Raw genomic sequence first — 72,089 nt, forward strand, 5'->3', positions numbered from 1 at the left:
AAGAGATGGTAATTTCGGAGTATTTATACACACCAAAGAACACCATCTCCCAAGAGCACTAGAGGAAGTGAGGGGTCATTTTTACGTTTTTCATCAAATCCCTGTTAATATGGGAGAACACTGTGTCTATGCTTGATGCACAACTCTCCTAAACACGAGAGTGAAGTTATACAACTTTAGAACACTTTCCCACCAGGAGACTCGAACCCTAGCCAGCACAGAAGCCTTCCAGCAACTGGCATAACAGGTACGCCTTTAACTCACTGCACCACCGCTCAGACCCTTAAAAAAAGATGGTAATTTCGGAGTATTTATACACACTAAAGACCACCATTTCCCAAGAGCACTAGAGCAAGTGAGGGGTCATTTGTACGTTTTTCATCAAGTCCCTGTTAATATGGGAGAACACTGTGTCTATGCTTGATGCACAACACTCCTAAACACGAGAGTGAAGTTATACAACTTTAGAACACTTTCCCACCAGGAGACTCGAACCCTAGCCAGCACAGAAGCCTTCCAGCAACTGGCATAACAGGTACGCCTTTAACCCACTGCACCACCGCTCAGACCCTTAAAAGAGATGGTAATTTCGGAGTATTTATACACACCAAAGAACACCATCTCCCAAGAGCACTAGAGCAAGTGAGGGGTCATTTTTACGTTTTTCTTCAAATCCCTGTTAATATGGGAGAACACTGTGTCTATGCTTGATGGACAACACTCCTAAACACGAGAGTGAAGTTATACAACTTTAGAACACTTTCCCACCAGGAGACTCGAACCCTAGCCAGCACAGAAGCCTTCCAGGAAGTGGCATAACATGTACGCCTTTAACCCACTGCACCACGGCACAGACCCTTAAAAGAGATGGTAATTTCGGAGTATTTATACACACCAAAGAACACCATCTCCCAAGAGCACTAGAGCAAGTGAGGGGTCATATTTACGTTTTTCATCAAATCCCTGGCAATATGGGAGAACACTGTGTCTATGCTTGATGCACAACTCTCCTAAACACGAGAGTGAAGTTATACAACTTTAGAACACTTTCCTACCAGGAGACTCGAACCCTAGCCAGCACAGAAGCCTTCCAGCAACTGGCATAACAGGTACGCCTTTAACTCACTGCACCACCGCTCAGACCCTTAAAAGAGATGGTAATTTCGGAGTATTTATACACACTAAAGACCACCATTTCCCAAGAGCACTAGAGCAAGTGAGGGGTCATTTGTACGTTTTTCATCAAGTCCCTGTTAATATGGGAGAACACTGTGTCTATGCTTGATGCACAACACTCCTAAACACGAGAGTGAAGTTATACAACTTTAGAACACTTTCCCACCAGGAGACTCGAACCCTAGCCAGCACAGAAGCCTTCCAGCAACTGGCATAACAGGTACGCCTTTAACCCACTGCACCACCGCTCAGACCCTTAAAAGAGATGGTAATATCGGAGTATTTATACACACCAAAGACCACCATCTCCCAAGAGCACTAGAGCAAGTGAGGGGTCATTTTAACGTTTTTCATCAAGTCCCTGTTAATATGGGAGAACACTGTGTCTATGTTTGATGCACAACTCTCCTAAACACGAGAGTGAAGTTATACAACTTTAGAACACTTTCCCACCAGGAGACTCGAACCCTAGCCAGCACAGAAGCCTTCCAGCAACTGGCATAACAGGTACGCCTTTAACCCACTGCACCACCGCTCAGACCCATAAAAGAGATGGTAATTTCGGAGTATTTATCATCGTCGTCATCTCTGTTAATAATAATAATAATAATAATAATAAAATATTACCAAAGACCACCATCTCCCAAGAGCACTAGAGCAAGTGAGGGGTCATTTTTACGTTTTTCAACAAATCCCTGTTAATATGGGAGAACACTGTGTCTATGCTTGATGCACAACTCTCCTAAACACGAGAGTGAAGTTATACAACTTTAGAACACTTTCCCACCAGGAGACTCGAACCCTAGCCAGCACAGAAGCCTTCCACGAAGTGGCATAACATGTACGCCTTTAACCCACTGAACCACGGCTCAGACCCTTAAAAGAGATGGCAATTTCGGAGTATTTATACACACCAAAGAACACCATCTCCCAAGAGCACTAGAGCAAGTGAGGGGTCATATTTACGTTTTTCATCAAATCCCTGGTAATATGGGAGCACACTGTGTCTATGCTTGATGCACAACTCTCCTAAACACGAGAGTGAAGTTATACAACTTTAGAACACTTTCCTACCAGGAGACTCGAACCCTAGCCAGCACAGAAGCCTTCCAGAAACTGGCATAACAGGTACGCCTTTAACTCACTGCACCACCGCTCAGACCCTTAAAAGAGATGGTAATTTTGGAGTATTTATACACACTAAAGACCACCATTTCCCAAGAGCACTAGAGCAAGTGAGGGGTCATTTGTACGTTTTTCATCAAGTCCCTGTTAATATGGGAGAACACTGTGTCTATGCTTGATGCACAACACTCCTAAACACGAGAGTGAAGTTATACAACTTTAGAACACTTTCCCACCAGGAGACTCGAACCCTAGCGAGCACAGAAGCCTTCTAGCAACTGGCATAACAGGTACGCCTTTAACCCACTGTACCACCGCTCAGACTCTTAAAAGAGATGGTAATTTCGGAGTATTTATAAACACCAAAGACCACCATCTCCCAAGAGCACTAGAGCAAGTGAGGGTCATTTTTACGTTTTTCATCAAGTCCCTGTTAATATGGGAGAACACTGTGTCTATGCTTGATGCACAACTCTCCTAAACACGAGAGTGAAGTTATACAACTTTAGAACACTTTCCCACCAGGAGACTCGAACCCTAGCCAGCACAGAAGCCTTCCAGGAAGTGGCATAACATGTACGCCTTTAACCCACTGCACCACGGCACAGACCCTTAAAAGAGATGGTAATTTCGGAGTATTTATACACACCAAAGAACACCATCTCCCAAGAGTACTAGAGCAAGTGAGGGGTCATTTTTACGTTTTTCATCAAATCCCTGTTAATATGGGAGAACACTGTGTCTATGCTTGATGCACAACTCTCCTAAACACGAGAGTGAAGTTATACAACTTTAGAACACTTTCCCACCAGGAGACTCGAACCCTAGCCAGCACAGAAGCCTTCCAGGAAGTGGCATAACATGTACGCCTTTAACCCACTGCACCACGGCACAGACCCTTAAAAGAGATGGTAATTTCGGAGTATTTATACACACCAAAGAACACCATCTCCCAAGAGCACTAGAGCAAGTGAGGGGTCATTTTTACGTTTTTCATCAAATCCCTGTTAATATGGGAGAACACTGTGTCTATGCTTGATGCACAACTCTCCTAAACACGAGAGTGAAGTTATACAACTTTAGAACACTTTCCCACCAGGAGACTCGAACCCTAGCCAGCACAGAAGCCTTCCAGCAACTGGCATAACAGGTACGCCTTTAACCCTCTGCACCACCGCTCAGACCCTTAAAAGAGATGGTAATTTCGGAGTATTTATACACACCAAAGAACACCATCTCCCAAGAGCACTAGAGCAAGTGAGGGGTCATTTTTACGTTTTTCTTCAAATCCCTGGTAATATGGGAGAACACTGTGTCTATGCTTGATGGACAACACTCCTAAACACGAGAGTGAAGTTATACAACTTTAGAACACTTTCCCACCAGGAGACTCGAACCCTAGCCAGCACAGAAGCCTTCCAGGAAGTGGCATAACATGTACGCCTTTAACCCACTGCACCACGGCACAGACCCTTAAAAGAGATGGTAATTTCGGAGTATTTATACACACCAAAGAACACCATCCCCCAAGAGCACTAGAGCAAGTGAGGGGTCATATTTACGTTTTTCATCAAATCCCTGGTAATATGGGAGAACACTGTGTCTATGCTTGATGCACAACTCTCCTAAACACGAGAGTGAAGTTATACAACTTTAGAACACTTTCCTACCAGGAGACTCGAACCCTAGCCAGCACAGAAGCCTTCCAGCAACTGGCATAACAGGTACGCCTTTAACTCACTGCACCACCGCTCAGACCCTTAAAAGAGATGGTAATTTCGGAGTATTTATACACACTAAAGACCACCATTTCCCAAGAGCACTAGAGCAAGTGAGGGGTCATTTGTACGTTTTTCATCAAGTCCCTGTTAATATGGGAGAACACTGTGTCTATGCTTGATGCACAACACTCCTAAACACGAGAGTGAAGTTATACAACTTTAGAACACTTACCCACCAGGAGACTCGAACCCTAGCCAGCACAGAAGCCTTCCAGCAACTGGCATAACAGGTACGCCTTTAACCCACTGCACCACCGCTCAGACCCTTAAAAGAGATGGTAATATCGGAGTATTTATACACACCAAAGACCACCATCTCCCAAGAGCACTAGAGCAAGTGAGGGGTCATTTTTACGTTTTTCATCAAGTCCCTGTTAATATGGGAGAACACTGTGTCTATGTTTGATGCACAACTCTCCTAAACACGAGAGTGAAGTTATACAACTTTAGAACACTTTCCCACCAGGAGACTCGAACCCTAGCCAGCACAGAAGCCTTCCAGCAACTGGCATAACAGGTACGCCTTTAACCCACTGCACCACCGCTCAGACCCTTAAAAGAGATGGTAATTTCGGAGTATTTATCATCGTCGTCATCTCTGTTAATAATAATAATAATAATAATATTAATAATAATATATTACCAAAGACCACCATCTCCCAAGAGCACTAGAGCAAGTGAGGGGTCATTTTTACGTTTTTCAACAAATCCCTGTTAATATGGGAGAACACTGTGTCTATGCTTGATGCACAACTCTCCTAAACACGAGAGTGAAGTTATACAACTTTAGAACACTTTCCCACCAGGAGACTCGAACCCTAGCCAGCACAGAAGCCTTCCACGAAGTGGCATAACATGTACGCCTTTAACCCACTGCACCACGGCTCAGACCCTTAAAAGAGATGATAATTTTGGAGTATTTATACACACAAAAGAACACCATCTCCCAAGAGCACTAGAGCAAGTGAGGGGTCATATTTACGTTTTTCATCAAATCCCTGGTAATATGGGAGAACACTGTGTCTATGCTTGATGCACAACTCTCCTAAACACGAGAGTGAAGTTATACAACTTTAGAACACTTTCCTACCAGGAGATTCGAACCCTAGCCAGCACAGAAGCCTTCCAGCAACTGGCATAACAGGTACGCCTTTAACCCACTGTACCACCGCTCAGACTCTTAAAAGAGATGGTAATTTCGGAGTATTTATAAACACCAAAGACCACCATCTCCCAAGAGCACTAGAGCAAGTGAGGGTCATTTTTACGTTTTTCATCAAGTCCCTGTTAATATGGGAGAACACTGTGTCTATGCTTGATGCACAACTCTCCTAAACACGAGAGTGAAGTTATACAACTTTAGAACACTTTCCCACCAGGAGACTCGAACCCTAGCCAGCACAGAAGCCTTCCAGGAAGTGGCATAACATGTACGCCTTTAACCCACTGCACCACGGCACAGACCCTTAAAAGAGATGGTAATTTCGGAGTATTTATACACACCAAAGAACACCATCTCCCAAGAGTACTAGAGCAAGTGAGGGGTCATTTTTACGTTTTTCATCAAATCCCTGTTAATATGGGAGAACACTGTGTCTATGCTTGATGCACAACTCTCCTAAACACGAGAGTGAAGTTATACAACTTTAGAACACTTTCCCACCAGGAGACTCGAACCCTAGCCAGCACAGAAGCCTTCCAGGAAGTGGCATAACATGTACGCCTTTAACCCACTGCACCACGGCACAGACCCTTAAAAGAGATGGTAATTTCGGAGTATTTATACACACCAAAGAACACCATCTCCCAAGAGCACTAGAGCAAGTGAGGGGTCATTTTTACGTTTTTCATCAAATCCCTGTTAATATGGGAGAACACTGTGTCTATGCTTGATGCACAACTCTCCTAAACACGAGAGTGAAGTTATACAACTTTAGAACACTTTCCCACCAGGAGACTCGAACCCTAGCCAGCACAGAAGCCTTCCAGCAACTGGCATAACAGGTACGCCTTTAACCCTCTGCACCACCGCTCAGACCCTTAAAAGAGATGGTAATTTCGGAGTATTTATACACACCAAAGAACACCATCTCCCAAGAGCACTAGAGCAAGTGAGGGGTCATTTTTACGTTTTTCTTCAAATCCCTGGTAATATGGGAGAACACTGTGTCTATGCTTGATGGACAACACTCCTAAACACGAGAGTGAAGTTATACAACTTTAGAACACTTTCCCACCAGGAGACTCGAACCCTAGCCAGCACAGAAGCCTTCCAGGAAGTGGCATAACATGTACGCCTTTAACCCACTGCACCACGGCACAGACCCTTAAAAGAGATGGTAATTTCGGAGTATTTATACACACCAAAGAACACCATCTCCCAAGAGCACTAGAGCAAGTGAGGGGTCATATTTACGTTTTTCATCAAATCCCTGGTAATATGGGAGAACACTGTGTCTATGCTTGATGCACAACTCTCCTAAACACGAGAGTGAAGTTATACAACTTTAGAACACTTTCCTACCAGGAGACTCGAACCCTAGCCAGCACAGAAGCCTTCCAGCAACTGGCATAACAGGTACGCCTTTAACTCACTGCACCACCGCTCAGACCCTTAAAAGAGATGGTAATTTCGGAGTATTTATACACACTAAAGACCACCATTTCCCAAGAGCACTAGAGCAAGTGAGGGGTCATTTGTACGTTTTTCATCAAGTCCCTGTTAATATGGGAGAACACTGTGTCTATGCTTGATGCACAACACTCCTAAACACGAGAGTGAAGTTATACAACTTTAGAACACTTACCCACCAGGAGACTCGAACCCTAGCCAGCACAGAAGCCTTCCAGCAACTGGCATAACAGGTACGCCTTTAACCCACTGCACCACCGCTCAGAACCTTAAAAGAGATGGTAATTTCGGAGTATTTATCATCGTCGTCATCTCTGTTAATAATAATAATAATAATAATATTAATAATAATATATTACCAAAGACCACCATCTCCCAAGAGCACTAGAGCAAGTGAGGGGTCATTTTTACGTTTTTCAACAAATCCCTGTTAATATGGGAGAACACTGTGTCTATGCTTGATGCACAACTCTCCTAAACACGAGAGTGAAGTTATACAACTTTAGAACACTTTCCCACCAGGAGACTCGAACCCTAGCCAGCACAGAAGCCTTCCACGAAGTGGCATAACATGTACGCCTTTAACCCACTGCACCACGGCTCAGACCCTTAAAAGAGATGATAATTTTGGAGTATTTATACACACAAAAGAACACCATCTCCCAAGAGCACTAGAGCAAGTGAGGGGTCATATTTACGTTTTTCATCAAATCCCTGGTAATATGGGAGAACACTGTGTCTATGCTTGATGCACAACTCTCCTAAACACGAGAGTGAAGTTATACAACTTTAGAACACTTTCCTACCAGGAGATTCGAACCCTAGCCAGCACAGAAGCCTTCCAGCAACTGGCATAACAGGTACGCCTTTAACTCACTGCACCACCGCTCAGACCCTTAAAAGAGATGGTAATTTCGGAGTATTTATACACACTAAAGACCACCATTTCCCAAGAGCACTAGAGCAAGTGAGGGGTCATTTGTACGTTTTTCATCAAGTCCCTGTTAATATGGGAGAACACTGTGTCTATGCTTGATGCACAACACTCCTAAACACGAGAGTGAAGTTATACAACTTTAGAACACTTTCCCACCAGGAGACTCAAACCCTAGCCAGCACAGAAGCCTTCCAGCAACTGGCATAACAGCTACGCCTTTAACCCACTGCACCACCACTCAGACCCTTAAAAGAGATGGTAATATCGGAGTATTTATACACACCAAAGACCACCATCTCCCAAGAGCACTAGAGCAAGTGAGGGGTCATTTTTACGTTTTTCATCAAGTCCCTGTTAATATGGGAGAACACTGTGTCTATGTTTGATGCACAACTCTCCTAAACACGAGAGTGAAGTTATACAACTTTAGAACACTTTCCCACCAGGAGACTCGAACCCTAGCCAGCACAGAAGCCTTCCAGCAACTGGCATAACAGGTACGCCTTTAACCCACTGCACCACCGCTCAGACCCTTAAAAGAGATGGTAATTTCGGAGTATTTATCATCGTCGTCATCTCTGTTAATAATAATAATAATAATAATAAAATATTACCAAAGACCACCATCTCCCAAGAGCACTAGAGCAAGTGAGGGGTCATTTTTACGTTTTTCAACAAATCCCTGTTAATATGGGAGAACACTGTGTCTATGCTTGATGCACAACTCTCCTAAACACGAGAGTGAAGTTATACAACTTTAGAACACTTTCCCACCAGGAGACTCGAACCCTAGCCAGCACAGAAGCCTTCCACGAAGTGGCATAACATGTACGCCTTTAACCCACTGCACCACGGCTCAGACCCTTAAAAGAGATGGTAATTTCGGAGTATTTATACACACCAAAGAACACCATCTCCCAAGAGCACTAGTGCAAGTGAGGGGTCATTTTTACGTTTTTCATCAAGTCCCTGTTAATATGGGAGAACACTGTGTCTATGTTTGATGCACAACTCTCCTAAACACGAGAGTGAAGTTATACAACTTTAGAACACTTTCCAACCAGGAGAATCGAACCCTAGCCAGCACAGAAGCCTTCCAGCAACTGGCATACAAGGTACGCCTTTAACCCACTGCACCACCGCTCAGACCCAAAAAAGAGATGGTAATTTCGGAGTATTTATACACACCAAAGACCACCATCTCCCAAGAGCACTAGAGCAAGTGAGGGGTCATTTTTACGTTTTTCATCAAGTCCCTGTTAATATGGAAGAACACTGTGTCTATGCTTGATCCACAACTCTCCTAAACACTAGAGTGAAGTTATACAAGTTTAGAACACTTTCCCACCAGGAGACTCGAACCCTAGCCAGCACAGAAGCCTTCCAGCAAGTGGCATAACATGTACGCCTTTAACCCACTGCACCACCGCTCAGACCCTTAAAAGAGATGGTAATTTTGGAGTATTTATACACACCAAAGACCACCATCTCCCAAGAGCACTAGAGCAAGTGAGGGGTCATTTTTACGTTTTTCATCAAATCCCTGTTAATATGGGAGAACGCTGTGTCTATGCTTGATGCACAACTCTCCTAAACACGAGAGTAAAGTTACACAACTTTAGAACACTTTCCCACCAGGAGACTCGAACCCTAGCCAGCACAGAAGCCTTCCAGCAACTGGCATAACAGGTACGCCTTTAACCCACTGCACCACCGCTCTGACCCTTAAAAGAGATGGTAATATCGGAGTATTTATACACACCAAAGACCACCATCTCCCAAGAGCACTAGAGCAAGTGAGGGGTCATTTTTACGTTTTTCATCAAGTCCCTGTTAATATGGGAGAAGACTGTGTCTATGTTTGATGCACAACTCTCCTAAATACGAGAGTGAAGTTGTACAACTTTAGAACACTTTCCCACCAGGAGACTCGAACCCTAGCCAGCACAGAAGCCTTCCAGCAACTGGCATAACAGGTACGCCTTTAACCCACTGCACCACCGCTCAGACCCTTAAAAGAGATGTTAATTTCGGAGTATTTATCATCGTCGTCATCTCTGTTAATAATAATAATAATAATAATAAAATATTACCAAAGACCACCATCTCCCAAGAGCACTAGAGCAAGTGAGGGGCCATTTTTACGTTTTTCAACAAATCCCTGTTAATATGGGAGAACACTGTGTCTATGCTTGATGCACAACTCTCCTAAACACGAGAGTGAACTTATACAAATTTAGAACACTTTCCCACCAGGAGACTCGAACCCTAGCCAGCACAGAAGCCTTCCAGCAACTGGCATAACAGGTACGCCTTTAACCCACTGCACCACCTCTCAGACCCTTAAAAGAGATGGTAATTTCGTAGTATTTATACACACCAAAGACCACCATCTCCCAAGAGCACTAGAGCAAGTGAGGGGTCATTTGTACGTTTTTCATCAAGTCCCTGTTAATATGGGAGAACACTGTGTCTATGCTTGATGCACAACTCTCCTAAACACGAGAATGAAGTTATACAACTTTAGAACACTTTTCCACCAGGAGACTCGAACCCTAGCCAGCACAGAAGCCTTCCAGCAACTGGCATAACTGGTTCGCCTTAACTCCACTGTACCACCGCTCAGACTCTTAAAAGAGATGGTAATTTCGGAGAATTTATACACACCAAAGACCACCATCTCCCAAGAGCACTAGAGGAAGTGAGGGGTCATTTTTACGTTTTTCATCATGTCCCTGTTAATATGGGAGAACACTGTGTCTATGCTTGATGCACAACTCTCCTAAACACGAGAGTGAAGTTATACAACTTTAGAACACTTTCCCACCAGGAGACTCGAACCCTAGCCAGCACAGAAGCCTTCCACGAAGTGGCATAACATGTACGCCTTTAACCCACTGCACCACGGCTCAGACCCTTAAAAGAGATGGTAATTTCGGAGTATTTATACACACCAAAGAACACCATCTCCCAAGAGCACTAGTGCAAGTGAGGGGTCATTTTTACGTTTTTCATCAAGTCCCTGTTAATATGGGAGAACACTGTGTCTATGTTTGATGCACAACTCTCCTAAACACGAGAGTGAAGTTATACAACTTTAGAACACTTTCCCACCAGGAGACTCGAACCCTAGCCAGCACAGAAGCCTTCCAGCAACTGGCATAACAGGTACGCCTTTAACCCACTGCACCACCGCTCAGACCCTTAAAAGAGATGGTAATTTCGGAGTATTTATATACACCAAAGACCACCATTTCCCAAGAGCACTAGAGCAAGTGAGGGGTCATTTTTACGTTTTTCATCAAGTCTCTGTTAATATGGGAGAACACTGTGTCTATGCTTGATGCACAACTCTCCTAAACACGAGAGTGAAGTTATACAACTTTAGAACAATTTCCAACCAGGAGAATCGAACCCTAGCCAGCACAGAAGCCTTCCAGCAACTGGCATACAAGGTACGCCTTTAACCCATTGCACCACCGCTCAGACCCTAAAAAGAGATGGTAATTTCGGAGTATTTATACACACCAAAGACCACCATCTCCCAAGAGCACTAGAGCAAGTGAGGGGTCATTTTTACGTTTTTCATCAAATCCCTGTTAATATGGGAGAACACTGTGTCTATGCTTGATGCACAACTCTCCTAAACACGAGAGTGAAGTTACACAACTTTTGAACACTTTCCCACCAGGAGACTCGAACCCTAGCCAGCACAGAAGACTTCCAGCAACTGGCATAACAGGTACGCCTTTAACCCACTGCACCACCGCTCTGACCCTTAAAAGAGATGGTAATATCGGAGTATTTATACACACCAAAGACCACCATCTCCCAAGAGCACTTGAGGAAGTGAGGGGTCATTTTTACGTTTTTCATCATGTCCCTGTTAATATGGGAGAACACTGTGTCTATGCTTGATGCACAACTCTCCTAAACACGAGAGTGAAGTTATACAACTTTAGAACACTTTCCCACCAGGAGACTCGAACCCTAGCCAGCACAGAAGCCTTCCACGAAGTGGCATAACATGTACGCCTTTAACCCACTGCACCACGGCTCAGACCCTTAAAAGAGATGGTAATTTCGGAGTATTTATACACACCAAAGAACACCATCTCCCAAGAGCACTAGTGCAAGTGAGGGGTCATTTTTACGTTTTTCATCAAGTCCCTGTTAATATGGGAGAACACTGTGTCTATGTTTGATGCACAACTCTCCTAAACACGAGAGTGAAGTTATACAACTTTAGAACACTTTCCCACCAGGAGACTCGAACCCTAGCCAGCACAGAAGCCTTCCAGCAACTGGCATAACAGGTACGCCTTTAACCCACTGCACCACCGCTCAGACCCTTAAAAGAGATGGTAATTTCGGAGTATTTATATACACCAAAGACCACCATTTCCCAAGAGCACTAGAGCAAGTGAGGGGTCATTTTTACGTTTTTCATCAAGTCCCTGTTAATATGGGAGAACACTGTGTCTATGCTTGATGCACAACTCTCCTAAACACTAGAGTGAAGTTATACAACTTTAGAACACTTTCTCACCAGGAGACTCGAACCCTAGCCAGCACAGAAGCCTTCCAGCAAGTGGCATAACATGGACGCCTTTAACCCACTGCACCACCGCTCAGACCCTTAAAAGAGATGGTAATTTTGGAGTATTTATACACACCAAAGACCACCATCTCCCAAGAGCACTAGAGCAAGTGAGGGGTCATTTTTACGTTTTTCATCAAATCCCTGTTAATATGGGAGAACACTGTGTCTATGCTTGATGCACAACTCTCCTAAACACGAGAGTGAAGTTACACAACTTTAGAACACTTTCCCACCAGGAGACTCGAACCCTAGCCAGCACAGAAGCCTTCCAGCAACTGGCATAACAGGTACGCCTTTAACCCACTGTACCACCGCTCAGACTCTTAAAATAGATGATAAATTCGGAGTATTTATACACACCAAAGACAGTCATCTCCCAAGAGCACTAGAGCATTAAGTGAGGGTCATTTTTACGTTTTTCATCAAGTCCCTGTTAATATGGGAGAACACTGTGTCTATGTTTGATGCACAACTCTCCTAAACACGAGAGTGAAGTTATACAACTTTAGAACACTTTCCCACCAGGAGACTCGAACCCTAGCCAGCACAGAAGCCTTCCTGCAACTGGCATAACATGTACGCCTTTAATCCACTGCACCACCGCTCAGACCCTTAAAAGAGATGGTAATTTCGGAGTATTTACCATCGTCGTCATCTCTGTTAATAATAATAATAATAATAATAAAATATTACCAAAGACCACCATCTCCCAAGAGCACTAGAGCAAGTGAGGGGTCATTTTTACGTTTTTCATCAAATCCCTGTTAATATGGGAGAACACTGTGTCTATGCTTGATGCACAACTCTCCTAAACACGAGAGTGAAGTTATACAACTTTAGAACGCTTTCCCACCAGGAGACTCGAACCCTAGCCAGCACAGAAGCCTTCCTGCAACTGGCATAACAGGTACGCCTTTAACCCACTGCACCACCGCTCAGACCCTTAAAAGAGATGGTAATTTCGGAGTATTTATACACACCAAAGACCACCATCTCCCAAGAGCACTAGAGCAAGTGAGGGGTCATTTGTACGTTTTTCATCAAGTCCCTGTTAATATATGGGAGAACACTGTGTCTATGCTTGATGCACAACTCTCCTAAACACGAGAGTGAAGTTATACAACTTTAGAACACTTTTCCACCAGGAGACTCGAACCCTAGCCAGCACAGAAGCCTTCCAGCAACTGACATAACTGGTACGCCTTTACTCCACTGTACCACCGCTCAGACTCTTAAAAGAGATGGTAATTTCGGAGTATTTATACACACCAAAGACCACCATCTCCCAAAAGCACTAGAGCAAGTGAGGGGTCATTTTTACGTTTTTCATCAAGTCCCTGTTAATATGGAAGAACACTGTGTCTATGCTTGATCCACAACTCTCCTAAACACGAGAGTGAAGTTATACAACTTTAGAACACTTTCCCACCAGGAGACTCGAACCCTAGCCAGCACAGAAGCCTTCCAGCAAGTGGCATAACATGGACGCCTTTAACCCACTGCACCACCGCTCAGACCCTTAAAAGAGATGGTAATTTCGGAGTATTTATACACACCAAAGACCACCATCTCCCAAGAGCACTAGAGGAAGTGAGGGGTCATTTCTACGTTTTTCATCATGTCCCTGTTAATATGGGAGAACACTGTGTCTATGCTTGATGCACAACACTCCTAAACACGAGAGTGAAGTTATACAACTTTAGAACACTTTCCCACCAGGAGACTCGAACCCTAGCCAGCACAGAAGCCTTCCAGCAACTGGCATAACAGGTACGCCTTTAACCCACTGCACCATCGCTCAGACCCTTAAAAGAGATGGTAATTTTGGAGTATTTATACACACCAAAGACCACCATCTCCCAAGAGCACTAGAGGAAGTGAGGGGTCATTTTTACGTTTTTCATCAAATCCCTGTTAATATGGGAGAACACTGTGTCTATGCTTGATGCACAACTCTCCTAAACACGAGAGTGAAGTTACACAACTTTAGAACACTTTCCCACCAGGAGACTCGAACCCTTGCCAGCACAGAAGCCTTCCAGCAACTGGCATAACAGGTACGCCTTTAACCCACTGCACCACCGCTCAGACCCTTAAAAGAGATGTTAATTTCGGAGTATTTATCATCGTCGTCATCTCTGTTAATAATAATAATAATAATAATAAAATATTACCAAAGACCACCATCTCCCAAGAGCACTAGAGCAAGTGAAGGGTCATTTTTACGTTTTTCAACAAATCCCTGTTAATATGGGAGAACACTGTGTCTATGCTTGATGCACAACTCTCCTAAACACGAGAGTGAACTTATACAAATTTAGAACGCTTTCCCACCAGGAGACTCGAACCCTAGCCAGCACAGAAGCCTTCCAGCAACTGGCATAACAGGTACCCCTTTAACCCACTGCACCACCTCTCAGACCCTTAAAAGAGATGGTAATTTCGTAGTATTTATACACACCAAAGACCACCATCTCCCAAGAGCACTAGAGCAAGTGAGGAGTCATTTGTACGTTTTTCATCAAGTCCCTGTTAATATGGGAGAACACTGTGTCTATGCTTGATGCACAACTCTCCTAAACACGAGAGTGAAGTTATACAACTTTAGAACACTTTTCCACCAGGAGACTCGAACCCTAGCCAGCACAGAAGCCTTCCAGCAACTGGCATAACTGGTTCGCCTTTACTCCACTGTACCACCGCTCAGACTCTTAAAAGAGATGGTAATTTCGGAGTATTTATACACACCAAAGACCACCATCTCCCAAGAGCACTAGAGGAAGTGAGGGGTCATTTTTACGTTTTTCATCATGTCCCTGTTAATATGGGAGAACACTGTGTCTATGCTTGATGCACAACTCTCCTAAACACGAGAGTGAAGTTATACAACTTTAGAACACTTTCCCACCAGGAGACTCGAACCCTAGCCAGCACAGAAGCCTTCCACGAAGTGGCATAACAGGTACGCCTTTAACCCACTGCACCACGGCTCAGACCCTTAAAAGAGATGGTAATTTTGGAGTATTTATACACACCAAAGAACACCATCTCCCAAGAGCACTAGTGCAAGTGAGGGGTCATTTTTACGTTTTTCATCAAGTCCCTGTTAATATGGGAGAACACTGTGTCTATGTTTGATGCACAACTCTCCTAAACACGAGAGTGAAGTTATACAACTTTAGAACACTTTCCCACCAGGAGACTCGAACCCTAGCCAGCACAGAAGCCTTCCAGCAACTGGCACAACAGGTACGCCTTTAACCCACTGCACCACCGCTCAGACCCTTAAAAGAGATGGTAATTTCGGAGTATTTATACACACCAAAGACCACCATCTCCCAAGAGCACTAGAGGAAGTGAGGGGTCATTTCTACGTTTTTCATCATGTCCCTGTTAATATGGGAGAACTCTGTGTCTATGCTTGATGCACAACACTCCTAAACCCGAGAGTGAAGCTATACAACTTTAGAACACTTTCCCACCAGGAGACTCGAACCCTAGCCAGCACAGAAGCCTTCCAGCAACTGGCATAACAGGTACGCCTTTAACCCACTGCACCACCGCTCAGACCCTAAAAAGAGATGGTAATTTCGGAGTATTTATACACACCAAAGACCACCATCTCCCAAGAGCACTAGAGCAAGTGAGGGGTCATTTTTACGTTTTTCATCAAGTCCCTGTTAATATGGGAGAACACTGTGTCTATGCTTGATCCACAACTCTCCTAAACACTAGAGTGAAGTTATACAACTTTAGAACACTTTCCCACCAGGAGACTCGAACCCTAGCCAGCACAGAAGACTTCCAGCAAGTGGCATAACATGTACGCCTTTAACCCACTGCACCACCGCTCAGACCCTTAAAAGAGATGGTAATTTTAGAGTATTTATACTCACCAAAGGACACCATCTCCCAAGAGCACTAGAGCAAGTGAGGGGTCATTTTTACGTTTTTCATCAAATCCCTGTTAATATGGGAGAACACTGTGTCTATGCTTGATGCACAACTCTCCTAAACACGAGAGTGAAGTTACACAACTTTAGAACACTTTCCCACCAGGAGACTCGAACCCTAGCCAGCACAGAAGCCTTCCAGCAACTGGCATAACAGGTACGCCTTTAACCCAATGCACCACCGCTCAGACCCTTAAAAGAGATGGTAATTTCGGAGTATTTATACACACCAAAGACCACCATCTCCCAAGAGCACTAGAGGAAGTGAGGGGTCATTTCTACGTTTTTCATCATGTCCCTGTTAATATGGGAGAACACTGTGTCTATGCTTGATGCACAACTCTCCTAAACACGAGAGTGAAGTTATACAACTTTAGAACACTTTCCCACCAGGAGACTCGAACCCTAGCCAGCACAGAAGCCTTCCTGCAACTGGCATAACATGTACGCCTTTAATCCACTGCACCACCGCTCAGACCCTTAAAAGAGATGGTAATTTCGGAGTATTTACCATCGTCGTCATCTCTGTTAATAATAATAATAATAATAATAAAATATTACCAAAGACCACCATCTCCCAAGAGCACTAGAGCAAGTGAGGGGTCATTTTTACGTTTTTCATCAAATCCCTGTTAATATGGGAGAACACTGTGTCTATGCTTGATGCACAACTCTCCTAAACACGAGAGTGAAGTTATACAACTTTAGAACGCTTTCCCACCAGGAGACTCGAACCCTAGCCAGCACAGAAGCCTTCCTGCAACTGGCATAACAGGTACGCCTTTAACCCACTGCACCACCGCTCAGACCCTTAAAAGAGATGGTAATTTCGGAGTATTTATACACACCAAAGACCACCATCTCCCAAGAGCACTAGAGCAAGTGAGGGGTCATTTGAACGTTTTTCATCAAGTCCCTGTTAATATATGGGAGAACACTGTGTCTATGCTTGATGCACAACTCTCCTAAACACGAGAGTGAAGTTACACAACTTTAGAACACTTTCCCACCAGGAGACTCGAACCCTAGCCAGCACAGAAGCCTTCCAGCAACTGGCATAACAGGTACGCCTTTAACCCACTGTACCACCGCTCAGACTCTTAAAATAGATGATAAATTCGGAGTATTTATACACACCAAAGACAGTTATCTCCCAAGAGCACTAGAGCATTAAGTGAGGGTCATTTTTACGTTTTTCATCAAGTCCCTGTTAATATGGGAGAACACTGTGTCTATGTTTGATGCACAACTCTCCTAAACACGAGAGTGAAGTTATACAACTTTAGAACACTTTCCCACCAGGAGACTCGAACCCTAGCCAGCACAGAAGCCTTCCTGCAACTGGCATAACATGTACGCCTTTAATCCACTGCACCACCGCTCAGACCCTTAAAAGAGATGGTAATTTCGGAGTATTTACCATCGTCGTCATCTCTGTTAATAATAATAATAATAATAATAAAATATTACCAAAGACCACCATCTCCCAAGAGCACTAGAGCAAGTGAGGGGTCATTTTTACGTTTTTCATCAAATCCCTGTTAATATGGGAGAACACTGTGTCTATGCTTGATGCACAACTCTCCTAAACACGAGAGTGAAGTTATACAACTTTAGAACGCTTTCCCACCAGGAGACTCGAACCCTAGCCAGCACAGAAGCCTTCCTGCAACTGGCATAACAGGTACGCCTTTAACCCACTGCACCACCGCTCAGACCCTTAAAAGAGATGGTAATTTCGGAGTATTTATACACACCAAAGACCACCATCTCCCAAGAGCACTAGAGCAAGTGAGGGGTCATTTGTACGTTTTTCATCAAGTCCCTGTTAATATATGGGAGAACACTGTGTCTATGCTTGATGCACAACTCTCCTAAACACGAGAGTGAAGTTATACAACTTTAGAACACTTTTCCACCAAGAGACTCGAACCCTAGCCAGCACAGAAGCCTTCCAGCAACTGACATAACTGGTACGCCTTTACTCCACTGTACCACCGCTCAGACTCTTAAAAGAGATGGTAATTTCGGAGTATTTATACACACCAAAGACCACCATCTCCCAAGAGCACTAGAGGAAGTGAGGGGTCATTTTTACGTTTTTCATCATGTCCCTGTTAATATGGGAGAATACTGTGTCTATGCTTGATGCACAACTCTCCTAAAGACGAGAGTGAAGTTATACAACTTTAGAACACTTTCCCACCAGGAGACTCGAACCCTAGCCAGCACAGAAGCCTTCAGGCAACTGGCATAACAGGTACGCCTTTAACCCACTGCACCACCGCTCAGACTCTTAAAAGAGATGATAATTTCGGAGTATTTATACACACCAAAGACCACCATCTCCCAAGAGCACTAGAGCATTAAGTGAGGGTCATTTTTACGTTTTTCATCAAATCCCTGTTAATATGGGAGAACACTGTGTCTATTCTTGATGCACAACTCTCCTAAACACGAGAGTGAAGTTATACAACTTTAGAACACTTTTCCACCAGGAGACTCGAACCCTAGCCAGCACAGAAGCCTTCCAGCAACTGGCATAACTGGTTCTCCTTTGCTCCACTATACCACCGCTCAGACTCTTAAAAGAGATGGTAATTTCGGAGTATTTATACACACCAAAGACCACCATCTCCCAAGAGCACTAGAGCAAGTGAGGGGTCATTTGTACGTTTTTCATCAAGTCCCTGTTAATATGGGAGAACACTGTGTCTATGCTTGATGCACAACTCTCCTAAACACGAGAGTGAAGTTATACAACTTTAGAACACTTTTCCACCAGGAGACTCGAACCCTAGCCAGCACAGAAGCCTTCCAGCAACTGGCATAACAGGTACGCCTTTAACCCACTGCACCACCGCTCAGACCCTTAAAAGAGATGGTAATTTCGGAGTATTTATATACACCAAAGACCACCATTTCCCAAGAGCACTAGAGCAAGTGAGGGGTCATTTTTACGTTTTTCATCAAGTCCCTGTTAATATGGGAGAACACTGTGTCTATGCTTGATGCACAACTCTCCTAAACACGAGAGTGAAGTTATACAACTTTAGAACACTTTCCAACCAGGAGAATCGAACCCTAGCCAGCACAGAAGCCTTCCAGCAACTGGCATACAAGGTACGCCTTTAACCCATTGCACCACCGCTCAGACCCTAAAAAGAGATGGTAATTTCGGAGTATTTATACACACCAAAGACCACCATCTCCCAAAAGCACTAGAGCAAGTGAGGGGTCATTTTTACGTTTTTCATCAAGTCCCTGTTAATATGGAAGAACACTGTGTCTATGCATGATCCACAACTCTCCTAAACACTAGAGTGAAGTTATACAACTTTAGAACACTTTCCCACCAGGAGACTCGAACCCTAGCCAGCACAGAAGCCTTCCAGCAAGTGGCATAACATGGACGCCTTTAACCCACTGCACCACCGCTCAGACCCTTAAAAGAGATGGTAATTTCGGAGTATTTATACACACCAAAGACCACCATCTCCCAAGAGCACTAGAGGAAGTGAGGGGTCATTTCTACGTTTTTCATCATGTCCCTGTTAATATGGGAGAACACTGTGTCTATGCTTGATGCACAACACTCCTAAACACGAGAGTGAAGTTATACAACTTTAGAACACTTTCCCACCAGGAGACTCGAACCCTAGCCAGCACAGAAGCCTTCCAGCAACTGGCATAACAGGTACGCCTTTAACCCACTGCACCATCGCTCAGACCCTTAAAAGAGATGGTAATTTTGGAGTATTTATACACACCAAAGACCACCATCTCCCAAGAGCACTAGAGGAAGTGAGGGGTCATTTTTACGTTTTTCATCAAATCCCTGTTAATATGGGAGAACACAGTGTCTATGCTTGATGCACAACTCTCCTAAACACGAGAGTGAAGTTACACAACTTTAGAACACTTTCCCACCAGGAGACTCGAACCCTTGCCAGCACAGAAGCCTTCCAGCAACTGGCATAACAGGTACGCCTTTAACCCACTGCACCACCGCTCAGACCCTTAAAAGAGATGTTAATTTCGGAGTATTTATCATCGTCGTCATCTCTGTTAATAATAATAATAATAATAATAAAATATTACCAAAGACCACCATCTCCCAAGAGCACTAGAGCAAGTGAGGGGTCATTTTTACGTTTTTCAACAAATCCCTGTTAATATGGGAGAACACTGTGTCTATGCTTGATGCACAACTCTCCTAAACACGAGAGTGAACTTATACAAATTTAGAACGCTTTCCCACCAGGAGACTCGAACCCTAGCCAGCACAGAAGCCTTCCAGCAACTGGCATAACAGGTACCCCTTTAACCCACTGCACCACCTCTCAGACCCTTAAAAGAGATGGTAATTTCGTAGTATTTATACACACCAAAGACCACCATCTCCCAAGAGCACTAGAGCAAGTGAGGAGTCATTTGTACGTTTTTCATCAAGTCCCTGTTAATATGGGAGAACACTGTGTCTATGCTTGATGCACAACTCTCCTAAACACGAGAGTGAAGTTATACAACTTTAGAACACTTTTCCACCAGGAGACTCGAACCCTAGCCAGCACAGAAGCCTTCCAGCAACTGGCATAACTGGTTCGCCTTTACTCCACTGTACCACCGCTCAGACTCTTAAAAGAGATGGTAATTTCGGAGTATTTATACACACCAAAGACCACCATCTCCCAAGAGCACTAGAGGAAGTGAGGGGTCATTTTTACGTTTTTCATCATGTCCCTGTTAATATGGGAGAACACTGTGTCTATGCTTGATGCACAACTCTCCTAAACACGAGAGTGAAGTTATACAACTTTAGAACACTTTCCCACCAGGAGACTCGAACCCTAGCCAGCACAGAAGCCTTCCACGAAGTGGCATAACATGTACGCCTTTAACCCACTGCACCACGGCTCAGACCCTTAAAAGAGATGGTAATTTTGGAGTATTTATACACACCAAAGAACACCATCTCCCAAGAGCACTAGTGCAAGTGAGGGGTCATTTTTACGTTTTTCATCAAGTCCCTGTTAATATGGGAGAACACTGTGTCTATGTTTGATGCACAACTCTCCTAAACACGAGAGTGAAGTTATACAACTTTAGAACACTTTCCCACCAGGAGACTCGAACCCTAGCCAGCACAGAAGCCTTCCAGCAACTGGCATAACAGGTACGCCTTTAACCCACTGCACCACCGCTCAGACCCTTAAAAGAGATGGTAATTTCGGAGTATTTATACACACCAAAGACCACCATCTCCCAAGAGCACTAGAGGAAGTGAGGGGTCATTTCTACGTTTTTCATCATGTCCCTGTTAATATGGGAGAACTCTGTGTCTATGCTTGATGCACAACACTCCTAAACCCGAGAGTGAAGCTATACAACTTTAGAACACTTTCCCACCAGGAGACTCGAACCCTAGCCAGCACAGAAGCCTTCCAGCAACTGGCATAACAGGTACGCCTTTAACCCACTGCACCACCGCTCAGACCCTAAAAAGAGATGGTAATTTCGGAGTATTTATACACACCAAAGACCACCATCTCCCAAGAGCACTAGAGCAAGTGAGGGGTCATTTTTACGTTTTTCATCAAGTCCCTGTTAATATGGGAGAACACTGTGTCTATGCTTGATCCACAACTCTCCTAAACACTAGAGTGAAGTTATACAACTTTAGAACACTTTCCCACCAGGAGACTCGAACCCTAGCCAGCACAGAAGCCTTCCAGCAAGTGGCATAACATGTACGCCTTTAACCCACTGCACCACCGCTCAGACCCTTAAAAGAGATGGTAATTTTAGAGTATTTATACTCACCAAAGGACACCATCTCCCAAGAGCACTAGAGCAAGTGAGGGGTCATTTTTACGTTTTTCATCAAATCCCTGTTAATATGGGAGAACACTGTGTCTATGCTTGATGCACAACTCTCCTAAACACGAGAGTGAAGTTACACAACTTTAGAACACTTTCCCACCAGGAGACTCGAACCCTAGCCAGCACAGAAGCCTTCCAGCAACTGGCATAACAGGTACGCCTTTAACCCAATGCACCACCGCTCAGACCCTTAAAAGAGATGGTAATTTCGGAGTATTTATACACACCAAAGACCACCATCTCCCAAGAGCACTAGAGGAAGTGAGGGGTCATTTCTACGTTTTTCATCATGTCCCTGTTAATATGGGAGAACACTGTGTCTATGCTTGATGCACAACTCTCCTAAACACGAGAGTGAAGTTATACAACTTTAGAACACTTTCCCACCAGGAGACTCGAACCCTAGCCAGCACAGAAGCCTTCCTGCAACTGGCATAACATGTACGCCTTTAATCCACTGCACCACCGCTCAGACCCTTAAAAGAGATGGTAATTTCGGAGTATTTACCATCGTCGTCATCTCTGTTAATAATAATAATAATAATAATAAAATATTACCAAAGACCACCATCTCCCAAGAGCACTAGAGCAAGTGAGGGGTCATTTTTACGTTTTTCATCAAATCCCTGTTAATATGGGAGAACACTGTGTCTATGCTTGATGCACAACTCTCCTAAACACGAGAGTGAAGTTATACAACTTTAGAACGCTTTCCCACCAGGAGACTCGAACCCTAGCCAGCACAGAAGCCTTCCTGCAACTGGCATAACAGGTACGCCTTTAACCCACTGCACCACCGCTCAGACCCTTAAAAGAGATGGTAATTTCGGAGTATTTATACACACCAAAGACCACCATCTCCCAAGAGCACTAGAGCAAGTGAGGGGTCATTTGAACGTTTTTCATCAAGTCCCTGTTAATATATGGGAGAACACTGTGTCTATGCTTGATGCACAACTCTCCTAAACACGAGAGTGAAGTTATACAACTTTAGAACACTTTCCCACCAGGAGACTCGAACCCTAGCCAGCACAGAAGCCTTCCAGCAACTGACATAACTGGTACGCCTTTACTCCACTGTACCACCGCTCAGACTCTTAAAAGAGATGGTAATTTCGGAGTATTTATACACACCAAAGACCACCATCTCCCAAGAGCACTAGAGGAAGTGAGGGGTCATTTTTACGTTTTTCATCATGTCCCTGTTAATATGGGAGAATACTGTGTCTATGCTTGATGCACAACTCTCCTAAACACGAGAGTGAAGTTATACAACTTTAGAACACTTTCCCACCAGGAGACTCGAACCCTAGCCAGCACAGAAGCCTTCAGACAACTGGCATAACAGGTACGCCTTTAACCCACTGCACCACCGCTCAGACTCTTAAAAGAGATGATAATTTCGGAGTATTTATACACACCAAAGACCACCATCTCCCAAGAGCACTAGAGCATTAAGTGAGGGTCATTTTTACGTTTTTCATCAAATCCCTGTTAATATGGGAGAACACTGTGTCTATTCTTGATGCACAACTCTCCTAAACACGAGAGTGAAGTTATACAACTTTAGAACACTTTTCCACCAGGAGACTCGAACCCTAGCCAGCACAGAAGCCTTCCAGCAACTGGCATAACTGGTTCTCCTTTACTCCACTATACCACCGCTCAGACTCTTAAAAGAGATGGTGTTACAAACCCGGATCCAACGTCCGAGCCTGGAGCAGTGACAAACACGCCATCTGTGGGTCAGCTCCCGAAACCCCCGCCAAACGAACGACGACACCTAGTGAGGACAGCGTGTACTGGCCTCGAGGACCAGTTTCCAGTCTGGTTCAGCGCTCAACACCGCCGCTCCTGACCTCTGGTGAGGTGGTGCTCCGACGACAGCGCCATCTAGGGAGTGGATATGTCGGGCGTTTGTATCTGAGCCTGTGAGTGTGGTGTATTAGTATCCCGGTTATTAATGACGTGTCTGCTTACAGAGCCGACCTGGGACCACTGTGTTGAAGGTGAAGTTAGTCTACCCGAGGCAGCCAGTCTCCATACAGTGAAGTTTGCTGCAGCTTTTGTGACGTCGCCCCCCCCGGAAGAACACTGTGGTGTGTTAGCCTGCCATTGGAGTGGCAGTTAAAGGATTTACCCGGGACCGACGGTTGGAGACGATAATCCACTGGGGTATTGAGGACAGGAGGGTGATTGGTGATATCACACGAGACTCCTGTCTAGGGCGTACCCCTTTTATCGCTCGTGGAGTGGCCGTACCAGCCTTGGTGGCTCAGTACCTGCCAGCAGACCTGCTGGACGTGTGGTTGACGGCCTCCACGACGGTGCCCCCAGTGGACCTGTGTTGTGGCTGACCTGTGGCCAGGGTAGGCTTGGCGTTCTCCGAGGACACGTCTTGAGGCCACGAAGAAAGCACCGCGGACTCAGCACCTAGCTTCAAGGATCCATAGTCTCCAGCAGAAGACTACAGTGTTGATCCCCTTTGTAAAGTGTTAATACCCTTCCCCCTTGTGTACGTTTTACTTTTATATATTTAAATGGTGAAGGTTATATTATATTATATTAAGTTCTTACCTTTCTTTCCCTACTCCCTTTAAGTTACTTGCGTCACGGATCGCATCCCTTGATAGCCTCTACTGGCTTGGGGCCGGATATATATCTTCCTCTAACTACATCAGAGTAAGAACCCCGTTGCGTCCCGAGAGGGCCGTAACATAATTGGCATCCCCAGCGGGATCCGTCCCCTTGTTAAGTATGTTTGACAGGGGTGGTGAAGTGGCGTAATCCCTGTATATAATTCCCCCTGTGTGTGATGATTGTGACGTTATACGTCCTGTGCGGTGCTCAGAGTGACTAAGTGCGATATTGTGCAGTGCGGTGCTCGCTGTGATTAAGCGATTAAGTGCAATATTGAGTAGTGCGGTGCTCAGTGATTCAGTGCAATATTGTAGAGCGAAGTGTTCGCTTGGATTCAGTGCAATATTGGGTAGTGCGGTGCCCGAAGTGATTACGTGCAATATTGGCAAGTGCAGTGTTTGGTGCGATAAAGTGCAATATTGGCGTAGAACAGTGCTCGGTGTGTTAAGTGCTAACGTGTAAGCAAGGTGTTAAGTGCAAAGTGTTCCATCTGTGACAATGGCAGACAAAGCTACCATCGATGATCTGGACGATGTTCAGGCTTTTCTGAACAGAGTGGACTGTCTTGCCAGATTAAAGTATCTGAGCAAACCGGAACTTGTACTAGTGAGCGCCTACCTGGAGATCAAGATCCGTGCCAGTGATTCCCGTGTGGAGATCTTGTCCAAGGTTCACCGGCACCTGAAGGCAGAAGAGAAACAGGAAGGCGAGACTCCTAGTACAAGGGAAGGTGAGGAAATAGCTTCCACAGAAAAGGAAGATAAGGGCAGTGACATTGACAGTGATGCAGGTGAGCTTAATATCAGCTTCCTAACTGTCAAGATGCGCGCCTTGGAAATTAATCGCGAGATAGAGTGGAAGAAGTTAGAATTAGAACGAGAATTAAAAGATAAAGAAGTGGAGATGAAAAATAAAGAAATGGAGATGAAAGAAAAGGAATTGGCGATGAGGCGTTTAGAATTAGAAAGAGAAGAGAAACGAGAGAGAGAAGAGAGGGAAAGAGAAGAAAGAAGAGAAGAACGAGAAAGAGAACGAGAAGAACGAGAAAGAGAAGAGAGACGAGAGAGAGAAGATCGAGAAAGAGAAGAAAAAGAAAGACAGAGACAACATGAACTAGAAGTATTACGACTAGGCGCTGGACAGAGACAAACTGGAGTAAGCGGTTTCGATCCGGTAAGGAATATCAAAATGGTCCCCAAATTCAACGAGAGAGAGGTTTCGAAGTTCTTCGCAGCCTTCGAGAAAGTCGCTGCCTCTTTGGAGTGGCCAAGGGAGAATTGGGCCATCATGATACAGTCAGTTTTGACTGGGAAGGCCCAAATCGCCTACTCTACGTTATCCCTTGACGACTCCGGCGATTACGATATGGTGAAGAAAGTGGTGCTCATGGCGTACCAATTGGTACCTGAGGCATATAGGCAAAAGTTCCGAAACCTGAAGAAGACCTCAGAGCACACTTTCACCGAATTCGCCACCATCAAGGAGCGACTTTTTCAAGAATGGTGCGCCTCTCGGAAGGTGGAGACCAAGGAAGACCTCGAGCAGCTGATTCTGCTCGAGGACTTCAAGGATTGTTTGTCTGTAGACCTGAAGACGTACTTAGAGGAACAGCAGGTAGAGACCTTGAGTGCAGCAGCCACCATGGCTGAAGAGTATATCCTGACTCATAGGCCGTCTGCTAAGTACGTCCCGAGGAATTACCAGCGCCGGTTTGACAGACCTCACGACGAAGAAGAAGAAAGACCCGTCCCACGAAGTGCTAAGAAGACGCCCCCAAGTAGCCCCCGAAGAACAAGCCCTAGCAGTCCGAAACACCGGAGCCCGAGGAGGAATATGGTGTGCTGGACTTGTGGGCAGAAAGGGCATATAGCTGATAGGTGCCGAGGCAGAAGAGGTGGCAGCGCACGTAGGGAGGTGATGATGATGAGCTGTGTTACGCCACCAGCAGGAAACCAGTCTACGACGAAGCAGGAAAAACCAAGTTTGTTGGCCCCTCACACTTCAACCGGGTATGTAACGAGTGATCATACTGGTAGATCAGTTGTAGTGCTCAGAGATAGTGGAGCAGCCCAGTCCCTGATCGTGAAGAGCTCGTTACCCGAGGGAGTAAGTGTGGATGGGAGACCAGAGGTTATCCTGGTTGGGTTTCCAAGGACGCAGTACATCGCCCCCTTAGTGCCAGTACATCTCGACTCGCCTTATTTCAGTGGCACATGTGCGTTGGCAGTAGTCGATACCCTCCCTGTGGCTGGGATTGACGTGGTACTAGCCAACGACTTGGTGACCGATTGGAGCACCAATCATCCCAAGGTTGCGGACGAGTCTACCAGAACAGCAAGGTCTGAGGTAACAGGCAATGGTAATGTCCAGGTAAAGACAGACCCGGATTTGAACATGTCTAATTTGTCCTCTCCCCCGCAGATCGACAGTTATCTAGCAGTGTCTCCTGATTCTCTCGACAAGGAACATGAGGTTAAGAAGGCAGAAGTACCTGAGCTAGAAGAGAGGCCTCGTGTGCAGACACCCACGGATACCAACGAGTCTGGAGCGAAGGCTGAGGTGTGCTTGCGGTATGGCAAGTTACAGCGTGTAGTGGACCAGCCAGAGATTCCCCAGACGTCAGAGGTATGTGAGGCATGTTCTAAAGGTCTAGTGCCCTCTTTGGTCCAAGCCAGGCTAGTGGATGGTGCCGGCTATGGACATGACAAGCTCAGGAAACTTATCCCTCGACTTACCAAATGTTTCCTATCGGTATTTTGTTTTGTTCTCCTATGTGCTCTCTGTGTTCTCAGTAAGGATCAGTGGACGACCCGAAGGATGATGGCTCCCGTGAACATCGAGAAGAGGTCCCAGGGATTGGAGATTTGTACTGCAGGTGTTGCAGTCGAAGAAGGGACCTGGAAGGTAATGGTTGATACAGGAGGTACGACATGTGATAAATTGAGTGACTGTTTCCGACAGGTTGACACCCCTCGCGTGATAGCTGACCCTCAATGCAGCGTTATGCGGAACGTTGGTCGACCTGACGGTGGCAGAGTGAATGCCATCTGCGACGTACAAGCAGCCCTGTTGGGACTAGGTGTGAACCTAGTAGGGTATGCTGTAAGTATTGACTTACCCACTGTCGCGATCACTCTGAATTATCAGACCCCTGTATTCCAGGTTCCTGTCTCCCTGAAGGACCATCGGACCGGCACCAGAAATGCCGTCTGTGGTCAGCCATCATCGGTGCCACGACATAAGGAAGTGTCGAGTCACCCCAAATCGTGTCGAAACCAATCCTTACTCGAGAGGTGTGAGATGATGTCCCTGCTTGACATCGCAGTGGAGATGTGGAAGATTACGTCAGGCAGATCATTGCCTTCTATCTACAAGTTCCCTTTGTGCCAGGGTTCCTCAGTACAGTTCTGTAGACGTGACAGCCTCGACATCCCAGATTGTAAAGCATGTGTGTCCATTTGGAGTTGTGTCGTCGTACTAATTTGGTTTGTGTTTCTTTTTATAGAACCCCAAACCAAATTCTTTTTGGTGGGGAGGTGTTACAAACCCGGATCCAACGTCCGAGCCTGGAGCAGTGACAAACACGCCATCTGTGGGTCAGCTCCCGAAACCCCCGCCAAACGAACGACGACACCTAGTGAGGACAGCGTGTACTGGCCTCGAGGACCAGTTTCCAGTCTGGTTCAGCGCTCAACACCGCCGCTCCTGACCTCTGGTGAGGTGGTGCTCCGACGACAGCGCCATCTAGGGAGTGGATATGTCGGGCGTTTGTATCTGAGCCTGTGAGTGTGGTGTATTAGTATCCCGGTTATTAATGACGTGTCTGCTTACAGAGCCGACCTGGGACCACTGTGTTGAAGGTGAAGTTAGTCTACCCGAGGCAGCCAGTCTCCATACAGTGAAGTTTGCTGCAGCTTTTGTGACGTCGCCCCCCCCGGAAGAACACTGTGGTGTGTTAGCCTGCCATTGGAGTGGCAGTTAAAGGATTTACCCGGGACCGACGGTTGGAGACGATAATCCACTGGGGTATTGAGGACAGGAGGGTGATTGGTGATATCACACGAGACTCCTGTCTAGGGCGTACCCCTTTTATCGCTCGTGGAGTGGCCGTACCAGCCTTGGTGGCTCAGTACCTGCCAGCAGACCTGCTGGACGTGTGGTTGACGGCCTCCACGACGGTGCCCCCAGTGGACCTGTGTTGTGGCTGACCTGTGGCCAGGGTAGGCTCGGCGTTCTCCGAGGACACGTCTTGAGGCCACGAAGAAAGCACCGCGGACTCAGCACCTAGCTTCAAGGATCCATAGTCTCCAGCAGAAGACTACAGTGTTGATCCCCTTTGTAAAGTGTTAATACCCTTCCCCCTTGTGTACGTTTTACTTTTATATATTTAAATGGTGAAGGTTATATTATATTATATTAAGTTCTTACCTTTCTTTCCCTACTCCCTTTAAGTTACTTGCGTCACGGATCGCATCCCTTGATAGCCTCTACTGGCTTGGGGCCGGATATATATCTTCCTCTAACTACATCAGAGTAAGAACCCCGTTGCGTCCCGAGAGGGCCGTAACAGATGGTAATTTCGGAGTATTTATACACACCAAAGACCACCATCTCCCAAGAGCACTAGAGCAAGTGAGGGGTCATTTGTACGTTTTTCATCAAGTCCCTGTTAATATGGGAGAACACTGTGTCTATGCTTGATGCACAACTCTCCTAAACACGAGAGTGAAGTTATACAAGTTTAGAACACTTTCCCACCAGGAGACTCGAACCCTAGCCAGCACAGAAGCCTTCCAGCAACTGGCATAACAGGTACGCCTTTAACCCACTGCACCATCGCTCAGACCCTTAAAAGAGATGGTAATTTTGGAGTATTTATACACACCAAAGACCACCATCTCCCAAGAGCACTAGAGCAAGTGAGGGGTCATTTTTACGTTTTCATCAAATCCCTGTTAATATGGGAGAACACTGTGTCTATGCTTGATGCACAACTCTCCTAAACACGAGAGTGAAGTTACACAACTTTAGAACACTTTCCCACCAGGAGACTCGAACCCTAGCCAGCACAGAAGCCTTCCAGCAACTGGCATAACAGGTACGCCTTTAACCCACTGTACCACCGCTCAGACTCTTAAAAGAGATGATAAATTCGGAGTATTTATACACACCAAAGACAGTCATCTCCCAAGAGCACTAGAGCATTAAGTGAGGGTCATTTTTACGTTTTTCATCAAGTCCCTGTTAATATGGGAGAACACTGTGTCTATGTTTGATGCACAACTCTCCTAAACACGAGAGTGAAGTTATACAACTTTAGAACACTTTCCCACCAGGAGACTCGAACCCTAGCGAGCACAGAAGCCTTCCTGCAACTGGCATAACATGTACGCCTTTAATCCACTGCACCACCGCTCAGACCCTTAAAAGAGATGGTAATTTCGGAAGATTTACCATCGTCGTCATCTCTGTTAATAATAATAATAATAATAATAAAATATTACCAAAGACCACCATCTCCCAAGAGCACTAGAGCAAGTGAGGGGTCATTTTTACGTTTTTCATCAAATCCCTGTTAATATGGGAGAACACTGTGTCTATGCTTGATGCACAACTCTCCTAAACACGAGAGTGAAGTTATACAACTTTAGAACGCTTTCCCACCAGGAGACTCGAACCCTAGCCAGCACAGAAGCCTTCCTGCAACTGGCATAACAGGTACGCCTTTAACCCACTGCACCACCGCTCAGACCCTTAAAAGAGATGGTAATTTCGGAGTATTTATACACACCAAAGACCACCATCTCCCAAGAGCACTAGAGCAAGTGAGGGGTCATTTGTACGTTTTTCATCAAGTCCCTGTTAATATATGGGAGAACACTGTGTCTATGCTTGATGCACAACTCTCCTAAACACGAGAGTGAAGTTATACAACTTTAGAACACTTTTCCACCAGGAGACTCGAACCCTAGCCAGCACAGAAGCCTTCCAGCAACTGACATAACTGGTACGCCTTTACTCCACTGTACCACCGCTCAGACTCTTAAAAGAGATGGTAATTTCGGAGTATTTATACACACCAAAGACCACCATCTCCCAAGAGCACTAGAGGAAGTGAGGGGTCATTTTTACGTTTTTCATCATGTCCCTGTTAATATGGGAGAATACTGTGTCTATGCTTGATGCACAACTCTCCTAAACACGAGAGTGAAGTTATACAACTTTAGAACACTTTCCCACCAGGAGACTCGAACCCTAGCCAGCACAGAAGCCTTCAGACAACTGGCATAACAGGTACGCCTTTAACCCACTGCACCACCGCTCAGACTCTTAAAAGAGATGATAATTTCGGAGTATTTATACACACCAAAGACCACCATCTCCCAAGAGCACTAGAGCATTAAGTGAGGGTCATTTTTACGTTTTTCATCAAATCCCTGTTAATATGGGAGAACACTGTGTCTATTCTTGATGCACAACTCTCCTAAACACGAGAGTGAAGTTATACAACTTTAGAACACTTTTCCACCAGGAGACTCGAACCCTAGCCAGCACAGAAGCCTTCCAGCAACTGGCATAACTGGTTCTCCTTTACTCCACTATACCACCGCTCAGACTCTTAAAAGAGATGGTAATTTCGGAGTATTTATACACACCAAAGACCACCATCTCCCAAGAGCACTAGAGCAAGTGAGGGGTCATTTGTACGTTTTTCATCAAGTCCCTGTTAATATGGGAGAACACTGTGTCTATGCTTGATGCACAACTCTCCTAAACACGAGAGTGAAGTTATACAACTTTAGAACACTTTTCCACCAGGAGACTCGAACCCTAGCCTGCACAGAAGCCTTCCAGCAACTGGCATAACTGGTACGCCTTTACTCCACTGTACCACCGCTCAGACTCTTAAAAGAGATGGTAATTTCGGAGTATTTATCCACACCAAAGACCACCATCTCCCAAGAGCACGAGAGGAAGTGAGGGGTCATTTTTACGTTTTTCATCATGTCCCTGTTAATATGGGAGAACACTGTGTCTATGCTTGATGCACAACTCTCCTAAACACGAGAGTGAAGTTATACAACTTTAGAACACTTTCTCACCAGGAGACTAGAAACCTAGCCAGCACAGAAGCCTTCAGGCAACTGGCATAACAGGTACGCCTTTAACCCACTGCACCACCGCTCAGACCCTTAAAAGAGATGGTAATTTCGGAGTATTTATACACACCAAAGACCACCATCTCCCAAGAGCACTAGAGCATTAAGTGAGGGTCATTTTTACGTTTTTCATCAAATCCCTGTTAATATGGGAGAACACTGTGTCTATTCTTGATGCACAACTCTCCTAAACACGAGAGTGAAGTTATACAACTTTAGAACACTTTCCCACCAGGAGACTCGAACCCTAGCCAGCACAGAAGCCTTCCAGCAACTGGCATAACAGGTACGCCTTTAACCCACTGCACCACCGCTCAGACCCTTAAAAGAGATGGTAATTTCGGAGTATTTATACACACCAAAGACCACCATCTCCCAAGAGCACTAGAGCAAGTGAGGGATCATTTTTACGTTTTTCATCAAGTCCCTGTTAATATGGGAGAACACTGTGTCTATGCTTGATGCACAACTCTCCTAAACACGAGAGTGAAGTTATACAACTTTAGAACACTTTTCCACCAGGAGACTCGAACCCTAGCCAGCACAGAAGCCTTCCAGCAACTGGCATAACAGGTACGCCTTTAACCCACTGTACCACCGCTCAGACTCTTAAAAGAGATGGTAATTTCAGAGTATTTATACACACCAAAGACCACCATCTCCCAAGAGCACTAGAGCAAGTGAGGGTCATTTTTACGTTTTTCATCAAGTCCCTGTTAATATGGGAGAACACTGTGTCTATGCTTGATGCACAACTCTCCTAAACACGAGAGTGAAGTTATACAACTTTAGAACACTTTCCAACCAGGAGAATCGAACCCTAGCCAGCACAGAAGCCTTCCAGCAACCGGCATAAAAGGTACGCCTTTAACCCACTGCATCACCGCTCAGACCCTAAAAAGAGATGGTAATTTCGGAGTATTTATACACACCAAAGACCACCATCTCCCAAGAGCACTAGAGCAAGTGAGGGGTCATTTTTACGTTTTTCATCAAGTCCCTGTTAATATGGGAGAACACTGTGTCTATGCTTGATCCACAACTCTCCTAAACACTAGAGTGAAGTTATACAAGTTTAGAACACTTTCCCACCAGGAGACTCGAACCCTATCCAGCACAGAAGCCTTCCAGCAAGTGGCATAACATGTACGCCTTTAACCCACTGCACCACCACTCAGACCCTTAAAAGAGATGGTAATTTCAGAGTATTTATACTCACCAAAGGACACCATCTCCCAAGAGCACTAGAGCAAGTGAGGGGTCATTTTTACGTTTTTCATCAAGTCCCTGTTAATATGGGAGAACACTGTGTCTATGTTTGATGCCCAACTCTCCTAAACACGAGAGTGAAGTTATACAACTTTAGAACACTTTCCCACCAGGAGACTCGAACCCTAGCCAGCACAGAAGCCTTCCAGCAACTGGCATAACAGGTACGCCTTTAACCCAATGCACCACCGCTCAGACCCTTAAAAGAGATGGTAATTTCGGAGTATTTATACACACCAAAGACCACCATCTCCCAAGAGCACTAGAGCAAGTGAGGGGTCATTTTTACGTTTTTCATCAAGTCCCTGTTAATATGGGAGAACACTGTGTCTATGCTTGATGCACAACTCTCCTAAACACGAGAGTGAAGTTATACAACTTTAGAACACTTTTCCACCAGGAGACTCGAACCCTAGCCAGCACAGAAGCCTTCCAGCAACTGGCATAACAGGTACGCCTTTAACCCACTGTACCACCGCTCAGACTCTTAAAAGAGATGGTAATTTCAGAGTATTTATACACACCAAAGACCACCATCTCCCAAGAGCACTAGAGCAAGTGAGGGTCATTTTTACGTTTTTCATCAAGTCCCTGTTAATATGGGAGAACACTGTGTCTATGCTTGATGCACAACTCTCCTAAACACGAGAGTGAAGTTATACAACTTTAGAACACTTTTCCACCAGGAGACTCGAACCCTAGCCAGCACAGAAGCCTTCCAGCAACTGGCATAACTGGTACGCCTTTACTCCACTGTACCACCGCTCAGACTCTTAAAAGAGATGGTAATTTCGGAGTATTTATCCACACCAAAGACCACCATCTCCCAAGAGCACTAGAGGAAGTGAGGGGTCATTTTTACGTTTTTCATCATGTCCCTGTTAATATGGGAGAACACTGTGTCTATGCTTGATGCACAACTCTCCTAAACACGAGAGTGAAGTTATACAACTTTAGAACACTTTCTCACCAGGAGACTCGAAACCTAGCCAGCACAGAAGCCTTCAGGCAACTGGCATAACAGGTACGCCTTTAACCCACTGTACCACCGCTCAGACTCTTAAAAGAGATGGTAATTTCAGAGTATTTATACACACCAAAGACCACCATCTCCCAAGAGCACTAGAGCAAGTGAGGGGTCATTTTTACGTTTTTCATCAAGTCCCTGTTAATATGGGAGAACACTGTGTCTATGCTTGATGCACAACTCTCCTAAACACGAGAGTGAAGTTATACAACTTTAGAACACTTTTCCACCAGGAGACTCGAACCCTAGCCAGCACAGAAGCCTTCCAGCAACTGGCATAACAGGTACGCCTTTAACCCACTGTACCACCGCTCAGACTCTTAAAAGAGATGGTAATTTCAGAGTATTTATACACACCAAAGACCACCATCTCCCAAGAGCACTAGAGCAAGTGAGGGTCATTTTTACGTTTTTCATCAAGTCCCTGTTAATATGGGAGAACACTGTGTCTATGCTTGATGCACAACTCTCCTAAACACGAGAGTGAAGTTATACAACTTTAGAACACTTTCCAACCAGGAGAATCGAACCCTAGCCAGCACAGAAGCCTTCCAGCAACCGGCATAAAAGGTACGCCTTTAACCCACTGCACCACCGCTCAGACCCTAAAAAGAGATGGTAATTTCGGAGTATTTATACACACCAAAGACCACCATCTCCCAAGCGCACTAGAGCAAGTGAGGGGTCATTTTTACATTTTTCATCAAGTCCCTGTTAATATGGGAGAACACTGTGTCTATGCTTGATCCACAACTCTCCTAAACACTAGAGTGAAGTTATACAACTTTAGAACACTTTCCCACCAGGAGACTCGAACCCTATCCAGCACAGAAGCCTTCCAGCAAGTGGCATAACATGTACGCCTTTAACCCACTGCACCACCACTCAGACCCTTAAAAGAGATGGTAATTTCAGAGTATTTATACTCACCAAAGGACACCATCTCCCAAGAGCACTAGAGCAAGTGAGGGGTCATTTTTACGTTTTTCATCAAGTCCCTGTTAATATGGGAGAACACTGTGTCTATGTTTGATGCCCAACTCTCCTAAACACGAGAGTGAAGTTATACAACTTTAGAACACTTTCCCACCAGGAGACTCGAACCCTAGCCAGCACAGAAGCCTTCCAGCAACTGGCATAACAGGTACGCCTTTAACCCAATGCACCACCGCTCAGACCCTTAAAAGAGATGGTAATTTCGGAGTATTTATACACACCAAAGACCACCATCTCCCAAGAGCACTAGAGGAAGTGAGGGGTCATTTCTACGTTTTTCATCATGTCCCTGTTAATATGGGAGAACACTGTGTCTATGCTTGATGCACAACACTCCTAAACACGAGAGTGAAGTTATACAACTTTAGAACACTTTCCCACCAGGAGACTCGAACCCTAGCCAGCACAGAAGCCTTCCAGCAACTGGCATAACAGGTACGCCTTTAACCCACTGCACCATCGCTCAGACCCTTAAAAGAGATGGTAATTTTGGAGTATTTATACACACCAAAGACCAACATCTCCCCAGAGCACTAGAGCAAGTGAGGGGTCATTTTTACGTTTTTCATCAAATCCCTGTTAATATGGGAGAACACTGTGTCTATGCTTGATGCACAACTCTCCTAAACACGAGAGTGAAGTTACACAACTTTAGAACACTTTCCCACCAGGAGACTCGAACCCTAGCCAGCACAGAAGCCTACCAGCAACTGGCATAACAGGTACGCCTTTAACCCACTGTACCACTGCTCAGACTCCTAAAAGAGATGATAATTTTGGAGTATTTATACACACCAAAGACAACCATCTCCCAAGAGCACTAGAGCATTAAGTGAGGGTCATTTTTACGTTTTTCATCAAGTCCCTGTTAATATGGGAGAACACTGTGTCTATGTTTGATGCACAACTCTCCTAAACACGAGAGTGAAGTTATACAACTTTAGAACACTTTCCCACCAGGAGACTCGAACCCTAGCCAGCACAGAAGCCTTCCAGCAACTGGCATAACAGGTACGCCTTTAACCCACTGCACCACCGCTCAGACCCTTAAAAGAGATGGTAATTTCGGAGTATTTATCATCGTCGTCATCTCTGTTAATAATAATAATAATAATAATAAAATATTACCAAAGACCACCATCTCCCAAGAGCACTAGAGCAAGTGAGGGGTCATTTTTACGTTTTTCATCAAATCCCTGTTAATATGGGAGAACACTGTGTCTATGCTTGATGCACAACTCTCCTAAACACGAGAGTGAAGTTATACAACTTTAGAACGCTTTCCCACCAGGAGACTCGAACCCTAGCCAGCACAGAAGCCTTCCAGCAACTGGCATAACAGGTACTCCTTTAACCCACTGCACCACCGCTCAGACCCTTAAAAGAGATGGTAATTTCGGAGTATTTATACACACCAAAGACCACCATCTCCCAAGAGCACTAGAGGAAGTGAGGGGTCATTTTTACGTTTTTCATCATGTCCCTGTTAATATGGGAGAACACTGTGTCTATGCTTGATGCACAACTCTCCTAAACACGAGAGTGAAGTTATACAAGTTTAGAACACTTTTCCACCAGGAGACTCGAACCCTATCCAGCACAGAAGCCTTTCAGCAAGTGGCATAACAGGTACGCCTTTAACCCAATGCACCACCGCTCAGACTCTTAAAAGAGATGATAATTTCGGAGTATTTATACATACCAAAGACCACCATCTCCCAAGAGCACTAGAGCATTAAGTGAGGGTCATTTTTACGTTTTTCATCAAATCCCTGTTAATATGGGAGAACACTGTGTCTATTCTTGATGCACAACTCTCCTAAACACGAGAGTGAAGTTATACAACTTTAGAACACTTTTCCACCAGGAGACTCGAACCCTAGCCAGCACAGAAGCCTTCCAGCAACTGGCATAACTGGTTCGCCTTTACTCCACTGTACCACCGCTCAGACTCTTAAAAGAGATGGTAATTTCAGAGTATTTATACTCACCAAAGGACACCATCTCCCAAGAGCACTAGAGCAAGTGAGGGGTCATTTTTACGTTTTTCATCAAGTCCCTGTTAATATGGGAGAACACTGTGTCTATGTTTGATGCCCAACTCTCCTAAACACGAGAGTGAAGTTATACAACTTTAGAACACTTTCCCACCAGGAGACTCGAACCCTAGCCAGCACAGAAGCCTTCCAGCAACTGGCATAACAGGTACGCCTTTAACCCAATGCACCACCGCTCAGACCCTTAAAAGAGATGGTAATTTCGGAGTATTTATACACACCAAAGACCACCATCTCCCAAGAGCACTAGAGCAAGTGAGGGGTCATTTTTACGTTTTTCATCAAGTCCCTGTTAATATGGGAGAACACTGTGTCTATGCTTGATGCACAACTCTCCTAAACACGAGAGTGAAGTTATACAACTTTAGAACACTTTTCCACCAGGAGACTCGAACCCTAGCCAGCACAGAAGCCTTCCAGCAACTGGCATAACAGGTACGCCTTTAACCCACTGTACCACCGCTCAGACTCTTAAAAGAGATGGTAATTTCAGAGTATTTATACACACCAAAGACCACCATCTCCCAAGAGCACTAGAGCAAGTGAGGGTCATTTTTACGTTTTTCATCAAGTCCCTGTTAATATGGGAGAACACTGTGTCTATGCTTGATGCACAACTCTCCTAAACACGAGAGTGAAGTTATACAACTTTAGAACACTTTTCCACCAGGAGACTCGAACCCTAGCCAGCACAGAAGCCTTCCAGCAACTGGCATAACTGGTACGCCTTTACTCCACTGTACCACCGCTCAGACTCTTAAAAGAGATGGTAATTTCGGAGTATTTATCCACACCAAAGACCACCATCTCCCAAGAGCACTAGAGGAAGTGAGGGGTCATTTTTACGTTTTTCATCATGTCCCTGTTAATATGGGAGAACACTGTGTCTATGCTTGATGCACAACTCTCCTAAACACGAGAGTGAAGTTATACAACTTTAGAACACTTTCTCACCAGGAGACTCGAAACCTAGCCAGCACAGAAGCCTTCAGGCAACTGGCATAACAGGTACGCCTTTAACCCACTGTACCACCGCTCAGAATCTTAAAAGAGATGGTAATTTCAGAGTATTTATACACACCAAAGACCACCATCTCCCAAGAGCACTAGAGCAAGTGAGGGGTCATTTTTACGTTTTTCATCAAGTCCCTGTTAATATGGGAGAACACTGTGTCTATGCTTGATGCACAACTCTCCTAAACACGAGAGTGAAGTTATACAACTTTAGAACACTTTTCCACCAGGAGACTCGAACCCTAGCCAGCACAGAAGCCTTCCAGCAACTGGCATAACAGGTACGCCTTTAACCCACTGTACCACCGCTCAGACTCTTAAAAGAGATGGTAATTTCAGAGTATTTATACACACCAAAGACCACCATCTCCCAAGAGCACTAGAGCAAGTGAGGGTCATTTTTACGTTTTTCATCAAGTCCCTGTTAATATGGGAGAACACTGTGTCTATGCTTGATGCACAACTCTCCTAAACACGAGAGTGAAGTTATACAACTTTAGAACACTTTCCAACCAGGAGAATCGAACCCTAGCCAGCACAGAAGCCTTCCAGCAACCGGCATAAAAGGTACGCCTTTAACCCACTGCACCACCGCTCAGACCCTAAAAAGAGATGGTAATTTCGGAGTATTTATACACACCAAAGACCACCATCTCCCAAGCGCACTAGAGCAAGTGAGGGGTCATTTTTACATTTTTCATCAAGTCCCTGTTAATATGGGAGAACACTGTGTCTATGCTTGATCCACAACTCTCCTAAACACTAGAGTGAAGTTATACAACTTTAGAACACTTTCCCACCAGGAGACTCGAACCCTATCCAGCACAGAAGCCTTCCAGCAAGTGGCATAACATGTACGCCTTTAACCCACTGCACCACCACTCAGACCCTTAAAAGAGATGGTAATTTCAGAGTATTTATACTCACCAAAGGACACCATCTCCCAAGAGCACTAGAGCAAGTGAGGGGTCATTTTTACGTTTTTCATCAAGTCCCTGTTAATATGGGAGAACACTGTGTCTATGTTTGATGCCCAACTCTCCTAAACACGAGAGTGAAGTTATACAACTTTAGAACACTTTCCCACCAGGAGACTCGAAACCTAGCCAGCACAGAAGCCTTCCAGCAACTGGCATAACAGGTACGCCTTTAACCCAATGCACCACCGCTCAGACCCTTAAAAGAGATGGTAATTTCGGAGTATTTATACACACCAAAGACCACCATCTCCCAAGAGCACTAGAGGAAGTGAGGGGTCATTTCTACGTTTTTCATCATGTCCCTGTTAATATGGGAGAACACTGTGTCTATGCTTGATGCACAACACTCCTAAACACGAGAGTGAAGTTATACAACTTTAGAACACTTTCCCACCAGGAGACTCGAACCCTAGCCAGCACAGAAGCCTTCCAGCAACTGGCATAACAGGTACGCCTTTAACCCACTGCACCATCGCTCAGACCCTTAAAAGAGATGGTAATTTTGGAGTATTTATACACACCAAAGACCAACATCTCCCCAGAGCACTAGAGCAAGTGAGGGGGTCATTTTTACGTTTTTCATCAAATCCCTGTTAATATGGGAGAACACTGTGTCTATGCTTGATGCACAACTCTCCTAAACACGAGAGTGAAGTTACACAACTTTAGAACACTTTCCCACCAGGAGACTCGAACCCTAGCCAGCACAGAAGCCTTCCAGCAACTGGCATAACAGGTACGCCTTTAACCCACTGCACCACCGCTCAGACCCTTAAAAGAGATGGTAATTTCGGAGTATTTATCATCGTCGTCATCTCTGTTAATAATAATAATAATAATAATAAAATATTACCAAAGACCACCATCTCCCAAGAGCACTAGAGCAAGTGAGGGGTCATTTTTACGTTTTTCATCAAATCCCTGTTAATATGGGAGAACACTGTGTCTATGCTTGATGCACAACTCTCCTAAACACGAGAGTGAAGTTATACAACTTTAGAACGCTTTCCCACCAGGAGACTCGAACCCTAGCCAGCACAGAAGCCTTCCAGCAACTGGCATAACATGTACTCCTTTAACCCACTGCACCACCGCTCAGACCCTTAAAAGAGATGGTAATTTCGGAGTATTTATACACACCAAAGACCACCATCTCCCAAGAGCACTAGAGGAAGTGAGGGGTCATTTTTACGTTTTTCATCATGTCCCTGTTAATATGGGAGAACACTGTGTCTATGCTTGATGCACAACTCTCCTAAACACGAGAGTGAAGTTATACAACTTTAGAACACTTTCCCACCAGGAGACTCGAACCCTAGCCAGCACAGAAGCCTTCCAGCAACTGGCATAACAGGTACGCCTTTAACCCACTGCACCACCGCTCAGACCCTTAAAAGAGATGGTAATTTCGGAGTATTTATCATCGTCGTCATCTCTGTTAATAATAATAATAATAATAATAAAATATTACCAAAGACCACCATCTCCCAAGAGCACTAGAGCAAGTGAGGGGTCATTTTTACGTTTTTCATCAAATCCCTGTTAATATGGGAGAACACTGTGTCTATGCTTGATGCACAACTCTCCTAAACACGAGAGTGAAGTTATACAACTTTAGAACGCTTTCCCACCAGGAGACTCGAACCCTAGCCAGCACAGAAGCCTTCCAGCAACTGGCATAACATGTACTCCTTTAACCCACTGCACCACCGCTCAGACCCTTAAAAGAGATGGTAATTTCGGAGTATTTATACACACCAAAGACCACCATCTCCCAAGAGCACTAGAGGAAGTGAGGGGTCATTTTTACGTTTTTCATCATGTCCCTGTTAATATGGGAGAACACTGTGTCTATGCTTGATGCACAACTCTCCTAAACACGAGAGTGAAGTTATACAAGTTTAGAACACTTTTCCACCAGGAGACTCGAACCCTATCCAGCACAGAAGCCTTCCAGCAAGTGGCATAACAGGTACGCCTTTAACCCAATGCACCACCGCTCAGACTCTTAAAAGAGATGATAATTTCGGAGTATTTATACATACCAAAGACCACCATCTCCCAAGAGCACTAGAGCATTAAGTGAGGGTCATTTTTACGTTTTTCATCAAATCCCTGTTAATATGGGAGAACACTGTGTCTATTCTTGATGCACAACTCTCCTAAACACGAGAGTGAAGTTATACAACTTTAGAACACTTTTCCACCAGGAGACTCGAACCCTAGCCAGCACAGAAGCCTTCCAGCAACTGGCATAACTGGTTCGCCTTTACTCCACTGTACCACCGCTCAGACTCTTAAAAGAGATGGTAATTTCGGAGTATTTATACACACCAAAGACCACCATCTCCCAAGAGCACTAGAGCAAGTGAGGGGTCATTTGTACGTTTTTCATCAAGTCCCTGTTAATATGGGAGAACACTGTGTCTATGCTTGATGCACAACTCTCCTAAACACGAGAGTGAAGTTATACAAGTTTAGAACGCTTTTCCACCAGGAGACTCGAACCCTATCCAGCACAGAAGCCTTCCAGCAAGTGGCATAACATGTACGCCTTTAACCCACTGCACCACCACTCAGACCCTTAAAAGAGATGGTAATTTCAGAGTATTTATACTCACCAAAGGACACCATCTCCCAAGAGCACTAGAGCAAGTGAGGGGTCATTTTTACGTTTTTCATCAAGTCCCTGTTAATATGGGAGAACACTGTGTCTATGTTTGATGCCCAACTCTCCTAAACACGAGAGTGAAGTTATACAACTTTAGAACACTTTCCCACCAGGAGACCCGAACCCTAGCCAGCACAGAAGCCTTCCAGCAACTGGCATAACAGGTACGCCTTTAACCCAATGCACCACCGCTCAGACCCTTAAAAGAGATGGTAATTTCGGAGTATTTATACACACCAAAGACCACCATCTCCCAAGAGCACTAGAGGAAGTGAGGGGTCATTTCTACGTTTTTCATCATGTCCCTGTTAATATGGGAGAACACTGTGTCTATGCTTGATGCACAACACTCCTAAACACGAGAGTGAAGTTATACAACTTTAGAACACTTTCCCACCAGGAGACTCGAACCCTAGCCAGCACAGAAGCCTTCCAGCAACTGGCATAACAGGTACGCCTTTAACCCACTGCACCATCGCTCAGACCCTTAAAAGAGATGGTAATTTTGGAGTATTTATACACACCAAAGACCAACATCTCCCAAGAGCACTAGAGCAAGTGAGGGGTCATTTTTACGTTTTTCATCAAATCCCTGTTAATATGGGAGAACACTGTGTCTATGTTTGATGCACAACTCTCCTAAACACGAGAGTGAAGTTATACAACTTTAGAACACTTTCCCACCAGGAGACTCGAACCCTAGCCAGCACAGAAGCCTTCCAGCAACTGGCATAACAGGTACGCCTTTAACCCACTGCACCACCGCTCAGACCCTTAAAAGAGATGGTAATTTCGGAGTATTTATCATCGTCGTCATCTCTGTTAATAATAATAATAATAATAATAAAATATTACCAAAGACCACCATCTCCCAAGAGCACTAGAGCAAGTGAGGGGTCATTTTTACGTTTTTCATCAAATCCCTGTTAATATGGGAGAACACTGTGTCTATGCTTGATGCACAACTCTCCTAAACACGAGAGTGAAGTTATACAACTTTAGAACGCTTTCCCACCAGGAGACTCGAACCCTAGCCAGCACAGAAGCCTTCCAGCAACTGGCATAACAGGTACTCCTTTAACCCACTGCACCACCGCTCAGACCCTTAAAAGAGATGGTAATTTCGGAGTATTTATACACACCAAAGACCACCATCTCCCAAGAGCACTAGAGCAAGTGAGGGGTCATTTGTACGTTTTTCATCAAGTCCCTGTTAATATATGGGAGAACACTGTGTCTATGCTTGATGCACAACTCTCCTAAACACGAGAGTGAAGTTATACAACTTTAGAACACTTTTCCACCAGGAGACTCGAACCCTAGCCAGCACAGAAGCCTTCCAGCAACTGGCATAACTGGTACGCCTTTACTCCACTGTACCACCGCTCAGACTCTTAAAAGAGATGGTAATTTCGGAGTATTTATACACACCAAAGACCACCATCTCCCAAGAGCACTAGAGGAAGTGAGGGGTCATTTTTACGTTTTTCATCATGTCCCTGTTAATATGGGAGAACACTGTGTCTATGCTTGATGCACAACTCTCCTAAACACGAGAGTGAAGTTATACAAGTTTAGAACACTTTTCCACCAGGAGACTCGAACCCTATCCAGCACAGAAGCCTTCCAGCAAGTGGCATAACAGGTACGCCTTTAACCCACTGCACCACCGCTCAGACTCTTAAAAGAGATGATAATTTCGGAGTATTTATACATACCAAAGACCACCATCTCCCAAGAGCACTAGAGCATTAAGTGAGGGTCATTTTTACGTTTTTCATCAAATCCCTGTTAATATGGGAGAACACTGTGTCTATTCTTGATGCACAACTCTCCTAAACACGAGAGTGAAGTTATACAACTTTAGAACACTTTTCCACCAGGAGACTCGAACCCTAGCCAGCACAGAAGCCTTCCAGCAACTGGCATAACTGGTTCGCCTTTACTCCACTGTACCACCGCTCAGACTCTTAAAAGAGATGGTAATTTCGGAGTATTTATACACACCAAAGACCACCATCTCCCAAGAGCACTAGAGCAAGTGAGGGGTCATTTGTACGTTTTTCATCAAGTCCCTGTTAATATGGGAGAACACTGTGTCTATGCTTGATGCACAACTCTCCTAAACACGAGAGTGAAGTTATACAAGTTTAGAACACTTTTCCACCAGGAGACTCGAACCCTATCCAGCACAGAAGCCTTCCAGCAAGTGGCATAACATGTACGCCTTTAACCCACTGCACCACCACTCAGACCCTTAAAAGAGATGGTAATTTCAGAGTATTTATACTCACCAAAGGACACCATCTCCCAAGAGCACTAGAGCAAGTGAGGGGTCATTTTTACGTTTTTCATCAAGTCCCTGTTAATATGGGAGAACACTGTGTCTATGTTTGATGCCCAACTCTCCTAAACACGAGAGTGAAGTTATACAACTTTAGAACACTTTCCCACCAGGAGACCCGAACCCTAGCCAGCACAGAAGCCTTCCAGCAACTGGCATAACAGGTACGCCTTTAACCCAATGCACCACCGCTCAGACCCTTAAAAGAGATGGTAATTTCGGAGTATTTATACACACCAAAGACCACCATCTCCCAAGAGCACTAGAGGAAGTGAGGGGTCATTTCTACGTTTTTCATCATGTCCCTGTTAATATGGGAGAACACTGTGTCTATGCTTGATGCACAACACTCCTAAACACGAGAGTGAAGTTATACAACTTTAGAACACTTTCCCACCAGGAGACTCGAACCCTAGCCAGCACAGAAGCCTTCCAGCAACTGGCATAACAGGTACGCCTTTAACCCCCTGCACCATCGCTCAGACCCTTAAAAGAGATGGTAATTTTGGAGTATTTATACACACCAAAGACCAACATCTCCCAAGAGCACTAGAGCAAGTGAGGGGTCATTTTTACGTTTTTCATCAAATCCCTGTTAATATGGGAGAACACTGTGTCTATGTTTGATGCACAACTCTCCTAAACACGAGAGTGAAGTTATACAACTTTAGAACACTTTCCCACCAGGAGACTCGAACCCTAGCCAGCACAGAAGCCTTCCAGCAACTGGCATAACAGGTACGCCTTTAACCCACTGCACCACCGCTCAGACCCTTAAAAGAGATGGTAATTTCGGAGCATTTATCATCGTCGTCATCTCTGTTAATAATAATAATAATAATAATAAAATATTACCAAAGACCACCATCTCCCAAGAGCACTAGAGCAAGTGAGGGGTCATTTTTACGTTTTTCATCAAATCCCTGTTAATATGGGAGAACACTGTGTCTATGCTTGATGCACAACTCTCCTAAACACGAGAGTGAAGTTATACAACTTTAGAACGCTTTCCCACCAGGAGACTCGAACCCTAGCCAGCACAGAAGCCTTCCAGCAACTGGCATAACAGGTACTCCTTTAACCCACTGCACCACCGCTCAGACCCTTAAAAGAGATGGTAATTTCGGAGTATTTATACACACCAAAGACCACCATCTCCCAAGAGCACTAGAGCAAGTGAGGGGTCATTTGTACGTTTTTCATCAAGTCCCTGTTAATATGGGAGAACACTGTGTCTATGCTTGATGCACAACTCTCCTAAACACGAGAGTGAAGTTATACAAGTTTAGAACACTTTTCCACCAGGAGACTCGAACCCTATCCAGCACAGAAGCCTTCCAGCAAGTGGCATAACATGTACGCCTTTAACCCAATGCACCACCGCTCAGACCCTTAAAAGAGATGGTAATTTCGGAGTATTTATACACACCAAAGACCACCATCTCCCAAGAGCACTAGAGGAAGTGAGGGGTCATTTCTACGTTTTTCATCATGTCCCTGTTAATATGGGAGAACACTGTGTCTATGCTTGATGCACAACTCTCCTAAACACGAGAGTGAAGTTATACAACTTTAGAACGCTTTCCCACCAGGAGACTCGAACCCTAGCCAGCACAGAAGCCTTCCAGCAACTGGCATAACTGGTTCGCCTTTACTCCACTGTACCACCGCTCAGACTCTTAAAAGAGATGGTAATTTCGGAGTATTTATACACACCAAAGACCACCATCTCCCAAGAGCACTAGAGCAAGTGAGGGGTCATTTGTACGTTTTTCATCAAGTCCCTGTTAATATGGGAGAACACTGTGTCTATGCTTGATGCACAACTCTCCTAAACACGAGAGTGAAGTTATACAAGTTTAGAACACTTTTCCACCAGGAGACTCGAACCCTATCCAGCACAGAAGCCTTCCAGCAAGTGGCATAACATGTACGCCTTTAACCCACTGCACCACCACTCAGACCCTTAAAAGAGATGGTAATTTCAGAGTATTTATACTCACCAAAGGACACCATCTCCCAAGAGCACTAGAGCAAGTGAGGGGTCATTTTTACGTTTTTCATCAAGTCCCTGTTAATATGGGAGAACACTGTGTCTATGTTTGATGCCCAACTCTCCTAAACACGAGAGTGAAGTTATACAACTTTAGAACACTTTCCCACCAGGAGACCCGAACCCTAGCCAGCACAGAAGCCTTCCAGCAACTGGCATAACAGGTACGCCTTTAACCCAATGCACCACCGCTCAGACCCTTAAAAGAGATGGTAATTTCGGAGTATTTATACACACCAAAGACCACCATCTCCCAAGAGCACTAGAGGAAGTGAGGGGTCATTTCTACGTTTTTCATCATGTCCCTGTTAATATGGGAGAACACTGTGTCTATGCTTGATGCACAACACTCCTAAACACGAGAGTGAAGTTATACAACTTTAGAACACTTTCCCACCAGGAGACTCGAACCCTAGCCAGCACAGAAGCCTTCCAGCAACTGGCATAACAGGTACGCCTTTAACCCACTGCACCATCGCTCAGACCCTTAAAAGAGATGGTAATTTTGGAGTATTTATACACACCAAAGACCAACATCTCCCAAGAGCACTAGAGCAAGTGAGGGGTCATTTTTACGTTTTTCATCAAATCCCTGTTAATATGGGAGAACACTGTGTCTATGTTTGATGCACAACTCTCCTAAACACGAGAGTGAAGTTATACAACTTTAGAACACTTTCCCACCAGGAGACTCGAACCCTAGCCAGCACAGAAGCCTTCCAGCAACTGGCATAACAGGTACGCCTTTAACCCACTGCACCACCGCTCAGACCCTTAAAAGAGATGGTAATTTCGGAGCATTTATCATCGTCGTCATCTCTGTTAATAATAATAATAATAATAATAAAATATTACCAAAGACCACCATCTCCCAAGAGCACTAGAGCAAGTGAGGGGTCATTTTTACGTTTTTCATCAAATCCCTGTTAATATGGGAGAACACTGTGTCTATGCTTGATGCACAACTCTCCTAAACACGAGAGTGAAGTTATACAACTTTAGAACGCTTTCCCACCAGGAGACTCGAACCCTAGCCAGCACAGAAGCCTTCCAGCAACTGGCATAACAGGTACTCCTTTAACCCACTGCACCACCGCTCAGACCCTTAAAAGAGATGGTAATTTCGGAGTATTTATACACACCAAAGACCACCATCTCCCAAGAGCACTAGAGCAAGTGAGGGGTCATTTGTACGTTTTTCATCAAGTCCCTGTTAATATATGGGAGAACACTGTGTCTATGCTTGATGCACAACTCTCCTAAACACGAGAGTGAAGTTATACAACTTTAGAACACTTTTCCACCAGGAGACTCGAACCCTAGCCAGCACAGAAGCCTTCCAGCAACTGGCATAACTGGTACGCCTTTACTCCACTGTACCACCGCTCAGACTCTTAAAAGAGATGGTAATTTCGGAGTATTTATACACACCAAAGACCACCATCTCCCAAGAGCACTAGAGGAAGTGAGGGGTCATTTTTACGTTTTTCATCATGTCCCTGTTAATATGGGAGAACACTGTGTCTATGCTTGATGCACAACTCTCCTAAACACGAGAGTGAAGTTATACAAGTTTAGAACACTTTTCCACCAGGAGACTCGAACCCTATCCAGCACAGAAGCCTTCCAGCAAGTGGCATAACAGGTACGCCTTTAACCCACTGCACCACCGCTCAGACTCTTAAAAGAGATGATAATTTCGGAGTATTTATACATACCAAAGACCACCATCTCCCAAGAGCACTAGAGCATTAAGTGAGGGTCATTTTTACGTTTTTCATCAAATCCCTGTTAATATGGGAGAACACTGTGTCTATTCTTGATGCACAACTCTCCTAAACACGAGAGTGAAGTTATACAACTTTAGAACACTTTTCCACCAGGAGACTCGAACCCTAGCCAGCACAGAAGCCTTCCAGCAACTGGCATAACTGGTTCGCCTTTACTCCACTGTACCACCGCTCAGACTCTTAAAAGAGATGGTAATTTCGGAGTATTTATACACACCAAAGACCACCATCTCCCAAGAGCACTAGAGCAAGTGAGGGGTCATTTGTACGTTTTTCATCAAGTCCCTGTTAATATGGGAGAACACTGTGTCTATGCTTGATGCACAACTCTCCTAAACACGAGAGTGAAGTTATACAAGTTTAGAACACTTTTCCACCAGGAGACTCGAACCCTATCCAGCACAGAAGCCTTCCAGCAAGTGGCATAACATGTACGCCTTTAACCCACTGCACCACCACTCAGACCCTTAAAAGAGATGGTAATTTCAGAGTATTTATACTCACCAAAGGACACCATCTCCCAAGAGCACTAGAGCAAGTGAGGGGTCATTTTTACGTTTTTCATCAAGTCCCTGTTAATATGGGAGAACACTGTGTCTATGTTTGATGCCCAACTCTCCTAAACACGAGAGTGAAGTTATACAACTTTAGAACACTTTCCCACCAGGAGACCCGAACCCTAGCCAGCACAGAAGCCTTCCAGCAACTGGCATAACAGGTACGCCTTTAACCCAATGCACCACCGCTCAGACCCTTAAAAGAGATGGTAATTTCGGAGTATTTATACACACCAAAGACCACCATCTCCCAAGAGCACTAGAGGAAGTGAGGGGTCATTTCTACGTTTTTCATCATGTCCCTGTTAATATGGGAGAACACTGTGTCTATGCTTGATGCACAACACTCCTAAACACGAGAGTGAAGTTATACAACTTTAGAACACTTTCCCACCAGGAGACTCGAACCCTAGCCAGCACAGAAGCCTTCCAGCAACTGGCATAACAGGTACGCCTTTAACCCACTGCACCATCGCTCAGACCCTTAAAAGAGATGGTAATTTTGGAGTATTTATACACACCAAAGACCAACATCTCCCAAGAGCACTAGAGCAAGTGAGGGGTCATTTTTACGTTTTTCATCAAATCCCTGTTAATATGGGAGAACACTGTGTCTATGTTTGATGCACAACTCTCCTAAACACGAGAGTGAAGTTATACAACTTTAGAACACTTTCCCACCAGGAGACTCGAACCCTAGCCAGCACAGAAGCCTTCCAGCAACTGGCATAACAGGTACGCCTTTAACCCACTGCACCACCGCTCAGACCCTTAAAAGAGATGGTAATTTCGGAGCATTTATCATCGTCGTCATCTCTGTTAATAATAATAATAATAATAATAAAATATTACCAAAGACCACCATCTCCCAAGAGCACTAGAGCAAGTGAGGGGTCATTTTTACGTTTTTCATCAAATCCCTGTTAATATGGGAGAACACTGTGTCTATGCTTGATGCACAACTCTCCTAAACACGAGAGTGAAGTTATACAACTTTAGAACGCTTTCCCACCAGGAGACTCGAACCCTAGCCAGCACAGAAGCCTTCCAGCAACTGGCATAACTGGTTCGCCTTTACTCCACTGTACCACCGCTCAGACTCTTAAAAGAGATGGTAATTTCGGAGTATTTATACACACCAAAGACCACCATCTCCCAACAGCACTAGAGCAAGTGAGGAGTCATTTGTACGTTTTTCATCAAGTCCCTGTTAATATGGGAGAACACTGTGTCTATGCTTGATGCACAACTCTCCTAAACACGAGAGTGAAGTTATACAACTTTAGAACACTTTCCCACCAGGAGACTCGAACCCTAGCCAGCACAGAAGCCTTCAGGCAACTGGCATAACAGGTACGCCTTTAACCCACTGCACCACCGCTCAGACTCTTAAAAGAGATGATAATTTCGGAGTATTTATACACACCAAAGACCACCATCTCCCAAGAGCACTAGAGCATTAAGTGAGGGTCATTTTTACGTTTTTCATCAAATCCCTGTTAATATGGGAGAACACTGTGTCTATTCTTGATACACAACTCTCCTAAACACGAGAGTGAAGTTATACAACTTTAGAACACTTTCCCACCAGGAGACTCGAACCCTAGCCAGCACAGAAGCCTTCCAGCATCTGGCATAACAGGTACGCCTTTAACCCACTGTACCACCGCTCAGACTCTTAAAAGAGATGGTAATTTCAGAGTATTTATACACACCAAAGACCACCATCTCCCAAGAGCACTAGAGCAAGTGAGGGTCACTTTTACGTTTTTCATCAAGTCCCTGTTAATATGGGAGAACACTGTGTCTATGCTTGATGCACAACTCTCCTAAACACGAGAGTGAAGTTATACAACTTTAGAACACTTTCCCACCAGGAGACTCGAACCCTAGCCAGCACAGAAGCCTTCCAGGAAGTGGCATAACATGTACGCCTTTAATCCACTGCACCACGGAACAGACCCTTAAAAGAGATGGTAATTTCGGAGTATTTATACACACCAAAGAACACCATCTCCCAAGAGCACTAGAGCAAGTGAGGGGTCATTTTTACGTTTTTCATCAAATCCCTGTTAATATGGGAGAATACTGTGTCTATGCTTGATGCACAACTCTCCTAAACACGAGAGTGAAGTTATACAACTTTAGAACACTTTCCCACCAGGAGACTCGAACCCTAGCCAGCACAGAAGCCTTCCAGCAACTGGCATAACAGGTATGCCTTTAACTCACTGCACCACCGCTCAGACCCTTAAAAAAGATGGTAATTTCGGAGTATTTATACACACTAAAGACCACCATTTCCCAAGAGCACTAGAGCAAGTGAGGGGTCATTTGTACGTTTTTCATCAAGTCCCTGTTAATATGGGAGAACACTGTGTCTATGCTTGATGCACAACACTCCTAAACATGAGAGTGAAGTTATACAACTTTAGAACACTTTCCCACCAGGAGACTCGAACCCTAGCCAGCACAGAAGCCTTCCAGCAACTGGCATAACAGGTACGCCTTTAACCCACTGCACCACCGCTCAGACCCTTAAAAGAGATGGTAATTTCGGAGTTTTTATACACACCAAAGAACACCATCTCCCAAGAGCACTAGAGCAAGTGAGGGGTCATTTTTACGTTTTTCATCAAATCCCTGTTAATATGGGAGAACACTGTGTCTATGCTTGATGGACAACACTCCTAAACACGAGAGTGAAGTTATACAACTTTAGAACACTTTCCCACCAGGAGACTCGAACCCTAGCCAGCACAGAAGCCTTCCAGGAAGTGGCATAACATGTACGCCTTTAACCCACTGCACCACGGCACAGACCCTTAAAAGAGATGGTAATTTCGGAGTATTTATACACACCAAAGACCACCATCTCCCAAGAGCACTAGAGCAAGTGAGGGGTCATTTTTACGTTTTTCATCAAGTCCCTGTTAATATGGGAGAACACTGTGTCTATGCTTGATGCACAACTCTCCTAAACACGAGAGTGAAGTTATACAACTTTAGAACACTTTTCCACCAGGAGACTCGAACCCTAGCCAGCACAGAAGCCTTCCAGCAACTGGCATAACAGGTACGCCTTTAACCCACTGTACCACCGCTCAGACTCTTAAAAGAGATGGTAATTTCAGAGTATTTATACACACCAAAGACCACCATCTCCCAAGAGCACTAGAGCAAGTGAGGGTCATTTTTACGTTTTTCATCAAGTCCCTGTTAATATGGGAGAACACTGTGTCTATGCTTGATGCACAACTCTCCTAAACACGAAAGTGAAGTTATACAACTTTAGAACACTTTTCCACCAGGAGACTCGAACCCTAGCCAACACAGAAGCCTTCCAGCAACTGGCATAACTGGTACGCCTTTACTCCACTGTACCACCGCTCAGACTCTTAAAAGAGATGGTAATTTCGGAGTATTTATCCACACCAAAGACCACCATCTCCCAAGAGCACTAGAGGAAGTGAGGGGTCATTTTTACATTTTTCATCATGTCCCTGTTAATATGGGAGAACACTGTGTCTATGCTTGATGCACAACTCTCCTAAACACGAGAGTGAAGTTATACAACTTTAGAACACTTTCTCACCAGGAGACTTGAAACCTAGCCAGCACAGAAGCCTTCAGGCAACTGGCATAACAGGTACGCCTTTAACCCACTGTACCACCGCTCAGACTCTTAAAAGAGATGGTAATTTCAGAGTATTTATACACACCAAAGACCACCATCTCCCAAGAGCACTAGAGCAAGTGAGGGTCATTTTTACGTTTTTCATCAAGTCCCTGTTAATATGGGAGAACACTGTGTCTATGCTTGATGCACAACTCTCCTAAACACGAGAGTGAAGTTATACAACTTTAGAACACTTTCCAACCAGGAGAATCGAACCCTAGCCAGCACAGAAGCCTTCCAGCAACCGGCATAAAAGGTACGCCTTTAACCCACTGCACCACCGCTCAGAGCCTAAAAAGAGATGGTAATTTCGGAGTATTTATACACACCAAAGACCACCATCTCCCAAGAGCACTAGAGCAAGTGAGGGGTCATTTTTACGTTTTTCATCAAGTCCCTGTTAATATGGGAGAACACTGTGTCTATGCTTGATCCACAACTCTCCTAAACACTAGAGTGAAGTTATACAACTTTAGAACACTTTCCCACCAGGAGACTCGAACCCTATCCAGCACAGAAGCCTTCCAGGAAGTGGCATAACATGTACGCCTTTAACCCACTGCACCACCACTCAGACCCTTAAAAGAGATGGTAATTTCAGAGTATTTATACTCACCAAAGGACACCATCTCCCAAGAGCACTAGAGCAAGTGAGGGGTCATTTTTACGTTTTTCATCAAGTCCCTGTTAATATGGGAGAACACTGTGTCTATGTTTGATGCCCAACTCTCCTAAACACGAGAGTGAAGTTATACAACTTTAGAACACTTTCCCACCAGGAGACTCGAACCCTAGCCAGCACAGAAGCCTTCCAGCAACTGGCATAACAGGTACGCCTTTAACCCAATGCACCACCGCTCAGACCCTTAAAAGAGATGGTAATTTCGGAGTATTTATACACACCAAAGACCACCATCTCCCAAGAGCACTAGAGGAAGTGAGGGGTCATTTCTACGTTTTTCATCATGTCCCTGTTAATATGGGAGAACACTGTGTCTATGCTTGATGCACAACACTCCTAAACACGAGAGTGAAGTTATACAACTTTAGAACACTTTCCCACCAGGAGACTCGAACCCTAGCCAGCACAGAAGCCTTCCAGCAACTGGCATAACAGGTACGCCTTTAACCCACTGCACCATCGCTCAGACCCTTAAAAGAGATGGTAATTTTGGAGTATTTATACACACCAAAGACCAACATCTCCCCAGAGCACTAGAGCAAGTGAGGGGTCATTTTTACGTTTTTCATCAAATCCCTGTTAATATGGGAGAACACTGTGTCTATGCTTGATGCACAACTCTCCTAAACACGAGAGTGAAGTTACACAACTTTAGAACACTTTCCCACCAGGAGACTCGAACCCTAGCCAGCACAGAAGCCTTCCAGCAACTGGCATAACAGGTACGCCTTTAACCCACTGTACCACCGCTCAGACTCCTAAAAGAGATGATAATTTTGGAGTATTTATACACACCAAAGACAACCATCTCCCAAGAGCACTAGAGCATTAAGTGAGGGTCATTTTTACGTTTTTCATCAAGTCCCTGTTAATATGGGAGAACACTGTGTCTATGTTTGATGCACAACTCTCCTAAACACGAGAGTGAAGTTATACAACTTTAGAACACTTTCCCACCAGGAGACTCGAACCCTAGCCAGCACAGAAGCCTTCCAGCAACTGGCATAACAGGTACGCCTTTAACCCACTGCACCACCGCTCAGACCCTTAAAAGAGATGGTAATTTCGGAGTATTTATCATCGTCGTCATCTCTGTTAATAATAATAATAATAATAATAAAATATTACCAAAGACCACCATCTCCCAAGAGCACTAGAGCAAGTGAGGGGTCATTTTTACGTTTTTCATCAAATCCCTGTTAATATGGGAGAACACTGTGTCTATGCTTCATGCACAACTCTCCTAAACACGAGAGTGAAGTTATACAACTTTAGAACGCTTTCCCACCAGGAGACTCGAACCCTAGCCAGCACAGAAGCCTTCCAGCAACTGGCATAACAGGTACTCCTTTAACCCACTGCACCACCGCTCAGACCCTTAAAAGAGATGGTAATTTCGGAGTATTTATACACACCAAAGACCACCATCTCCCAAGAGCACTAGAGCAAGTGAGGGGTCATTTGTACGTTTTTCATCAAGTCCCTGTTAATATATGGGAGAACACTGTGTCTATGCTTGATGCACAACTCTCCTAAACACGAGAGTGAAGTTATACAACTTTAGAACACTTTTCCACCAGGAGACTCGAACCCTAGCCAGCACAGAAGCCTTCCAGCAACTGGCATAACTGGTACGCCTTTACTCCACTGTACCACCGCTCAGACTCTTAAAAGAGATGGTAATTTCGGAGTATTTATACACACCAAAGACCACCATCTCCCAAGAGCACTAGAGGAAGTGAGGGGTCATTTTTACGTTTTTCATCATGTCCCTGTTAATATGGGAGAACACTGTGTCTATGCTTGATGCACAACTCTCCTAAACACGAGAGTGAAGTTATACAACTTTAGAACACTTTCCCACCAGGAGACTCGAACCCTAGCCAGCACAGAAGCCTTCCAGGAAGTGGCATAACATGTACGCCTTTAATCCACTGCACCACAGAACAGACCCTTAAAAGAGATGGTAATTTCGGAGTATTTATACACACCAAAGAACACCATCTCCCAAGAGCACTAGAGCAAGTGAGGGGTCATTTTTACGTTTTTCATCAAATCCCTGTTAATATGGGAGAATACTGTGTCTATGCTTGATGCACAACTCTCCTAAACACGAGAGTGAAGTTATACAACTTTAGAACACTTTCCCACCAGGAGACTCGAACCCTAGCCAGCACAGAAGCCTTCCAGCAACTGGCATAACAGGTACGCCTTTAACCCACTGCACCACCGCTCAGACCCTTAAAAGAGATGGTAATTTCGGAGTATTTATACACACCAAAGACCACCATCTCCCAAGAGCACTAGAGCAAGTGAGGGGTCATTTTTACGTTTTTCATCAAGTCCCTGTTAATATGGGAGAACACTGTGTCTATGCTTGATGCACAACTCTCCTAAACACGAGAGTGAAGTTATACAACTTTAGAACACTTTTCCACCAGGAGACTCGAACCCTAGCCAGCACAGAAGCCTTCCAGCAACTGGCATAACAGGTACGCCTTTAACCCACTGTACCACCGCTCAGACTCTTAAAAGAGATGGTAATTTCAGAGTATTTATACACACCAAAGACCACCATCTCCCAAGAGCACTAGAGCAAGTGAGGGTCATTTTTACGTTTTTCATCAAGTCCCTGTTAATATGGGAGAACACTGTGTCTATGCTTGATGCACAACTCTCCTAAACACGAGAGTGAAGTTATACAACTTTAGAACACTTTTCCACCAGGAGACTCGAACCCTAGCCAGCACAGAAGCCTTCCAGCAACTGGCATAACTGGTACGCCTTTACTCCACTGTACCACCGCTCAGACTCTTAAAAGAGATGGTAATTTCGGAGTATTTATCCACACCAAAGACCACCATCTCCCAAGAGCACTAGAGGAAGTGAGGGGTCATTTTTACGTTTTTCATCATGTCCCTGTTAATATGGGAGAACACTGTGTCTATGCTTGATGCACAACTCTCCTAAACACGAGAGTGAAGTTATACAACTTTAGAACACTTTCTCACCAGGAGACTCGAAACCTAGCCAGCACAGAAGCCTTCAGGCAACTGGCATAACAGGTACGCCTTTAACCCACTGTACCACCGCTCAGACTCTTAAAAGAGATGGTAATTTCAGAGTATTTATACACACCAAAGACCACCATCTCCCAAGAGCACTAGAGCAAGTGAGGGTCATTTTTACGTTTTTCATCAAGTCCCTGTTAATATGGGAGAACACTGTGTCTATGCTTGATGCACAACTCTCCTAAACACGAGAGTGAAGTTATACAACTTTAGAACACTTTCCAACCAGGAGAATCGAACCCTAGCCAGCACAGAAGCCTTCCAGCAACCGGCATAAAAGGTACGCCTTTAACCCACTGCACCACCGCTCAGAGCCTAAAAAGAGATGGTAATTTCGGAGTATTTATACACACCAAAGACCACCATCTCCCAAGAGCACTAGAGCAAGTGAGGGGTCATTTGTACGTTTTTCATCAAGTCCCTGTTAATATATGGGAGAACACTGTGTCTATGCTTGATCCACAACTCTCCTAAACACTAGAGTGAAGTTATACAACTTTAGAACACTTTCCCACCAGGAGACTCGAACCCTATCCAGCACAGAAGCCTTCCAGGAAGTGGCATAACATGTACGCCTTTAACCCACTGCACCACCACTCAGACCCTTAAAAGAGATGGTAATTTCAGAGTATTTATACTCACCAAAGGACACCATCTCCCAAGAGCACTAGAGCAAGTGAGGGGTCATTTTTACGTTTTTCATCAAGTCCCTGTTAATATGGGAGAACACTGTGTCTATGTTTGATGCCCAACTCTCCTAAACACGAGAGTGAAGTTATACAACTTTAGAACACTTTCCCACCAGGAGACTCGAACCCTAGCCAGCACAGAAGCCTTCCAGCAACTGGCATAACAGGTACGCCTTTAACCCAATGCACCACCGCTCAGACCCTTAAAAGAGATGGTAATTTCGGAGTATTTATACACACCAAAGACCACCATCTCCCAAGAGCACTAGAGCAAGTGAGGGGTCATTTTTACGTTTTTCATCAAGTCCCTGTTAATATGGGAGAACACTGTGTCTATGCTTGATGCACAACTCTCGTAAACACGAGAGTGAAGTTATACAACTTTAGAACACTTTTCCACCAGGAGACTCGAACCCTAGCCAGCACAGAAGCCTTCCAGCAACTGGCATAACAGGTACGCCTTTAACCCACTGTACCACCGCTCAGACTCTTAAAAGAGATGGTAATTTCAGAGTATTTATACACACCAAAGACCACCATCTCCCAAGAGCACTAGAGCAAGTGAGGGTCATTTTTACGTTTTTCATCAAGTCCCTGTTAATATGGGAGAACACTGTGTCTATGCTTGATGCACAACTCTCCTAAACACGAGAGTGAAGTTATACAACTTTAGAACACTTTCCAACCAGGAGAATCGAACCCTAGCCAGCACAGAAGCCTTCCAGCAACCGGCATAAAAGGTACGCCTTTAACCCACTGCACCACCGCTCAGACCCTAAAAAGAGATGGTAATTTCGGAGTATTTATACACACCAAAGACCAACATCTCCCAAGAGCACTAGAGCAAGTGAGGGGTCATTTTTACGTTTTTCATCAAATCCCTGTTAATATGGGAGAACACTGTGTCTATGCTTGATGCACAACTCTCCTAAACACGAGAGTGAAGTTACACAACTTTAGAACACTTTCCCACCAGGAGACTCGAACCCTAGCCAGCACAGAAGCCTTCCAGCAACTGGCATAACAGGTACGCCTTTAACCCACTGTACCACCGCTCAGACTCCTAAAAGAGATGATAATTTTGGAGTATTTATACACACCAAAGACAACCATCTCCCAAGAGCACTAGAGCATTAAGTAAGGGTCATTTTTACGTTTTTCATCAAGTCCCTGTTAATATGGGAGAACACTGTGTCTATGTTTGATGCACAACTCTCCTAAACACGAGAGTGAAGTTATACAACTTTAGAACACTTTCCCACCAGGAGACTCGAACCCTAGCCAGCACAGAAGCCTTCCAGCAACTGGCATAACAGGTACGCCTTTAACCCACTGCACCACCGCTCAGACCCTTAAAAGAGATGGTAATTTCGGAGTATTTATCATCGTCGTCATCTCTGTTAATAATAATAATAATAATAATAAAATATTACCAAAGACCACCATCTCCCAAGAGCACTAGAGCAAGTGAAGGGTCATTTTTACGTTTTTCATCAAATCCCTGTTAATATGGGAGAACACTGTGTCTATGCTTGATGCACAACTCTCCTAAACACGAGAGTGAAGTTATACAACTTTAGAACGCTTTCCCACCAGGAGACTCGAACCCTAGCCAGCACAGAAGCCTTCCAGCAACTGGCATAACAGGTACTCCTTTAACCCACTGCACCACCGCTCAGACCCTTAAAAGAGATGGTAATTTCGGAGTATTTATACACACCAAAGACCACCATCTCCCAAGAGCACTAGAGCAAGTGAGGGGTCATTTGTACGTTTTTCATCAAGTCCCTGTTAATATATGGGAGAACACTGTGTCTATGCTTGATGCACAACTCTCCTAAACACGAGAGTGAAGTTATACAACTTTAGAACACTTTTCCACCAGGAGACTCGAACCCTAGCCAGCACAGAAGCCTTCCAGCAACTGGCATAACTGGTACGCCTTTACTCCACTGTACCACCGCTCAGACTCTTAAAAGAGATGGTAATTTCGGAGTATTTATACACACCAAAGACCACCATCTCCCAAGAGCACTAGAGGAAGTGAGGGGTCATTTTTACATTTTTCATCATGTCCCTGTTAATATGGGAGAACACTGTGTCTATGCTTGATGCACAACTCTCCTAAACACGAGAGTGAAGTTATACAAGTTTAGAACACTTTTCCACCAGGAGACTCGAACCCTATCCAGCACAGAAGCCTTCCAGCAAGTGGCATAACAGGTACGCCTTTAACCCACTGCACCACCGCTCAGACTCTTAAAAGAGATGATAATTTTGGAGTATTTATACATACCAAAGACCACCATCTCCCAAGAGCACTAGAGCATTAAGTGAGGGTCATTTTTACGTTTTTCATCAAATCCCTGTTAATATGGGAGAACACTGTGTCTATTCTTGATGCACAACTCTCCTAAACACGAGAGTGAAGTTATACAACTTTAGAACACTTTTCCACCAGGAGACTCGAACCCTAGCCAGTACAGAAGCCTTCCAGCAACTGGCATAACTGGTTCGCCTTTACTCCACTGTACCACCGCTCAGACTCTTAAAAGAGATGGTAATTTCGGAGTATTTATACACACCAAAGACCACCATCTCCCAAGAGCACTAGAGCAAGTGAGGGGTCATTTGTACGTTTTTCATCAAGTCCCTGTTAATATGGGAGAACACTGTGTCTATGCTTGATGCACAACTCTCCTAAACACGAGAGTGAAGTTATACAAGTTTAGAACACTTTTCCACCAGGAGACTCGAACCCTATCCAGCACAGAAGCCTTCCAGCAAGTGGCATACCATGTACGCCTTTAACCCACTGCACCACCACTCAGACACTTAAAAGAGATGGTAATTTCAGAGTATTTATACTCACCAAAGGACACCATCTCCCAAGAGCACTAGAGCAAGTGAGGGGTCATTTTTACGTTTTTCATCAAGTCCCTGTTAATATGGGAGAACACTGTGTCTATGTTTGATGCCCAACTCTCCTAAACACGAGAGTGAAGTTATACAACTTTAGAACACTTTCCCACCAGGAGACCCGAACCCTAGCCAGCACAGAAGCCTTCCAGCAACTGGCATAACAGGTACGCCTTTAACCCAATGCACCACCGCTCAGACCCTTAAAAGAGATGGTAATTTCGGAGTATTTATACACACCAAAGACCACCATCTCCCAAGAGCACTAGAGGAAGTGAGGGGTCATTTCTACGTTTTTCATCATGTCCCTGTTAATATGGGAGAACACTGTGTCTATGCTTGATGCACAACACTCCTAAACACGAGAGAGAAGTTATACAACTTTAGATCTTTTTCCCACCAGGAGACTCGAACCCTAGCCAGCACAGAAGCCTTCCAGCAACTGGCATAACAGGTACGCCTTTAACCCACTGCACCATCGCTCAGACCCTTAAAAGAGATGGTAATTTTGGAGTATTTATACACACCAAAGACCAACATCTCCCAAGAGCACTAGAGCAAGTGAGGGGTCATTTTTACGTTTTTCATCAAATCCCTGTTAATATGGGAGAACACTGTGTCTATGTTTGATGCACAACTCTCCTAAACACGAGAGTGAAGTTATACAACTTTAGAACACTTTCCCACCAGGAGACTCGAACCCTAGCCAGCACAGAAGCCTTCCAGCAACTGGCATAACAGGTACGCCTTTAACCCACTGCACCACCGCTCAGACCCTTAAAAGAGATGGTAATTTCGGAGTATTTATCATCGTCGTCATCTCTGTTAATAATAATAATAATAATAATAAAATATTACCAAAGACCACCATCTCCCAAGAGCACTAGAGCAAGTGAGGGGTCATTTTTACGTTTTTCATCAAATCCCTGTTAATATGGGAGAACACTGTGTCTATGCTTGATGCACAACTCTCCTAAACACGAGAGTGAAGTTATACAACTTTAGAACACTTTCCCACCAGGAGACTCGAACCCTAGCCAGCACAGAAGCCTTCAGGCAACTGGCATAACAGGTACGCCTTTAACCCACTGCACCACCGCTCAGACTCTTAAAAGAGATGATAATTTCGGAGTATTTATACACACCAAAGACCACCATCTCCCAAGAGCACTAGAGCATTAAGAGAGGGTCATTTTTACGTTTTTCATCAAATCCCTGTTAATATGGGAGAACACTGTGTCTATTCTTGATGCACAACTCTCCTAAACACGAGAGTGAAGTTATACAACTTTAGAACACTTTTCCACCAGGAGACTCGAACCCTAGCCAGCACAGAAGCCTTCCAGCAACTGGCATAACTGGTTCGCCTTTACTCCACTGTACCACCGCTCAGACTCTTAAAAGAGATGATAATTTCGGAGTATTTATACACACCAAAGACCACCATCTCCCAAGAGCACTAGAGCATTAAGAGAGGGTCATTTTTACGTTTTTCATCAAATCCCTGTTAATATGGGAGAACACTGTGTCTATTCTTGATGCACAACTCTCCTAAACACGAGAGTGAAGTTATACAACTTTAGAACACTTTTCCACCAGGAGACTCGAACCCTAGCCAGCACAGAAGCCTTCCAGCAACTGGCATAACTGGTTCGCCTTTACTCCACTGTACCACCGCTCAGACTCTTAAAAGAGATGGTAATTTCGGAGTATTTATACACACCAAAGACCACCATCTCCCAACAGCACTAGAGCAAGTGAGGAGTCATTTGTACGTTTTTCATCAAGTCCCTGTTAATATGGGAGAACACTGTGTCTATGCTTGATGCACAACTCTCCTAAACACGAGAGTGAAGTTATACAACTTTAGAACACTTTCCCACCAGGAGACTCGAACCCTAGCCAGCACAGAAGCCTTCAGGCAACTGGCATAACAGGTACGCCTTTAACCCACTGCACCACCGCTCAGACTCTTAAAAGAGATGATAATTTCGGAGTATTTATACACACCAAAGACCACCATCTCCCAAGAGCACTAGAGCATTAAGTGAGGGTCATTTTTACGTTTTTCATCAAATCCCTGTTAATATGGGAGAACACTGTGTCTATTCTTGATGCACAACTCTCCTAAACACGAGAGTGAAGTTATACAACTTTAGAACACTTTTCCACCAGGAGACTCGAACCCTAGCCAGTACAGAAGCCTTCCAGCAACTGGCATAACTGGTTCGCCTTTACTCCACTGTACCACCGCTCAGACTCTTAAAAGAGATGGTAATTTCGGAGTATTTATACACACCAAAGACCACCATCTCCCAAGAGCACTAGAGCAAGTGAGGGGTCATTTGTACGTTTTTCATCAAGTCCCTGTTAATATGGGAGAACACTGTGTCTATGCTTGATGCACAACTCTCCTAAACACGAGAGTGAAGTTATACAAGTTTAGAACACTTTTCCACCAGGAGACTCGAACCCTATCCAGCACAGAAGCCTTCCAGCAAGTGGCATACCATGTACGCCTTTAACCCACTGCACCACCACTCAGACACTTAAAAGAGATGGTAATTTCAGAGTATTTATACTCACCAAAGGACACCATCTCCCAAGAGCACTAGAGCAAGTGAGGGGTCATTTTTACGTTTTTCATCAAGTCCCTGTTAATATGGGAGAACACTGTGTCTATGTTTGATGCCCAACTCTCCTAAACACGAGAGTGAAGTTATACAACTTTAGAACACTTTCCCACCAGGAGACCCGAACCCTAGCCAGCACAGAAGCCTTCCAGCAACTGGCATAACAGGTACGCCTTTAACCCAATGCACCACCGCTCAGACCCTTAAAAGAGATGGTAATTTCGGAGTATTTATACACACCAAAGACCACCATCTCCCAAGAGCACTAGAGGAAGTGAGGGGTCATTTCTACGTTTTTCATCATGTCCCTGTTAATATGGGAGAACACTGTGTCTATGCTTGATGCACAACACTCCTAAACACGAGAGAGAAGTTATACAACTTTAGATCTTTTTCCCACCAGGAGACTCGAACCCTAGCCAGCACAGAAGCCTTCCAGCAACTGGCATAACAGGTACGCCTTTAACCCACTGCACCATCGCTCAGACCCTTAAAAGAGATGGTAATTTTGGAGTATTTATACACACCAAAGACCAACATCTCCCAAGAGCACTAGAGCAAGTGAGGGGTCATTTTTACGTTTTTCATCAAATCCCTGTTAATATGGGAGAACACTGTGTCTATGTTTGATGCACAACTCTCCTAAACACGAGAGTGAAGTTATACAACTTTAGAACACTTTCCCACCAGGAGACTCGAACCCTAGCCAGCACAGAAGCCTTCCAGCAACTGGCATAACAGGTACGCCTTTAACCCACTGCACCACCGCTCAGACCCTTAAAAGAGATGGTAATTTCGGAGTATTTATCATCGTCGTCATCTCTGTTAATAATAATAATAATAATAATAAAATATTACCAAAGACCACCATCTCCCAAGAGCACTAGAGCAAGTGAGGGGTCATTTTTACGTTTTTCATCAAATCCCTGTTAATATGGGAGAACACTGTGTCTATGCTTGATGCACAACTCTCCTAAACACGAGAGTGAAGTTATACAACTTTAGAACACTTTCCCACCAGGAGACTCGAACCCTAGCCAGCACAGAAGCCTTCAGGCAACTGGCATAACAGGTACGCCTTTAACCCACTGCACCACCGCTCAGACTCTTAAAAGAGATGATAATTTCGGAGTATTTATACACACCAAAGACCACCATCTCCCAAGAGCACTAGAGCATTAAGAGAGGGTCATTTTTACGTTTTTCATCAAATCCCTGTTAATATGGGAGAACACTGTGTCTATTCTTGATGCACAACTCTCCTAAACACGAGAGTGAAGTTATACAACTTTAGAACACTTTTCCACCAGGAGACTCGAACCCTAGCCAGCACAGAAGCCTTCCAGCAACTGGCATAACTGGTTCGCCTTTACTCCACTGTACCACCGCTCAGACTCTTAAAAGAGATGATAATTTCGGAGTATTTATACACACCAAAGACCACCATCTCCCAAGAGCACTAGAGCATTAAGAGAGGGTCATTTTTACGTTTTTCATCAAATCCCTGTTAATATGGGAGAACACTGTGTCTATTCTTGATGCACAACTCTCCTAAACACGAGAGTGAAGTTATACAACTTTAGAACACTTTTCCACCAGGAGACTCGAACCCTAGCCAGCACAGAAGCCTTCCAGCAACTGGCATAACTGGTTCGCCTTTACTCCACTGTACCACCGCTCAGACTCTTAAAAGAGATGGTAATTTCGGAGTATTTATACACACCAAAGACCACCATCTCCCAACAGCACTAGAGCAAGTGAGGAGTCATTTGTACGTTTTTCATCAAGTCCCTGTTAATATGGGAGAACACTGTGTCTATGCTTGATGCACAACTCTCCTAAACACGAGAGTGAAGTTATACAACTTTAGAACACTTTCCCACCAGGAGACTCGAACCCTAGCCAGCACAGAAGCCTTCAGGCAACTGGCATAACAGGTACGCCTTTAACCCACTGCACCACCGCTCAGACTCTTAAAAGAGATGATAATTTCGGAGTATTTATACACACCAAAGACCACCATCTCCCAAGAGCACTAGAGCATTAAGTGAGGGTCATTTTTACGTTTTTCATCAAATCCCTGTTAATATGGGAGAACACTGTGTCTATTCTTGATGCACAACTCTCCTAAACACGAGAGTGAAGTTATACAACTTTAGAACACTTTCCCACCAGGAGACTCGAACCCTAGCCAGCACAGAAGCCTTCCAGGAAGTGGCATAACATGTACGCCTTTAATCCACTGCACCACGGAACAGACCCTTAAAAGAGATGGTAATTTCGGAGTATTTATACACACCAAAGAACACCATCTCCCAAGAGCACTAGAGCAAGTGAGGGGTCATTTTTACGTTTTTCATCAAATCCCTGTTAATATGGGAGAATACTGTGTCTATGCTTGATGCACAACTCTCCTAAACACGAGAGTGAAGTTATACAACTTTAGAACACTTTCCCACCAGGAGACTCGAACCCTAGCCAGCACAGAAGCCTTCCAGCAACTGGCATAACAGGTACGCCTTTAACTCACTGCACCACCGCTCAGACCCTTAAAAAAGATGGTAATTTCGGAGTATTTATACACACTAAAGACCACCATTTCCCAAGAGCACTAGAGCAAGTGAGGGGTCATTTGTACGTTTTTCATCAAGTCCCTGTTAATATGGGAGAACACTGTGTCTATGCTTGATGCACAACACTCCTAAACATGAGAGTGAAGTTATACAACTTTAGAACACTTTCCCACCAGGAGACTCGAACCCTAGCCAGCACAGAAGCCTTCCAGCAACTGGCATAACAGGTACGCCTTTAACCCACTGCACCACCGCTCAGACCCTTAAAAGAGATGGTAATTTCGGAGTTTTTATACACACCAAAGAACACCATCTCCCAAGAGCACTAGAGCAAGTGAGGGGTCATTTTTACGTTTTTCATCAAATCCCTGTTAATATGGGAGAACACTGTGTCTATGCTTGATGGACAACACTCCTAAACACGAGAGTGAAGTTATACAACTTTAGAACACTTTCCCACCAGGAGACTCGAACCCTAGCCAGCACAGAAGCCTTCCAGGAAGTGGCATAACATGTACGCCTTTAACCCACTGCACCACGGCACAGACCCTTAAAAGAGATGGTAATTTCGGAGTATTTATACACACCAAAGACCACCATCTCCCAAGAGCACTAGAGCAAGTGAGGGGTCATTTTTACGTTTTTCATCAAGTCCCATTTAATATGGGAGAACACTGTCTATGTTTGATGCACAACTCTCCTAAACACGAGAGTGAAGTTATACAACTTTAGAACACTTTCCCACCCGGAGACTCGAACCCTAGCCAGCACAGAAGCCTTCCAGCAACTGGCATAACAGGTACGCCTTTAACCCACTGCACCACCGCTCAGACCCTTAAAAGAGATGGTAATTTCGGAGTATTTATCATCGTCGTCATCTCTGTTAATAATAATAATAATAATAATAATAATAATAAAATATTACCAAAGACCACCATCTCCCAAGAGCACTAGAGCAAGTGAGGGGTCATTTTTACGTTTTTCAACAAATCCCTGTTAAGATGGGAGAACACTGTGTCTATGCTTGATGCACAACTCTCCTAAACACGAGAGTGAAGTTATACAACTTTAGAACACTTTCCCACCAGGAGACTCGAACCCTAGCCAGCACAGAAGCCTTCCACGAAGTGGCATAACATGTACGCCTTTAACCCACTGCACCACGGCTCAGACCCTTAAAAGAGATGGTAATTTCGGAGTATTTATGCACACCAAAGAACACCATCTCCCAAGAGCACTAGTGCAAGTGAGGGGTCATTTTTACGTTTTTCATCAAGTCCCTGTTAATATGGGAGAACACTGTGTCTATGTTTGATGCACAACTCTCCTAAACACTAGAGTGAAGTTATACAACTTTAGAACACTTTCCCACCAGGAGACTCGAACCCTAGCCAGCACTGAAGCCTTCCAGCAACTGGCATAACAGGTACGCCTTTAACCCACTGCACCACCGCTCAGACCCTTAAAAGAGATGGTAATTTCGGAGTATTTATACACACCAAAGACCACCATCTCCCAAGAGCACTAGAGGAAGTGAGGGGTCATTTCTACGTTTTTCATCATGTCCCTGTTAATATGGGAGAACACTGTGTCTATGCTTGATGCACAACACTCCTAAACACGAGAGTGAAGTTATACAACTTTAGAACACTTTCCCACCAGGAGACTCGAACCCTAGCCAGCACAGAAGCCTTCCAGCAACTGGCATAACAGGTACGCCTTTAACCCACTGCACCACCGCTCAGACCCTTAAAAGAGATGGTAATTTCGGAGTTTTTATACACACCAAAGACCACCATCTCCCAAGAGCACTAGAGCATTAAGTGAGGGTCATTTTTACGTTTTTCATCAAGTCCCTGTTAATATGGGAGAACACTGTGTCTATGCTTGATGCACAACTCTCCTAAACACGAGAGTGAAGTTGTACAACTTTAGAACACTTTCCCACCAGGAGACTAGAACCCTAGCCAGCACAGAAGCCTTCCAGCAACTGGCATAACAGGTACGCCTTTAACCCACTGCACCACCGCTCAGACCCATAAAAGAGATTGTAATTTCGGAGTATTTATATACACCAAAGACCACCATTTCCCAAGAGCACTAGAGCAAGTGAGGGGTCATTTTTTCGTTTTTCATCAAGTCCCTGTTAATATGGGAGAACACTGTGTCTATGCTTGATGCACAACTCTCCTAAACACGAGAGTGAAGTTATACAACTTTAGAACACTTTCCAACCAGGAGAATCGAACCCTAGCCAGCACAGAAGCCTTCCAGCAACTGGCATAACAGGTATGCCTTTAACCCACTGCACCACCGCTCAGACCCTTAAAAGAGATGATAATTTCGGAGTATTTATACACACCAAAGACCACCATCTCCCAAGAGCACTAGAGCATTAAGTGAGGGTCATTTTTACGTTTTTCATCAAATCCCTGTTAATATGGGAGAACACTGTGTCTATTCTTGATGCACAACTCTCCTAAACACGAGAGTGAAGTTATACAACTTTAGAACACTTTCCCACCAGGAGACTCGAACCCTAGCCAGCACAGAAGCCTTCCAGGAAGTGGCATAACATGTACGCCTTTAATCCACTGCACCACGGAACAGACCCTTAAAAGAGATGGTAATTTCGGAGTATTTATACACACCAAAGAACACCATCTCCCAAGAGCACTAGAGCAAGTGAGGGGTCATTTTTACGTTTTTCATCAAATCCCTGTTAATATGGGAGAATACTGTGTCTATGCTTGATGCACAACTCTCCTAAACACGAGAGTGAAGTTATACAACTTTAGAACACTTTCCCACCAGGAGACTCGAACCCTAGCCAGCACAGAAGCCTTCCAGCAACTGGCATAACAGGTACGCCTTTAACTCACTGCACCACCGCTCAGACCCTTAAAAAAGATGGTAATTTCGGAGTATTTATACACACTAAAGACCACCATTTCCCAAGAGCACTAGAGCAAGTGAGGGGTCATTTGTACGTTTTTCATCAAGTCCCTGTTAATATGGGAGAACACTGTGTCTATGCTTGATGCACAACACTCCTAAACATGAGAGTGAAGTTATACAACTTTAGAACACTTTCCCACCAGGAGACTCGAACCCTAGCCAGCACAGAAGCCTTCCAGCAACTGGCATAACAGGTACGCCTTTAACCCACTGCACCACCGCTCAGACCCTTAAAAGAGATGGTAATTTCGGAGTTTTTATACACACCAAAGAACACCATCTCCCAAGAGCACTAGAGCAAGTGAGGGGTCATTTTTACGTTTTTCATCAAATCCCTGTTAATATGGGAGAACACTGTGTCTATGCTTGATGGACAACACTCCTAAACATGAGAGTGAAGTTATACAACTTTAGAACACTTTCCCACCAGGAGACTCGAACCCTAGCCAGCACAGAAGCCTTCCAGGAAGTGGCATAACATGTACGCCTTTAACCCACTGCACCACGGCACAGACCCTTAAAAGAGATGGTAATTTCGGAGTATTTATACACACCAAAGACCACCATCTCCCAAGAGCACTAGAGCAAGTGAGGGGTCATTTTTACGTTTTTCATCAAGTCCCATTTAATATGGGAGAACACTGTCTATGTTTGATGCACAACTCTCCTAAACACGAGAGTGAAGTTATACAACTTTAGAACACTTTCCCACCCGGAGACTCGAACCCTAGCCAGCACAGAAGCCTTCCAGCAACTGGCATAACAGGTACGCCTTTAACCCACTGCACCACCGCTCAGACCCTTAAAAGAGATGGTAATTTCGGAGTATTTATCATCGTCGTCATCTCTGTTAATAATAATAATAATAATAATAATAATAATAAAATATTACCAAAGACCACCATCTCCCAAGAGCACTAGAGCAAGTGAGGGGTCATTTTTACGTTTTTCAACAAATCCCTGTTAAGATGGGAGAACACTGTGTCTATGCTTGATGCACAACTCTCCTAAACACGAGAGTGAAGTTATACAACTTTAGAACACTTTCCCACCAGGAGACTCGAACCCTAGCCAGCACAGAAGCCTTCCACGAAGTGGCATAACATGTACGCCTTTAACCCACTGCACCACGGCTCAGACCCTTAAAAGAGATGGTAATTTCGGAGTATTTATGCACACCAAAGAACACCATCTCCCAAGAGCACTAGTGCAAGTGAGGGGTCATTTTTACGTTTTTCATCAAGTCCCTGTTAATATGGGAGAACACTGTGTCTATGTTTGATGCACAACTCTCCTAAACACTAGAGTGAAGTTATACAACTTTAGAACACTTTCCCACCAGGAGACTCGAACCCTAGCCAGCACTGAAGCCTTCCAGCAACTGGCATAACAGGTACGCCTTTAACCCACTGCACCACCGCTCAGACCCTTAAAAGAGATGGTAATTTCGGAGTATTTATACACACCAAAGACCACCATCTCCCAAGAGCACTAGAGGAAGTGAGGGGTCATTTCTACGTTTTTCATCATGTCCCTGTTAATATGGGAGAACACTGTGTCTATGCTTGATGCACAACACTCCTAAACACGAGAGTGAAGTTATACAACTTTAGAACACTTTCCCACCAGGAGACTCGAACCCTAGCCAGCACAGAAGCCTTCCAGCAACTGGCATAACAGGTACGCCTTTAACCCACTGCACCACCGCTCAGACCCTTAAAAGAGATGGTAATTTCGGAGTTTTTATACACACCAAAGACCACCATCTCCCAAGAGCACTAGAGCATTAAGTGAGGGTCATTTTTACGTTTTTCATCAAGTCCCTGTTAATATGGGAGAACACTGTGTCTATGCTTGATGCACAACTCTCCTAAACACGAGAGTGAAGTTGTACAACTTTAGAACACTTTCCCACCAGGAGACTAGAACCCTAGCCAGCACAGAAGCCTTCCAGCAACTGGCATAACAGGTACGCCTTTAACCCACTGCACCACCGCTCAGACCCATAAAAGAGATTGTAATTTCGGAGTATTTATATACACCAAAGACCACCATTTCCCAAGAGCACTAGAGCAAGTGAGGGGTCATTTTTTCGTTTTTCATCAAGTCCCTGTTAATATGGGAGAACACTGTGTCTATGCTTGATGCACAACTCTCCTAAACACGAGAGTGAAGTTATACAACTTTAGAACACTTTCCAACCAGGAGAATCGAACCCTAGCCAGCACAGAAGCCTTCCAGCAACTGGCATAACAGGTATGCCTTTAACCCACTGCACCACCGCTCAGACCCTTAAAAGAGATGGTAATTTCGGAGTATTTATACACACCAAAGACCACCATCTCCCAAGAGCACTAGAGCAAGTGAGGGGTCATTTTTACGTTTTTCATCAAGTCCCTGTTAATATGGGAGAACACTGTGTCTATGCTTGATCCACAACTCTCCTAAACACTAGAGTGAAGTTATACAACTTTAGAACACTTTCCCACCAGGAGACTCGAACCCTAGCCAGCACAGAAGCCTTCCAGCAAGTGGCATAACATGTACGCCTTTAACCCACTGCACCACCGCTCAGACCCTTAAAAGAGATGGTAATTTCAGAGTATTTATACTCACCAAAGGACACCATCTCCCAAGAGCACTAGAGCAAGTGAGGGGTCATTTTTACGTTTTTCATCAAGTCCCTGTTAATATGGGAGAACACTGTGTCTATGTTTGATGCCCAACTCTCCTAAACACGAGAGTGAAGTTATACAACTTCAGAACACTTTCCCACCAGGAGACTCGAACCCTAGCCAGCACAGAAGCCTTCCAGCAACTGGCATAACAGGTACGCCTTTAACCCAATGCACCACCGCTCAGACCCTTAAAATAGATGGTAATTTCGGAGTATTTATACACACCAAAGACCACCATCTCCCAAGAGCACTAGAGGAAGTGAGGGGTCATTTCTACGTTTTTCATCATGTCCCTGTTAATATGGGAGAACACTGTGTCTATGCTTGATGCACAACACTCCTAAACACGAGAGTGAAGTTATACAACTTTAGAACACTTTCCCACCAGGAGACTCGAACCCTAGCCAGCACAGAAGCCTTCCAGCAACTGGCATAACAGGTACGCCTTTAACCCACTGCACCATCGCTCAGACCCTTAAAAGAGATGGTAATTTTGGAGTATTTATACACACCAAAGACCACCATCTCCCAAGAGCACTAGAGCAAGTGAGGGGTCATTTTTACGTTTTTCATCAAATCCCTGTTAATATGGGAGAACACTGTGTCTATGCTTGATGCACAACTCTCCTAAACACGAGAGTGAAGTTACACAACTTTAGAACACTTTCCCACCAGGAGACTCGAACCCTAGCCAGCACAGAAGCCTTCCAGCAACTGGCATAACAGGTACGCCTTTAACCCACTGCACCACCGCTCTGACCCTTAAAAGAGATGGTAATATCGGAGTATTTATACACACCAAAGACCACCATCTCCCAAGAGCACTAGAGCAAGTGAGGGGTCATTTTTACGTTTTCATCAAGTCCCTGTTAATATGGGAGAACACTGTGTCTATGTTTGATGCACAACTCTCCTAAACACGAGAGTGAAGTTATACAACTTTAGAACACTTTCCCACCAGGAGACTCGAACCCTAGCCAGCACAGAAGCCTTCCAGCAACTGGCATAACAGGTACGCCTTTAACCCACTGCACCACCGCTCAGACCCTTAAAAGAGATGGTAATTTCGGAGTATTTATACACACCAAAGACCACCATCTCCCAAGAGCACTAGAGCAAGTGAGGGGTCATTTTTACGTTTTTCATCAAGTCCCTGTTAATATGGGAGAACACTGTGTCTATGCTTGATGCACAACTCTCCTAAACACGAGAGTGAAGTTATACAACTTTAGAACACTTTCCAACCAGGAGAATCGAACCCTAGCCAGCACAGAAGCCTTCCAGCAACTGGCATAAGAGGTACGCCTTTAACCCACTGCACCACCGCTCAGACCCTAAAAAGAGATGGTAATTTCGGAGTATTTATACACACCAAAGACCACCATCTCCCAAGAGCACTAGAGCAAGTGAGGGGTCATTTTTACGTTTTTCATCAAGTCCCTGTTAATATGGGAGAACACTGTGTCTATGCTTGATGCACAACTCTCCTAAACACGAGAGTGAAGTTATACAACTTTAGAACACTTTCCAACCAGGAGAATCGAACCCTAGCCAGCACA

Source organism: Procambarus clarkii, chromosome 13 (assembly GCF_040958095.1).
Source record: "Procambarus clarkii isolate CNS0578487 chromosome 13, FALCON_Pclarkii_2.0, whole genome shotgun sequence".
NCBI lineage: Eukaryota > Metazoa > Arthropoda > Malacostraca > Decapoda > Cambaridae > Procambarus > Procambarus clarkii.